Source organism: Bubalus kerabau, chromosome 4 (assembly GCF_029407905.1).
Source record: "Bubalus kerabau isolate K-KA32 ecotype Philippines breed swamp buffalo chromosome 4, PCC_UOA_SB_1v2, whole genome shotgun sequence".
Lineage (NCBI taxonomy): Eukaryota > Metazoa > Chordata > Mammalia > Artiodactyla > Bovidae > Bubalus > Bubalus kerabau.
This window is the reverse complement of record NC_073627.1, coordinates 173,866,932-173,939,020: the sequence shown is the minus strand read 5'-3', so window position 1 is coordinate 173,939,020 and position 72,089 is coordinate 173,866,932. Positions and strand designations below refer to the sequence as shown.

The 72,089-nt window shown below is 43.9% G+C and overlaps 1 protein-coding gene across 1 annotated transcript; it reads left to right on the top strand.

Moving 5' to 3' along the window:
- The first annotated feature begins 20,798 nt into the window (after positions 1 to 20,798).
- Positions 20,799 to 49,847, top strand: TNFSF8 (TNF superfamily member 8). The gene is made up of 4 exons (XM_055579458.1): positions 20,799 to 21,203; positions 34,236 to 34,278; positions 46,498 to 46,569; positions 48,046 to 49,847. The coding sequence occupies exons 1-4, from the start codon at positions 21,009 to 21,011 to the stop codon at positions 48,438 to 48,440; spliced, it is 705 nt and encodes a 234-aa protein (XP_055435433.1). The 5' UTR covers positions 20,799 to 21,008; the 3' UTR covers positions 48,441 to 49,847.
- Positions 49,848 to 72,089: the final 22,242 nt, after the last annotated feature.

Below are 72,089 nucleotides of genomic sequence, written 5' to 3'. Positions count from 1 at the left end.
ATGTTAGAAAGGGAATGTTAATAAAAAATAAAAATAAAAACTTAAAAAAAATTACTTAGGAATAAACCTGACCAAAGAGGTGAAAGACATATGTGCTGAGAACTATAAAACATTAATGGAAGAAACTGAGATGATTTAGACATGGAAAGATATCCCATGATCTTGGATAGGAAGAAATAATATTGTTAAAATGGCCATAATACCAAAGCAATCTACAGATTTAACATGATCCCTATTAAATTACTCATGACATTTTTCACAGAACTAGAAGAGATAATCCTAAAATTTATATGGAACCATAAAAAAACACAAAATTGTCAAGGCAATCCTGAGGAAAAGAATAAGGCAGGAGGCATAACCTTTCCAGACCTCAGATAATACTACAAAGCTATAGTAATCAAAGGGACTTCCCGAATGGTTCATCAGTAAAGACTCCACCTGCCAATGCAGGAAACTCAAGTTTGATCCCTGGGCCAGGAAGATCCCCTGGAGAGGGGGATCTAAAGTATCCTTCCCTGTGAAATTCCATGGACAGAGGAGCCTGGTGGGCTATAGTCCATGGGGTCACAAAAGAGTTGGACATAACTTAGTGAGAAACTGTGCAGCATAAAATACGAGATGAATAAATTACTTTAACGTCATTCAAAAAAATAAACAACAGTAATCAAAACCTCATAGTATTGGCACAAAAATAGACATATGGATCAGTGGAATACAGCAGAGAGCCCAGAAATACACCCACACACCTGTGGGCAATTAATCTCAGAGGAAGAAAGAATATAAAATGGGAACAAGGTGGTTTCCTCAGCAAGTGGTGCTGGGAAAGTCAGCCAGCTGCATGTAAATCAATGAAATTAGAACACATCCTCACACTGTATACAAAAAAAAACTCATATTACATGTTAAAACTCTTAGAAGAGTTGATAGGCAAAAACTTCTCTGACATAAGTTGTACCAATGTTTTCTTAGGTCTGTCTCCAAAGGCAATAGAAATAACAGAAAAAATTAACAAGTGGGACATAATCAAACTTACAAACTTTTGTACAGAAAAGGAAGCCATAAACAAAGAAAAGACCTACAGAATGAGAGAAATCACTTGCAAATGATGCGACCAACAAAGGCTTAACTTCCAAAATATACAGACAGTTCATAGAACTCAACAACTACCATAAAAACCAAACAACTCAATCAAAAAATGGGCAGAATACCTAAATAGACATTTCTCCAAAGAAGATATACATATGCCCAAGAGGTACATGAAAAGATGGTCAACATCAATAATCATCCAGTTCAGTTCAGTCGCTCAGTCGTGTCCAACTCTTTGCGACCCCATGAATCACAGCACACCAGGCCTCCCTGTCCATCACCAACTCCCGGAGTTCACCCAGACTCACATCCATCGAGTCGGTGATGCTATCCAGCCATCTCATCCTCTGTCATCCCCTTCTCCTCCTGCCCCTAATCCCTCCCAGCATCAGAGTCTTTTCCAGTGAGTCAACTCTTCACATGAGGTGGCCAAAGTACTGGAGTTTCAGCTTTAGCATCATTCCTTCCAAAGAAATCCCAGGGCTGATCTCCTTCAGAATGGACTGGTTGGATCTCCTTGCAGTCCAAGGGACTCGCAAGAGTCTTCTCCAACACCACAGTTCAAAAGCATCAATTCTTCGGCACTCAGCCTTCTTCACAGTCCAACTCTCACATCCATACATGACCACAGGGAAAATCATAGCCTTGACTAGACGGACATTTGTTGGCAAAGTAATGTCTCTGCTTTTGAATATGCTATCTAGGTTGGTCATAACTTTCCTTCCAAGGAGTAAGCGTCTTTTAATTTCATGGCTGCAGTCACCATCTGCAGTGATTTTGGAGCCCCCCGAAATAAAGTCTGACACTGTTTCCACTGTTTCCCCATCTATTTCCCATGAAGTGATGGGACCAGATGCCATGATCTTCGTTTTCTGAATGTTGAGCTTTAAGCCAACTTTTTCACTCTCCACTTTCACTTTCATCAAGAGGCTTTTGAGTTCCTCTTCACTTTCTGCCATAAGGGTGGTGTCATCTGCATATCTGAGGTTATTGATGTTTCTCCCAGCAATCTTGATTCCAGCTTGTGTTTCTTCCAGTCCAACATTTCTCATGATGTACTCTGCATAGAAGTTAATAAGCAGGGTGACAATATACAGCCTTGATGTGCTCCTTTTCCTATTTGGAACCAGTCTGTTGTTCCATGTCCATTTCTAACTGTTGCTTCCTGACCTGCATACAAATTTCTCAAGAGGCAGATCAGGTGGTCTGGTATTCCCATCTCTTTCAGAATTTTCCACAGTTTATTGTGATCCACACAGTCAAAATAAATATAAATCAAAACTACAGTTAGGTATCACCTCACACCAGTCAGAATGGCCATCATTAAAATGTCTATCAATAACACACGCTGGAGAGGATGTGGAGAAAAGGGAACCCTCTGACACTATTGGTAAGTATTTAATTAGGTCTCACCACTGTGTAAAATAGTGTGGAGGTTTCTCAGAAGACAAAAAATAGAATTACCATGTGATCCAGCAATCCCACTTCTAGGCATATACCCAGACGAAACTATAATTTGAAAAGATACGTTCATACTTATGTTTCTGGCAGCACTATTCACAGTAGCCAAGACATGGAGACAACCTAAAGTCCATTGACAGGTGAGTGGATAAAGAAGAGGTGGTGCATATGTGTATAATGGAATACTGCTCAGCCACAAAAAAGAGCTGAATAATGCCACCTGCAGCAACATGCATGCAACTAGAGATTATCACACTAAGTCAGATAAAGACAAATACCATATGAAATCACTTATATATGGAACCTAAAATATGACACAAATGAACATGTCTACAAAGGAGAAACAGATTAACAGACGTGGTTGTCAACAGGGAGGCGGTTGGGAGAGGAGTAGACTGGGAGTTTGGGGTTAGCAAACGCAAACTCTTATGCACAAAAGAACGGATGGAAAAGCAAGGTTCTACTGTACAGCACAGGGAACTACATCCAACGTCCTGGCATAAACCATAATGGAAAAGAACATAGAAAAGAATGTATTTATAGGAATCAATTGGCTGTGATTTCTGAAATCAACAGAATCAATTTGCTGTACAGCAGAAATTAACACAGAATTTTGCAAATCAACTATAAAAAAATTAATAAGACCACATAAGAGAGAACTGGATCTCTAATCACTGTCTCACACTTCTCCCCTTGGAGCTATCCTGCCTTGTTCTGCTTCACTACGTTTCTAAACACAGCTCTAAACTTGCCATTCTTCTCAAAAATGTCCAGTGTCCATCCCATCACAGCCCACAGCCTAAAATCCCAGCTCTTTACCCTGCTGTTTGCATCTTTCTGTGATCTGGCTACAGCCCACTTTATCAAACTCCTTTACTTCTGAATGCCAGATGTGTTGTTGCTGTTCAGTCACTAAGTCGTGTCTGACTCTTTGTGACCCCATGGACTGTAGTACACCAGGCTATTCTGTCCTCCACTATCTCTCAGTTTGCTTAAATTCATGTCCATTGAGTCTGTGATGCTATCTAATGACTCTTCACATCAGGCAGCCAAAGTATTGGAGCTTTAGCTTCAGCATCAGTCCTTCCAATGCATATTCAGGGTTGATTTTCTTTAGGATTGACTACTTTGATCTCCTTGCTGTCCAAGGGACTCTCAAGAGTCTTCTCCAGCACCACAATTCAAAAACATCAGTTCTTCAGTGTTTGGTCTTCTTTATGGTCCAACTCTCATATCTGTACATGACAAATGGAAAAATCATAGCTTTGACTATATGGACTTTTTCAGCAAAGTGATGTCTCTGCTTTTTAATACACTGTCTAGCTTTGTCATAGCTTGTCCTTCTAAGGAGCATTTTTTAATTCATGGCTGCAGTCACCATCTGCAGAGATTTTGGAGCCCAGTGAAATAAAATCTGTCACAGCTTCCACTTTTTCACCTTCTATTTTCCATGAAGTGATGGGATTGGATGACATGATCTTTGTTTTTTGATGTTGAATTTCAAGCCAGCATTTTCCTCGCCTCTTTTACCCTCATCAAGAGGCTCTTCAGTTCCTTTTTACTTTCACCCATTAGAGTGGTATCGTGTACATATCTGAGGTTATTGATATTTCTCCTGGCAATCTTGATTCCAACTTGTGATTCATCCAGTCCATTGCAAAACTCTCTTTATGAAAGAAGCAAAGGATTGGTTTACATTCAGACAGACGTTTCTTCTGTCACTGGTACACATACTAGCTACTTTGAACAGTATTGCCAATACAATTCTCTTTCCCTGGAATGCCTCCCCATCATCAATATCTAAGATCTATCTATTATTTAAAGCCCCATTCAAACGCTACCATCCCCAGGAAGTCTTCTCTATTCTTCTCCACTGTCACTGGTGTGCCCTCTTACGCTACTTAAATCATGTCTTCTTATTAGCATTCTGTATGTACATATTCTGGGTTTCCTTGGTGGCCCAGTGGTAAAGAGTCCGTCGGCAAGGCAAGAGCCACAGGAGACACAGGTTCAATTCCTGGGTTGAGAAGAATCCCATGGAAGAGGAAACAGCAACCCACTCCAATACTCTTGCCTGGAGAATCCCCTGGACAGAGGAGGCTGGCTGGCTACAGTCTACGGGGTTGCAAAGAGTCAGACACAACTGAAGCGACTCAGCATACACTCACGAACATGTACATATTCTAACTCTCCCAGTGTTCCCAGTCCTCTTCCTACCTGATGGAAGGGCTGTGCCTTTACGCCTCCACACCTGCCTCCCTCACCCCCACCCTCTGCACAGGTCCTGGCATACAGTTAGTGTCAACTAATGGCCTTAAGCAAACTAACAGACAAGTATATCATATCTGATCCTGACATATCTGATCCCTGACTAAACTCCATCAATGACTTCCACTGCACTCAGATTAAACCCAAACTCCCTAAGAGCAGCTATAAAGCCACGAGTGATTGTCCCTGTTCACTTCTCCAGCGTCATCTGGTGCTACCTTCCCTTTGCCTTACATGTGTGTCTCTCTCTGATAAGTCCCTTGAGCATGTAAAACTCTGTTAGGCTCACAGCTTTCACACACACTCTTCCCTCTTCTAAAACCCACTTCCTCCCATTAATTTCCTAGTCCACAATTTTTGGCACTTCAGGTTTCAACTTAAAAGCCACATCCTCAGAAAAACCCTCTTGGATACCTATCAGTCTGGACCCTGGCAGAAAGCAGGTGTCACATGTTAAGGCAGCTAAAAAGGTGTTAGAGGGGCTCTATACAGAGTCCCTTGGCCTACAAGGAGATCAAACCAGTCAATCCTAAAGAAAATCAATCCTGAATATTCATTAGAACGACTGATGGTGAAGCTGAAGCTCCAATACTTTGGCTACCTGATGCGAAGAGTCAACTTATTAGAAAAGATCCTGCTGCTGGGAAAGATTGAAGGCAGGAGGAGAAGGGGACAACAGAGGATGAGATGGTTGAATGGCATCACTGACTCCGTGAACATGAGTTTGAGCAAGCTCCAGGAGATGGTGAAAGACAGGGAAGCCTGGCGTGCTGCAGTCCATGGGGTCGCAAAGAGTCAAACACAACTGAGCGACTGAACAACAACAATCCAGAGGCCTGGACAGGCTTTAGGGACACCAACAGGAGCAGTCCATTACCTCTCTCAGGCCTGACTCAGGAAGGGAGGATGTACCAGAACCTGGAGACTGTAGTGTAAGAGAAGGTTACCTTAAAGTTTTGGTGGCCCTCTGTAGAGGGCCACAACTAAGCAGGGGGATCAGTAGAGAAAGCAACTAAGGAAGTAAACACCCCAGCTTCATTCTTCTCCCACCATCCAAATAGCCAGTCTCCCACTGGGAGCAAAGGAGCATTTTAAGGCAATCCCTGAAGGCCAGCCTCCCCAGAAGGATGAAGAAAGGTGGGAAAGAGGATGGCAGGGATGAGCAGAAACTAACCAGCACACCATCCATTCTCAGGTAGACCCTCCTATTTTATTCTGCCTCAGAGAAATCCATTCTCTTCCTTTTTAGTGTTTGATACAATTTTCACTTTCATATCTTTTTGCTGAATGTCTATAAGCACTTTCAGATGGTAAACTCCATGGCCACGGAAATCCCATATGCCCACAGCAGCACTCTCAGAATCTAACATATAGGAGGTACTGAATAAATACTTGCTAGTGAATGTGTGAACACATTCATCAGCCAGAGACACAGTAGCACATATAATTACGCACGTACACATTTCAATTTCAAAGGGAGAAACCTTCTTTACAGAATTAAGAAATGCCAGGAAATTTCACATCAAAGTCAATTCGATGAAAACAAAATGCTGCCTAGCATAGAAAAATCACTCTAACTTCAAAAAGAGCTGATCATTTTCTAAGAAGAGAAGAAAAAATGTCCTTCCTATTAACTTGCTGTGAAAACAAGCTGAGCCAGGCTAGATAAGCTATCGCTGTATTATACAAAATTGTTATCGCCCCCAATCCACATTGCAGATTGAAATAAGGTCAAGTGGAAGAATTCCTCCCTGCAACCCCTTCTTCTCGATAAAACTCAGTAGCTCCCATATCCAGCTTAATAGCTTCAAAAGAAGGTAAGTGGTAGCAAACCCTAAATTTCCTCCTCCTGGCCTAAGGGTTTTCTGCATCTTCCAAAAGCCTCGATTTCTCTGAGCTCTTGCAGTCCCATTCTGAAGAACACAGATAAAACTTTTAAATGGAGTTCTACATATTACCTGGTAAGTGTATTTTATTGATAGTTGAATCTGATAACAAAACACAAATGTTCACATTTGCTTCTCTCTCCTATCCCCCAACACACTCACACTTTGATGAGAAGAGGGGAGGTCTTTTTCCTGATAGCATTTTACACAATATGATTCCAAACACTACATCTTTCTCTCAGCTCCTCAAATGACTCATGTGCCTATTCTCTGCAACCACAAGACTCTTGTGTTTGGGGCCCCTTTTACTGGAAGATGCACCCCTCTTTTCTCCAACTAGTTCTGTAAAAAAACAGGCTAAAGTTAACACCTGAATCTTAAATTGGTTGGAGGAAGAATCAAGGCAGTAAGATAACTGATATCATACATGTAAGGCACGTACAATAGCTCCTAACACACAGTAAAAGCTCAAGAAGTGTTATCATCATCATTAATGATTACTTCCAAATTATCCTTCAGATCTCTAATCATATATCACTTGCTCCAGGAAGATTTTATGTCCCCTAAACAAGATCAAATGACCCAAGCACGCCCATTCATGTAACTGGGTAACTTTCTCTCACAGCACTAACTACAATCCATATGATCCGGATATTGTTAACCCTTGAACAACTCGGGGGGTTAGAGGCGCCAATCCTCTGTGCAGTTGAAAATCCGAGTCCAGCTTGTGGTGCACCCTCTAGGATCCAGTTCCTCCATATCTGCTGTTCTGCATCCTCAGAGTCAACCAACCACAAACCATGCAGCACTGTAGCTTTTAAAAATCTGCATGTAAGTGCACCATGCAGTTCAAAGCTGAGTTTTTCAAGGGCCAACTGTCATCACAAAACAATGCGTGTGCCCTAAATAGGCAAAAAATTCCTGAGGATTTGAGCAGCAAGTGAATTTGTTGTTAATCACCATTGTATTCCTAGTTTCTAGGCAAACTGTTTCCCACTTGTGGTCAAAATACATGTTAAAGGAAAAGATGAACAGACAACCTCACCTCCTCTGTGGCACAGGAATCACCACTCCTTTCCTTACACTTTTTCACATTCATTATTTCAAGAGCTCTAAAGGTTAAGTATTTGAGGAAATTGATGCATTGAGAAGCCACATGACCCAGAGATCCCAGTTCCCAGAGTCACAAGTGGGCCAGAACCCAAGTATCTCTTTTTCCAACCACATAGAGTCCTGGGTCTTGGCAGAAAGTCTCTGTTATGGACTGAATGTTTGTTGTGTTGCTGTTTAGTGATTAAGTCTGTGTCCAGCTCTTTTGCTGCCCCATGAACCTTAGCCTGCCAGGCTCCTCTGTCCATGGGATTTCCCAGGCAATAATACTGGAGTGGATTGCCATTTCCTTCTCCAGGGGATCTTCCTGGACTAGGGATTGAACCTGTGTCTCCTGCATTGACAGGTGGATTCTTTACCACTGAGCCACCTGGGAAGCCCTGGACTGAATGTTTATGTCTTCCCAAATTTCATATGTTGAAGTCCTAACGATAAGTGTGATACTATTAGGAGATGGGAACTTTGGAGGTAATTAGATTGAGGTGAGATTATGTGGGCAGGTTCCTTATGACGGGATTAGTGATCTTTTAAGACGAGAACAGAGGGTTTTCTCTCTTTCTTTCTGCCGTGTGAGGCACAGCAAAAAAGCAGCCATCTGCAGTACAGGAAGGGTGCTCTCATCAGACCCAACCTTGGTGGCACCCTGATTTTGGACTTCCCAGTCTCCAGAGATGTAAGAAATAGATGCCTGGTGTTTAAGCCTCGTAGTCTGTGGTGTTTTGTTTTAGCAGCTGGAGCAGACTAATACCGTCTTCTATGGTGGGCAGGAGTGGAAATGGGGGATTCTGTGCTACACTCATGGGGCCTTCGGTCTCATTTATATAGTTTCCTGTGCAACTGTTAACTCCAACTGTTAAAGCATAGTTCTGAGAGAGCGTGTGGAGAAAAGGCTTTTTGTTCGCCACTCTACTTCCTGTACACACAGAAAGGCTACACTTCTCAGCCTCCCCTGTATTTAGATCGTGGTCCTATGACTGAGTTCTGACCAACAGAATTGCAGGCAGCAGTGGCATAAGCCACTCCCTGGCCTGACCCATCGATATCCCATGTGCAATCTTCCAGCGCTTGGAGGCCATGAGGGCCGTCTGTCACTCATAAGACTTCACATAAGCGAGAAATTTTGATTTTATTAAGTTCCTGACAGTTCGGGGTTAACTTGTTACTGCTGCATATCCTAGTAGTATCCTGCTAATACAGAGAGGCAGAGTAGAACAATAGGAAAAGAAATGAAGGCAACTAGAGTCTGAGGCCCAACTCCACCATTACCTTATGAGATGGCACAGGAAATTCACCTGTTTAGCTCTGCATTTTCTCAAACATGAACAGATTACCATGGATTGTCCTTGACTTTGCATATTACCTGGAAGCTGAACTCAGCATTTCATTATATTCCTCTCTCCCGCACATACACACAGCTCCAAAAGCAATGGTAAACCATACTGCTTGACTGACAAATCTGTTGGCTAATCACAAAATGGATTATATCTAGAGAGACCATATGTACTGGGGTTTAGTGAGGACAGTGCTCCTTTAGGCCTATTGTCCCAGTGTATTTCAATGAAATTAATATTAGAAGAACCCCCTTTTCCTCTTAGGCATCCTGGTTTAAACAATGCATTGCAGGCTAAGCTGGTTATATCTCACACAACATAAAGCAACACTTACCAAACATCTCTCTGTTCAAACTTTTATTCTCCTTTCACCTTGAGTCTCTACCATCTTTCACCCCACCCCCAACATCTTCCCTGGGGCCCTTTGCTGGATCCTCTGTCCCCAGCCCAGTAGCTAAGAAGGAGCTCAGAGAAATATGCCAACTCATACCTCCTCATCATATTTCATTGCTTCCACATGGCTCCATTCTCTCTGTCATGATGATCTTCAGAAACAAAAACAATTTGGGGAGCATAAGCAAACGTTTAACAAAATGCCTTTGTTTTCTCCACAGGAAAGTGACTACACATTAACTTCAAAGCACTATTCCCCGACAAAAGTGGAACGACACTGTGAACAGGAAAAATGATCTTTAAATGGTAAACTGCCTCTAGACTGAGCAACTGTGAACGAACTATGAATACCGGGTGGAAAGCCATAGATTTAGGCTTCTCACCATGTGGGACCTGGAAGCTGTGCGTATAGACACTGGTTCCAGTGGAGCTTGGGCTTTTAAACCAGAGTGGCCCCTGTGCCCAACTGGGCAGTCATTACAGAGCCAACACTGGTGTTGCTGGGGAGCGACCGCCATGAAGACACACTCGGTGCTGCCTCTCAGCCTGCTGTATTTCCTCTGCTGTATTCTAGGTGAGGCATGTCTCTGTGGTTGTGCAGATCCGGTGATTTATCCTTGCTATTCAAAGCATGGCCCTTGGAGAGATAGCATCAACATTACCCAGAACTCATTAAGAGTCAGCCCCAGTCCAGATTGCCTGAATTAGAATCAGCATTTTAACAAAATCCTCCGGCAATTCCTATGAATAATTAAAGTCTGAGAAGCAGTAGTACAGATGAGCCCAGGACTAGAACCAGTGGTCACATAGCATGCTCATAACTAATTCCTGCCACTCCTAAGAAGCTATTATACACTCCCAGATCAAATCAATATCCGTGCATATTTTCCCCTTGTTGTTTCTACTTTTTATTTGTAATTCTTTAATCACAACATTATGATGTTTTCCACATAACCCTATAAGAACGATGAGGTCCTTTTATTTTAACCTAATTAATCAAGTAAGTCTTTGCCCAATGCAACAGGGACTACAGCTTCCACAATGTTTTAAATGTATCCAATTTGGAGCTTTATTTTCTCCCCCCAAAAGTGGTTATCAAGTTCCATCACTTCAAAGAAGAAAAAGGGGAAAGAAAGGCAAAGCCATATGGCCTCCGGGGTACAGGTCTCTCTGGTCCCATGAAAGTCCAGGAGACCTGGGCCGATTTTGCTCAGTCTGGATGCTCCAAGGGGCATTCACAGGGAAATCAAAGGCAGAACCTCATGGGAGGAGCTTGCCATTAAGAACACCTTGCCAAGCCACACCTGGGTATCAGTCCTTTAAGGGTAGGGCATCTTCTAAGATTTTGCCAAACTGGCAGATGAGTCCCTTGTACCAATGTGTGTGTGTGTGCTAAGTCACTTTCGTCATGTCTGATTCTTTGTGACCCTATGGTCTGTAGCTTGCCAGGCTTCTCTGTCCATGGAATTCTCCAGGCAGGAATACTGGAGTAGGTTGCCATGCCCTCCTCCAAGGGATTTTTCTGACCCAGGGATTGAACCAGAGTCCCTTATGTCTCCTGCATTGGCAGGCAGATTCTTTACCACTAGCGCCACCTGGGAAGCCCCCCTTATACTGATGCACTGTGCTTTCTCAGTTCCTATAGAAGATTTTCAGCTTGTCCAGCTATTTGTCAGTTACTGCCTACACTTCTCAACCCGAAGGACAGGATGGGATATCCCAGAGAGCAACTTTACATGTCAGGAAGAAAAGGGCACACAGCACATGCTAACCACCTTGTAGGCTGGTTTCAGAGGGAGAAACTTAATTTTATTTTTTATATATTCCACATTCCCTGGAAAGAGGTAGTGAAAGATAGTATGATATTCAGACAAGAAAATAACATATTTCCTATGACCTATGGGAAACTACACACATTTAAAAAGCAAACAACAGTATAAGGTATATTTAATACCATCCCAATCTCCCTATGGATATGGATTATAGGTTGTTTCCAGTATCTTCTTTACAAAAAGCAATATATATTTGTTATAAACAATTAGGGACCAACAAAAAGACACGTAACAAGAAAATAAAAGAGATAAATATACTTGGTTAAATTGCAGCTGGGAAGTTAAACCAAGAAGGGCAGAAGGACAGATGAGAAAAGAAAGGGAAAGAATTTGGGAGGAGAGAAAGAGGAAGAAAGGAAAGAGAACAGACATCTTTGGACGGGGGATGATGGAGGAAGAGTTCTGTTGCCTGAAAATGCACCCAGTGGTGTATTTCACTAAATTAGCATCTAACACTTCAAGAAGAAAAGTTCAGACCTTTCCAACAAATGTAAACCAAGTACCCGCTGTGTACCAGGAGGTGTTCTACGGTGTTTTTAAACACAAGATCTATCTTCTAACTACCCTAAAAGTGACAATGATTGTTGTCATATTACCAACAAAAACAGCTGAGACTTGGGGTGACTAAGTAGGCTCCCTCTCAAAAATCACAAGCATCTTACTGCAACTGCTCAACAGATGTTCATTTTTGAGTAGAAGGAAGGGGAAGGGATTTGAAGTCGGGTCTGTGTTTTCAGGACACTTCTCTAAGCCCTCTCCAAACATCTGTACTCCTCAGTAGCTTCACTGTCAATGCCTTTCCCGGAGAGTGCTCCACTACCCGCTTTTCTATTTTTTCACACCCTATCGCCCCACTTCCTGGATTATGCCCTGTGCAAGCACTCACATTTTGGCATTTTTTATCTGCCAATACCCTCTTTCTTTGCACAACTGAAAAGTTGGTGTTAAGAAGTTAGATTAGGTTGGGACTTCTTTGCTCTCCTTTCCAGTAAAAATAACAGCCACAAAAAATGGATTGGTGCATTCTGCTGTGGTTCACATCTTTTCTCCTTGGCTTGGCCCTTTACAACTAAAAATATGCAGCACTGCACCAGTTAAAAGCGCCTATTTAATTTGAATTGTTTATTCCAGGGATAAATCGATTTTTACTGCAAAACAAAGACCAATTGAGCTGCAGATTTCGTAGAAATTGAAAAAAAAAGAGTTAGCTCACTTTAAAGAGAAAAGAAAAGGTCATTTCCTGGTTTTGTTAACATCAGGAAACAACACTTTGGGACATCTTTCAGTGTCAATCTCCACCCTCAGTGAAGTCCGAAAATCTAACACAATCAGAGAATAGGGGCTGGACTTTACATGAAAAAAGTTTGAATATCTCAGAAACAAGGCATTCTTCTCTTCAAAAGAACAGATCCTGACCTTCTGAAAAGTTTCCAGACTTCTGCCGCTCCCTCTCCACACTTTATCTTTCTCCTTTCCTCCAAATAACATCTGTTCATCTGATTCTTCGTTCACCGAGTACATTCCAAGAACACCCTAATGTCCTTTGACATCTCTATGTCAGAGTTTCTCTCTGCTTCCATTTCTAGACATAGGTGAACACATATGCTTAGAAGCAAGGACTGGGGTAGGGAGAGAGACAGGAATTTGGAAGACGGAAGGCAACAAGAATTGGGGAGGGGACCAGGCCTGGGATCTCTTCTCTGGGACAGGCTCATGTTTAGACCTCATTTACGAAAAACTTTTTAAATGGTGTTTTTCACCAATATTATATATTTTAAGTGGGTTTGATAGGTAGACTATAGATTAAACATTTATCGGGTGCCTGCTAGTTGCGGACACATGTAAGTCATTTCCTGCAGGGACATGCTGTGTTCTCAAGGTGATTATAGTCCATCTAGGGGTACAAAGCCCTTCGGTAGCTGCCTAGAGTGCTCAGATGCTCAGTCAGTGTCCAACTCCTTGTGACCATTTTGGACTGTAGCCTACTATGTAGTCTACTAGTATGTCTACTATGTAGACTACTATGTAGTCTACTATGTCCACAGAATTTTTCAGGCAAGATTACTGGAGCTGGTTGCCATTTCCTCCTCCGGGGATCTTCCCGACCCAGGGATCTAACTCTCATCTCCTTGTGTCTACTGCACTGCAGGCAGATTATTTACCCGCTGAGCCATCAGGGAAGCCTCTGAGCCATCAGGAAGCCTAGCTTCCTAGAGTACAGGCAATATAATCACACAGTGCTTACAGCAACTTGCTCTGCCATCAGGCAGGCCTATGTCAGAATGCCAGCTCCAAGTCTAAGTGTCCTTATCTGCCAAATGGGAATAACAGCATTTATGGGCTAGTTGTAAAAACTAATATATGACATTATCAATGTAATGTGTGTGGCACACAATATGAACTCATTAAATGTAAGTGGTGGTTGTAATCATAAAATAATTACTCTCATCATTGTTGCTTGGAGGTATAGGTGTGCTATGAAGTCCTACAGAGAAAAGAGGGATATATTATTTCTTACTAGAAACTGGGTGTGGAAGTTCAGAGAAGAGAAAACATTTGAACAGTAACTTAAAAAAAAAAAAAAAACTGTTGAATTGTTGGAGCAAGAGATATAAGATAGGGAATTTGATGTTGGAGTGAGGATGCTGCCTGCAGAGAAATGGATTCAGGGGAGAGATTAGCAGGTGAGGGGATCAGCATAAACTGCTCCTGGAGTGGTGGGAAGGTTTATGTGGGATCAGAGGTTGAAAAGGAAACTTAGGGGAAGGCCCGGGAAGCCTTGCAAAGGAAACACAACCAGGGTTCCACAGGCCAGGAGGGATGCTAAAAGATTTTAAACTGGAAAAGAAAGGCAATAAGACAACCTAAAAGAGTTTGGGTGGATTTTTGCTCATTAAACTAATGTAGACGTCAAAGAGGTCACCTCAAGGAAGTCCCCTAGAGAGGGACAGGTGAGTTCGCGTATTTCCACTATGCACCTGTAACGCCCTGAATCATCTGTTATTAATATCAGCCATGTTATATTTTAATCACTTATTTAATTGCCATCTCACCCAATTATAAGCTTCCTGAGGGCAGCATAGGAAGCTCCCATACACCCAATGGATGATGTGTACCACATCACTCTTTATCTTCTCATGTCTTTTTTATTGATATGGAAAGACCTTTCCTCAGCTTTGCAAAAAAGTACAGACCCACCTCTCTTCTTTGCATGACAACTGAGTCCTTATTGTGTTGTTCAGTTGCCCAGTCCTATCTGACTCTTTTCGACCCCTTGGACTGCAGCACATCAGCCCATAATTGAGTCCTTAAGCACCATGTAAATTAAAGAGCTTTCTAGTCCTTCAACTCTACTGGAAGACCCTAGAGGTTAGGAAAGTAAAAGTGAAAGTGTTAGTCACTCCGTTGTGTCCGATTCTTTGCAACCCCATGGACTGTAGCCAGCAAGGCTCCTCTGTCCAGAGAATTCTCTAGGCAAGAATACTGGAGTGGGTTGCCATTTACTTCTCCTTCTTTTTTCCCTTGAATCTCTTGCTTCCCTAGTATTTACCTATCATTAGTTTTGTGTCACTGAAAATCATAAAACAACATGTCTTTTCAAATATTTCAGTATTTTCAACTTGTCAAAACGGCTTTTATCCTAAGTCATTGCCATGTCATACTTTCAATTCATAGGTTACAATCATTTGCTGAACTAGAGTAGAATTATGCTCTGATAAACCTATCGTAAATTGAAAGTAATTTTTATAATTTGAAAATTGAAAATGTATTTAATACACCTAACCTGCCAAGAATCATAGCTTAGACAAGCCTACCTTAAACGTGCTCGAACTCTTACATTAGCCTATAGTTGGACAAAATCACCTGCCACAGAGCCTATTTTATAATAAGTGCTGAGTATCTCATGTAATTTATTGAAAACTACCCTGAAAGTGCAGAACAGAATCGTCATTTCCCCTGGTGATCTTGGGACCGACTGAGAGCTGCAGCCACCACTGCCCAGTATCAGGACAAAGTATCATACCTGTGTTGCTAGCCCGAGAAAAGATCAAAATCCCAAACTCAAAGGGAGGTTTCTACTAAATTCATATCACTTTCACACCATCGTCAAGTCAAAAAATTGTCAGTTGAATTATCCTAAGTCAGAGAGTGTATATTTCAAAGCACCTATACAAGCAGCAAAGGGTCCATGTCTCCATTTGAACTCATCTGCTTTTTACAGTCAAAGAGTTCTGCAACCCAATGTGCTTTCTTTCTTCTTTGCCCTGGTTATCAGGAAGCTCAGGCGTATGTGTGTTGTGCTCAATGACAATGTCATCAGCCAGGATTCCTTAATCCATTCACTTTACACTCTACCTTCATATCTTGGCTCCTACTGTTTGCCTTGTTGTAATGGCTTCAGTTCTTACATATTTGTGCATTTATTTCAAGTTGCCTCAAACCCTTTTTAAAGTAGGCAGAAGTAACATGTGCGTATTCTTGTATACATATATATTATCTAGTGTTTATAAACACGCACATTCGGATATATCCAATACTGAAAGTATATCTATGTATTTCCTAGATGTTTTCTGCCACACCTCACTCTCAGTTCTTATGCAAGCATGACTTAATAATGTAAACAGAAGTGAAGATTTTACAGAGGAGTCTTAGGAAACACATTTCTATCCCTTTCTCCAGATCTTTTCTTTGGTTATTCTGCCCTGAGCTTAATACACTAAACCAGGGATCACTAAACTCTTCCAGTGAAGCGCTAGATAGCAATAATTTAGACTTTATGGGCCCTGAGATCTCTGTTACAACTACTTAATTCTGCCATTACAATGCAAACAGAGCCACAGACGGTGCATAAACAAACACGCACGACTGTTTTAATAAAACTGCATTTGTTAAGATAGGTGGTGGGTTGAAACTGGCCAGTGACCAGTTTGCTGACCCTGCCCTAAACCTGCCCTGACTAGATCTTTCATCACTGGATCCTCTTAGGGAACAATCAGTCTGGCCAACACCAATGTCTGATGTATTTAAGTTAGTTCCCTTCAGCAAGATAAAGGCCACTCTGGTTAGCAGGCAGTTTTATTGCTTTAAAATACCCGTGGGGTATTTTTACACAAGGAGTTTTGGGTGTTTTTTTTAAGATTTGTTTCTACTACATACAGTGATCATAGCAAGAGAAGTTTAAATAAGTACTACAAATATATCTCTATCTGCATAAGCAATAGTATTTCTGCAGCGTATAGCCATATTTGAGGTTAGAAAGAAGGTTCAATCAAGGGATTTAACAAATGAGTCTTCATGGAAACACTCTTCTTCTCTTAATGAGCTTCAGTTTTCTCATCTACAAAATAGGGGTAGGATTTCACCTGCCTAAGGGCCAGAGTCTGGACAGGATGATCCCTTCTAGGTTCTTTCTAGAAGCTGGAGAAGTTATTTCCCTAAACCAATGATTTCCAAATGGTTTCAGAAGTCAGAATTCCCTTGGGTGCTTGTTAAAACACAGATTACCATACCCCAGCCTGAGTTTCTAACTCAGTAGGTGTAGAGTGGAGCCCCAGAATTTGCAGTGCCAGCCACTACGTTCTGCTATTACTGGTTCAGGGACCACGCTTTGGGAACAACTAGGTGTCTACATGATAGCAGTATCAGTCTCTCTTATGGGGAAACAATGGAGGGTAGGGGATCCTAAAGCTGGCTCGTATTTGTGTTTTTAAATGGGATTCCATCTTGAAGGGATGAGAGATTAAGTCTGTTTGCTCACTGCATCTCAGATGCTGCAGCCACTCCTCAGCAACTACAGGCTGAAAGGAGGCTGGCGGTGACCTTCATGCAGCTGTGATGGAACGTAAGAGCCAATGGGTGGGTCATCTGGAGCAGGACAGGGAAAGGCGGGACCACTGAGAAGTCAGGGACACCTATGCCATCACACAGTTCTTTTGCATAAGCCAAACTTCTAGAACTTTCTCTTTCTATAAACATAAAATCAACTCATTCATTGAGTGCAGATTGACCATAGGTAGCCTCTGCATCAAGTAATACAGGGTGGGATGCGAGGACTCAGAAGACTAGAAAGGTGCAGACTGCCCCCAGGAACTCTCAATCTTAAGGGGGAGGCAAAATTCACACATGTTCACACACTTGACAGATGTCAAGACAAGCAGATAATGAGATGCAGTGTTATGTGGCATGAAGACAGTGGGCTCTGGAGTGAAGATGCTGGACCCTAGAGGTCTGGATAGGCTTTCCCAGAGGATGGATCCAGGCTGGCAGGGGCCTCCAGGGACAGGAAGGATATGAAGCTGTGAAAGGGCGAGGAGAATGTGACAAGAAGCCCGAGTGTGCCTGGAACATCAGTAGGAAGCGGATGAGACTGAGCACAGAGACTTCTAAGTTATCTACCCCTCCCCAGGGGAACTCCCCCACCCCACTCCATCTTGGTCACTTCCATTCCTTTAGCTCAGTTTCCTGGTTTGAGGATTGAGGGGTTTGAGCTAAATCACAAGTTTCCCAATGTTGTTCCACCTTGGAGAGACCTCTGGCTATTAAATGATGAATGAGCAGTCTGCAATCAGCCCTTCTTCTCCTGACTCTGCTCTAGCCGGAGAACTCCACTTTCATGACTTTTTACACTCACTGTCCTGCTGGTGCTTCCAGAAAGGATTTGAAAATCACTCAACAAGAAGCTCTGTAAAAACTCTTTCCATTTGTGCACTGGGTGGCTGAATAGAGAGCAGAAAAAAGCCAGCTAACCCAAGAGATGGGACCACCAGGTGGGCCGGGCTAGCTTCAGGCACAGCTTGACAGCAGAGGAGCGTTTAGACCAACGGGGCTGAGAAACGGAACCATGGGTGGTTCAACAGTAGAGGAGTGCCACACGGAGAGGAGCGAAACTGGGTCTGCAGTCCAACAGGGAACCGAACTGATGTGAAAATCTCAACTGCTCAGAAGGTTTTGAATTAAAACAAAGGGTTTTGAATAAAAACAAAATAAAAATCTTTGAATAAAAAACAAAGATTTTTTCCCCCTTGTCAGCCTTCCCTCCCAGGACATTACACTGTATGCAAAACTTGTGACTGTAAGACAAACATTTTTTTCCACTGCCCTTCTGAGCCCCACAGGCCTTCAGGAAGACCTGCACTTCAAGCAAAGTCTTTTTATTTTTCAACACCCACAGCTTCCATTCAACAATCAGAAGTTTTCCACTTTCATCAAAGAGACTGCAGAGAAAGGCCAAGGGAGCAGCCGGTTCTCAGCGGCTCTGGGCGGACGACAGAGCCCTCTGCTTCCCACTCACTGCCCCGAGCCCACCACGGGACACAGTCTTCTCCCTGAATCAGCCAGGTGCGTACCCCCGAAGACGCTGGCTTGCTTTATTCCCACCTCAGTGACAGATCCAATGGATGTGTACACCCGCTTCTTCCCAAACCAAGTCCTACTTGGGATCTAGGGGACCTCATCTTCCTTGTTTATAGTACACTTGAAGGCGGGGGGAAAAGGGGATGACAGAAGATGAAGTGGTTGTATGGCATCACCAACTCGATGGACATGAGTTTGAATAAGCTCCAGGAGTTGGTGATGGAAAGGGAAGCCTGGCATGCTGCAGTCCACGGGGTCACAAAGATTTGGACACAACGGAGCGACTGACCTGAACTGATGGTACATTTTATACCACTCTATGTAGCCCCCCAAATTTACCTCTTTTTGGCTCTTCCATTTCCAGGATCCCTATGATTTTATGGATTCACTGGGAAGGAATATCCAGACCAGTTCTTAAGAGTGACCCAAGTCAGGTGATGCTCAGTAGTGGGGTCTCTGCAAAGGCCAAAGTCGCAGTAATCCAAGCTCGGCTCTGGACACAGAACAGTTCCTTGGGGGGATCTGGGATTTCTGTGGGATCGCAGATACCCAGCAGCTGAAAAGCGCACAGAAAGGGGAGAGGTGCTGCAAAGGACTGGGTACTTCCAAATGAACTTTTCAAAGAGCTACATCCGGAGGCACCGGTTATGCAGTAATTCACTTTTTAAATGGTCTTTTGAAATGGAGATGATTAGCAGTAACAGATGTGGCCAGCTCTGCCTGCCTTGAGAATCTATCCACTGTGTCTAAATTCCAGACTATTTGGAACATTCAACCAGAATGGTCCAATACCCTCTGCCAAGTCTATTCCCATTCAATAAGTATCATGCTCTCATTTGATCTTTATGGTGGCTGTCAGTGCAGACAGGGGAAAAAAAGAGAGGGGCATAAGGGTTTGTACAAGGACCCAAGACCATAAGGGAGAGGCAGAAGGCTGAGAGAGGACCTCGGGTTTTCAACCTCACGTACAATGGCAGTAGCAGGGATTCCGGGGCCAGCAGGGTTTAACTGTTTAACCAAGTGATTCCATTGATCAACATTTGCAACTTTGATTGAGACAGTGTCTATCCTCTCTGATTCTCAATTTTCCCATATCTGTAAAAAAAAAAAAAAAAGTTGCCTCGGAGGGCAGAGGTGAGGGTGAGGTGAGGCAGTGTGTCAATCTGAGACAGAAGAGGCTCGACTGTAGTAGTCACGCGCGCGCACACACACACAGCACCTACAATATACGACTCGCACCACACAGCATGCAGATACTCCGCACATGCACAGCACACACATACCATACACCCACCACCCACATGCACACACCACCCAGGACACACACACCCCTACACTCTTCACCATACCACTTCCCTACCCCCACCCTCGCTGCCAGCTGCTTCCCCTTTTTCTAAGTTTTACCGCAGGCCCAACTTTACATACAAATTTAACAGATCCCAATATACTCTGGAGGATTTTTTTGTTCAAAAGATCGGTGTTGCCAGTTTGCTGCTCTCAGACAGCATCTTTGAACCTGTCCCCCAATTTCATCCTGCCATTACGCTTTTCTCCCTGTGGAGAAACTTCCACATTTGTGGGCTCTTCCTTGCCAGACATCTGGTAGCATTTCCAGTTCTTAAGAGGAGCCAACATCATCAACCCCTCTGAGTCATTCTACCACGGTCCAGGGGATCCAGCCTCCCTGCGTGTGCTAAGTCGCTTCAGTCGTGTCTGACTCTGTGTGACCCCACGGACGGTAGTCCGCCAGGCTCCTCTGTCCATGGGATTCTCCAGGCAAGAATACTGGAGTAGGGGTTGCCATGCCCTCCAGGCCCAGCAGAGAGATATTTTCTGATGAGGACTTCTGAGCCACAGGCCGCGCTGAGGAGAATGTGCAGCTTCTCAAGCCGGAAGGCGTTTTGTGGCTGAGTCTGACTGAAATAGCAGCTGCTTTGTGTGTACGCGCGCGCACACACACACACACACACACACACACACACAGCCGTGTAGGGAAACCGTCATTTTCCTACTCGCCCTCTGACATCAGCCACCTTCTCTATAGCTACAGTTTCTCTTCACTCAAACTGATCCCTGGCGATGAAAAATGAGCCTGTCCCCCACCCGTCCTGCTGCCTTTCGCCTCACGCCCCCAGAGAAGAGTTTCTTCGTGAGGCAGCCGGTGAAGGTTTTTTTCCAAGTCACATGATCCAGGATGCAGGGGGAGAATCCTTCTTGGAACAGAGATGGGCCCAGAACCGAATCAGATGAGGAGAGATAAGGTGTGATGTGGGGAAGCCTATATAAGAATGGACCCAGGGCTGCAGCGAGCACTCAACCCACTGGCCCCGTCTCAAGACACAGCCATGCATGTGCCCGCAGGCTCCGTCACCAGCCACTGGGGAACCACGGGCCGCGGGTACTTCTGCTTCACCACGGCCTCCCTGGCTCTGTGTCTCGTCTTTGCTGTGGCGACCATTATGGTGCTGGTAGTTCAGAAGACGGTAAGTGGACTTCTCTTCTTTGCCTTTCCTTTCTGATTTATGCTAAGTTTTCTCCACAGAGACTTGGGGATAAACGAAGCAAAGAACCAACATCAACAGAGAGAGGGAGCAAAGAAACGGGAAACTCACTCCTCTCAAATAATTTGGCTTTTTGAGGGAAAATTTTCTTGAGCCATCACCTCCAAACTTTCTATATACACCTGAGCCAAAGAAGGGAGAGGAGCTTTTAGCCTTAAGAAATTTTCCTAGAGGAAGAGGATATATATATACATGTATAGCTGATTCATTTCGTTGTACAGCAGAAATGAACTCAACACTGTAAAGAAATTATACTGCAATTAAAAAAAATAATAACTGTTGCTGATCTAAAGACTTCTGTTAAAGATGGAAGAGACAAGGAAACTTAATAACACATTTGTACAACCAGTGTCATGTCTTTGATGACTTCAGAGCAGATTCCAGGATTCTGTATTCTCAGTCCAGACGTTCCTGAGATTTCAGAGGCCTCGGCAAATGTTAAGCACGTTTTTTAGCCAGGAGTTAAGTTTCAGAGGCCAAAACAAGAAAAGGGAGCAAGGAAAGGAGGCCAGAGAGAAGACCAGGGCTCTTTAGAGCTTGGGCATGTCAGTGTTAAAGCTCACAAGGCAAGTTCAAAGCTTCCTCCTGAGCCACTGCTTTGAAGGGCTTAGTGTGTCACAAAAACACAGCTCATCGAGGCAGAAGGTAGAAATGTTTTTCACACCTGTTCCCTCTGAGACTGCTCAGAACCCCGAAACTACAAGCAATTGTGGGTACACACTGTGAAGTTAAGCAGTCTCAGGAAATTTACCTTTTTTTTTTTTAAGTAAATGGTAAGAATTACTATGAAAACAGAGGAGGTGAAGGAGGAAGCTTATTCATATTTTAGGAAATAGGTGTTTACAGCAAATCCACCAGGATGTATTTTAGAGAAAATACTGTACTGATAGTATATATTGCTCATGAATTTTTTAATGAAGTAATTTTGATAGTTTAAGAACTGTACCCCCAATACTACCACCCCTTCAAAGTACGTACATTTCTATTTATTCCTTCAAAGCTCTCATTTTTCATAGTATTGCAATCCTGCAGAATTTGTTCTGGTTTCCTTCAGTTGTCTTAGGTTGAATGCTCTTTACCTTATTGATTGCTAAAAAGAACCAGGCTTTAAAAGGCTTGGGTATCTGCTTCTCAAGTGTCCTCAAGAACTGACATTTAAATGAAGCTTTGAAACTCATACCTCCATAAAAGTTAAAGATAACAGAATTGCTAGCATTTGAGACTTAGATTGTAAAGTTTATGAAACTCATCATTTATTGGGCCCATCTATACCTACTAGGAATAACACACTTGAGAATATTCTGCTGCTGCTGCTAAGTCGCTTCAGTCGTATCCGACTCTGTGCAACCCCATAGACGGCAGCCCACCAGGCTCCTCTGTCCCTGGGATTCTCCAGGCAAGAACACTGGAGTGGGCTGCCATTTCCTTCTCCAATGCATGAAAGTAAAAAGTGAAAGTGAAGTCGCTCAGTCGTGTCCGACTTTTAGTGACCCCATGGACTGCAGCCTACCAGGATCCTCCGTCCATGGGATTCTCCAGGCAAGAGTACTGGAGTGGGGTGCCATTGCCTTCTAGGACCCTTTTTATTCTGTACAGACTCTATAACTTCTGTAATTCTAATCTGAAGTAAATCAGAGGTGTATCATTTTACAGCAAGAGCCAAAGAAAAGAAATTAAAGTGGCCTTCGAAAATGTCTTCAGTTAGATTGTAGCTAGAACTGGTATGAGAGAGAGAGAGAGAAAGAAAGAAGGAAAGAAGGATAGAGGGGAAAAGAGAGAGAGAAAGATATGATCGTGGTACATGGTGTGGTGCTGACATATAAAGCAAGGAGGAGCTCCAGAATGCTCCTAATTCAAGTCCCACATTTGGTTGAATTGATTCTTTCCATGAAGGAACTGGAGTGGATCTTTCTGCCTCATTTTTGTAAATGTGGAAAACGAGGAACAGAAAGGGGACAGGGCTTGACCTAAATTGTCCTGAGAAAGTGGGAGTCAAGACTGCTTGGCTGTTTAATGAGGCCACTGTTCCCTTTAAGGACACAGACAGCCACAGCAGCACTAAAAAAATCTCCCTTCCTCCTCTTCTCCTGGGAGTGTGACCTTCCTGGTGTCCAATTCCTTGACTTCCCCTCACTCTGGGAGATGAAAAGATTCACTTCACAATCTGACTCTAGGGTTTGATGTACTATGATTTCTTAGCCTGAGAAATATCAGTAACTTGCTTAAAAGTATTGTGATATACAAGTTAAGTGTTTTATACATACCATTTCCAATAATTCATTCAGATATTAACTGTCAGAAAAACTAAGAAGAGAGAGTTATCTCCTTGAACTTGAGTTATCAGGTTCCTGTGGGAAGAGGCTTTAGTACAGGTACAACTTAGACAAATGAATAGACTCTTAACAGGACCCCCAATAAAAGAATCAATGGGAGATACCTAAGGACCTTAAACTCATAGCCCAGTTATTAAAAGTGAAATGGATTGACAGCCACCCAGCAGTCTTGTGAGAGTGGGTGGGGGCAAGGTGAGAACCATGAGCTGGTTCTACTGGCCTAAGAAGTCCCCACCATTACTGTGTGTGTGCTCGGTTGTGTCTAACTCTGCATCCCCATAGACAGTAGCCCCCCCCCCCCCAGGCTCCTCTGTCCATGAAATTTTCCAGGCAAGAATACTGGAGTGAGTTGCCATTTCCCCCTTCAGTGGAATCTTCCTGACCAGAGACTGAACCTGGGTCTCCTGAATCTCTTGCATTGACAGGTGGATTCTTAACCACAAAACCACCTGGGAAGCCCCCAGAAGTCACAGTTCTAAATAAAAAGACACATGTACAGGCAAAATTTAAACCAAAATTAACTTATAATACATAATAAGTGATGGGATGTAGGCACATAGGGCTACCATGAAACCACAAGTTACGGAGATGGAATGTTTTCCCAGGCAGATCTAAGAGAAACTTCACTGGAGACTGGAGTTTCAGTTTGGCTTGAGAAATGTGCACAATTTCAAACAGGTCTCCAGAGATCAGAGGAGAGAGTATTCCTGGCCAATGGATCAGCATGAGGAAAATGAGAAGTGTAGGGCATGTAGGAAAATCGACAAAGATCGCCTTGAGATTTGGTTTGAAAACCAAATAACTCCAAAGGCAAATTCCTTGGGAGAGGCAAAAAACTTAGGTTTCAACCTTAAAGATTTATTGAGCATCTACTGTGTTCAGGACAGTAATGTTCTAAGTAATGGACATAGACCTTGATCAAAGCCAAAAATATCTCTGTTTTCATGTTACTTATGGAACTTATTGCCTATTGTCTTAAGTCTCTGAAGTGGCTGTATTTTACTTACCTTTAAATCATTATATTCATTTAAAATATCATATCCACGTGGTTTAAGAAAATAAATAGTAAGCAAGGGCAAAGAAAAAAGTAGAAATTTCTCACACCCTCTCCACCCAACCACCAATCCCTCTTTCCTGAGATAAGGACAATTGACGGATTCTTTCATGTCCTTCCAAAAATCTATGCTCTATAAATATATAGTACACACATGTCATTGTAGCAAACCCGTAAATTTGCAGCTTGCTTTACTGACTTAATATATTGTGGAAATCCTTTCATGTCAATACATGGAAGTCTATCTCATTCTTTTGAAGAGTCACATAGCATTTTCATATTTCATCTGTGGCTAGTGAAGGACACAAGATTTTCTCTAGAAGCTTTGCTCACTATGCACATCTGCAAGTCTATCTGTGGGATAAATCCCTGGAGGTGGGAATGCAATGTGTATTTTTCAAGAGATTGTACTCAATACTCTTGAGGAAGTAGAAGTCCTACCAACAAAGAGACAGATCTTCATGGAAAAGAAAGAAAATTGATTTCTTATGAAGTAATTACAACAGAGTATATGCATTTGTGTCAGAATGAAATGTCACACAACTTATACAGCAAAACAAAGAGAAAAAAATTTCTCATATCTCCTCCAGAGACAAAGGGTTATAAATAGATCATATATAGGCTATAAGGTGGACAGGCTTCCCACGTGGTTCAGTGATAAAGAATCCACCTGCCAAGTGGGAGATGAGGGTTTGATCCTTGGATCAGGACGATCCCCCTGGAGAAGGAAATGGCAACCCACTCCAGTATTATTACCTGCAAAATCCCATGGACAGAGGAGCCTAGCAAGCTACAGTCTATGGGGTCATAAAAGAATTAGACAGAACTCAGCAACTAAACAACAGCAATAAGGTTGATGCTAGAGGTGTTCACAGTTCAACTGGCTTGGAGGCCTTCAATCTTAAGAAATGTTTCTGTTATAAACCAGAAGCCTGGTCTTGTCTAGCCCCTGGAGACATCTATTTACATTTCACAATGTTAGAGTAAGGAAGGGCTCATGTATTCTAGAAAGAAGAGAAAGCAACTGCCTTCTTTCCCTTTATAAACAGAGAAAACTCCTTTTATTAAAAAAAAAAATTACCCTTCCAATGCCACTCTACTTCCCCTCCGAGAGTTGAATTTAGGGGAAGTGATTGGAGGTGACGGTGGCAAGGTTTTAGATTTGTTTCCACTCCAGATAAACTACAGGGCTGAACTGAAATGCCCTGTGATACTTCTCTCTACCCAACTTACTCTCTCCAATGCAGTCAGTTATTTATCCGAAGAAGTCCACTGAGCAACTTCTCCAGGGAAAGCCCTAGGCTAAGCTGTAAGGGAAGAACCCAAGTGGACAAGGTAGGAGCCCTGTTTTCTGGGAATCTCTAAGTTGAGAGGTGAGGCCCAAACCCTCAAGTGCTTGAATTTGGGGCAGAATGGCACTAAACGTGGGCTTCCCAGGCAGCACTAACGGTAAAGAACCCACCTGCCAATGCAGCAGATGCAAGAGATGCAGGTTTGATCCCTGGGTGGGAAGATCCCCTGGAAGAGAGCATGGCAACCCACTCCAGTATTTTTGCCTGGAGAATCCCCAGGGACAGAGGAGCCTGGTGTGCTGCAGTCCATAAGGTCACAAAGAATCAGGCAGGACTGAAGTAACGTAGCATGCATGTGCTGCGCTCACTGCCATAGACCAGAAGAGAGGAAGACAATTTCTGCTCGGGGTGAGGAAGGGGTTTGCAAAAGAGGTTAGAAGGGAAGCTGAACCTCCTCCAAGAATTAAAAGGATCGTGTCTGATTCCCGAAGTTTTATTTTGAAGAAATTTAAACCTACTGAAAAATAGAATACTAAATACCCATATAATCTTTCACCTAAATTCAGTAAGTGTTGGTATCTTGCCATATTTCTGCTCCTTTCTATAAATATGAAAGAAAGGTTCAGTCAGGGTGACCTTCACCCACACGCATTTCAGCGCCCATCTCCTGCTTACTGCGTGCCATTATCATGGCCATTATCTTGGCAACATCAGTTGATAATAACACATAGTCCATATTTTAATTTCCTCCACTTGTTCAAAAATGTCTTCTATAGCTGTTGTCCCTTTTGTTTCTCGATCCAGAATCTACTCTCAGGTCACATATAGAGTTGGTTTCATCTGTTTTAACTTGGAATGTTACTATTTAAAAGGTGGCTCTGGGAGCTTATTAGAAATGCAGACTCTCGGGCCCCACCTTAGACACAATGAATCAAACTCTGCATTTTAATAAGGGTATTGGAGAAGGAAATGGCAACCCACTCCAGTACTCTTGCCTGGAAAATCCCATGGATGGAGGAGCTGGGCAGGCCATAGTTCATGGGGTCACAAAGAGTCAGACACGATTGAGCAACTTCACTTTTTTTTGGTGATCTATATGCTCATTAAAGTTTGAGAAGCAATGATCTAACAGTCTCCTCTGCTCTCTGTTGTTTTTTCAGGACACTGACTTTTTCAAAGGATCCAGGACAGCTCTAGTGTCACGTTTTGGGCCTGTCAGTGTTTATTCACAATAATATTCAGATGAAACATTTTGGGCAAGGAAAGGACATAAGCAATGTTATATTCTTCTTTTTCGCAGCAGGGCTAGAAGCATATGTCAGGTTGCCCCATTATTGGCAATAACATTTAGTCAGTTGATTCAAGGCATGACCACTATCTGTCTTCATAGTGAAAGTGAAGTCGCTCAGTTGTGTCTGACTCTTTGCAACCCCATGGACTGTAGCCAGGCTCCTCCATCCATGGGAATTTCTAGGCAAGAGTACTAGAGTGGGTTGCCATTTCCTTCTCCAGGGGACCTTCCTGACCCAGTGATTGAACCCGGGTCTCCTGCTTTGTAGGCAGACGCTTTAATCTTTCTTATTAAGTAATCTACAGGGTAATACTTCAAAGGCATTCAAAGATCCTTCATTCCATGGATTTGTCATTCTTTGGTGATGACCCTCAACTGAATCAGCCAATGCACTGAGGGTTGAGGGATGATGATTGCTTAATTCTTTCACTTCTTCTGTATTTGCTAGCTGGCATGCGTCAGTGGAGAAGAGCTCTCCATTGAAAGGATGGGAGCAAAAGGAGATGGTGCCAGGCATTCTAGGTGGGGCTGGAGTAAGGCCAGGCACAGAACAGAGATCAGTCCAGACTGCACCAGGGAGCGGCAGGACTTAGAGCCAGGTGGCAAGAAGCACAGATAGAAGAAGATGACGGGAAGCCACCCCATCAACAGACTAGGAAGGTCTTCTGAACCCATCCATAAGCTCAGCTCCACACTCAGCCTCCAGTAGCCACTTCCCCAATTCCTGTGGACAGGCAGACCTCAGTGTTCTGACTGTGTGTTGAGTAATGTCTTTCAGTTCAGTTCAGTTCAGTTTAGTCACTCAGTCGTGTCCGACTCTTTGCAACCCCATGAACTGCAGCATGCCAGGCCTCCCTGTCCATCACCAACTCCCGGAATCCACTTGTCTTTAAGACCTTGTTATTCAGTGTGTCCCTGGCCCCAAAGCATTGGCATCATCTGGAAGATGATTTCATCATTTCATTAGAAATGTAAAACCTAAGGGCCCATCCCTGACCTACAGAATCATAATTAGCATTTTAACAAGACCCCTAGTGAGAGAAGCACTGCTTTAAGCCCCTGTATTCCAACGACCACTTTCACTAACATTAGCAAAACCAAGGCTACCGAGGAAAATTTTCTAGGACCTCAATCCACTTTATCATGGAGTCTCAGGAGAATTTCCTGCCCCAGCTGCATCCTGCCCTACCCTAGAGGGGCGACGTGGCTCGGGATTAAAGAGCATTGCCTTTGAAGTCAATATGCCCCAGTTTGAATCCTTTCCCTCCTATTCACCATTTAAGGGACCTTCTATAGCCACTAAGCTATTTCTTTAAGTCTCAGTCAGTCACTAATTCTTACGGTAAAGATAAAATAAGTTAATGCATGTAAAGTATTTAGCCCCTGATGATTCAGTACCCTCAGTCAGTCAGTTCAGTTGCTCAGTCTTGTCTGACTCTTTGCAACCCCATGGACTGCAGCACGCCAGGCTTCCCTGTCCATGATCAACTCCTGGAGCTTGCTCAAACTCATATCCTTTGAGTCAGTGATGCCACTCAACAATCTCATCCTCTGTCATCCCCTCTGAAGTACCCACATTAAGTGCTTAATCACATTAGTTCAAAAATAAGAGAGGCATTCCTGGTAAAGGTCTCCATGGCTCACCTTACAAGATGTGAGGCCACCTGGCATAGTCCAAACATCAGTTGTCTTTGGCCATTTTCAATAAGAGAGGGCATCTTTTGTCAAAGTAGATTTAGGAGCTGATTTCCCTGCACAGGATTGCTCTGTGAAAAGAAATAAACCTTTCAAGGTATTGAGACAAATTACACACTTCATTAGAATTAAGAGGGTAACCAAAATAGCCACCATTTCCAACCACTTGCTAACACTTTATGCATAATATCTGACAATGTCCATAACTTTATGTATAATATCTTATTATGTCAATAATCCAGCGGAGAGAGGAATTATTAGCAATCACAGTGATTAAAGGAAATGGGAAAACAAAGAGTCCTAGGCAGAGAAGATGACTGGAACAGCTCATTTCACCTGGGAACAAAAAGGTTAAATGTAGGGAGGGTTCCTCCCTCCATACACAGAAACATTGTTGAGGATACTCATGAGATACTCAGAGTCTGAAAAAAAAGAGACAGAGAGAGAAGCATACTTAAGGAAGTGTAGCTGGTTGGTATACATGGAAACCAAGTTTCCTGAGCTACTCAAGTGAAAGTAAAAGTAGCTTAGTCGTGCCGACTCATTGCAATCCCATGGACTGTATAGTCCATGGAACTCTCCAGGCCAGAATACTGGAGTGGGTAGCCTTTCCCTTCTCCAGGGGATCTTCCCAACCCAGGGATCGAACCCAGGTCTCCTGCATTGCAGGTGGATTCTTTACCAGCTGAAACACAAGGGAAGCCCAAGAATACTGGAGTGGGTGGCCTGTGCCTTCTCCAGAAGATCTTCCCAACCCAGGAATGGAACCAGGGTCTCCTGCATTGCAGGCAAATTCTTTACCAACTGAGCTATGAGGAAGCTACTCAATGGAGCTGAGAATGAAAACCTGGGAGGGCCCATTTGCTTCTGTCTGTGTCTAGCCTGTTTACTATTTACCTCAAAGCCAAGTTGCTAAGCATGGTAGTTCACATTTCTCCAGCCAAGACCCAGATCCCCAGGCTAGGTTTAGGAAAGAATTCTTAGACTGGAAGATACCTTACTAAAGAGGAGTAGATAAATGGACAGCACTCAGCATACTGTCAAGGACATAGAGGGTCCTCAACAAAATTTAATTTGTCATCTCTTTATACCCTACTTCTCCACCTCCAAATGCAAAGACGGCCAACAGTAGGGCGCATGGGTGGAGGGGAAGGAGAATGAGCTGGTCTATCCTTGGCTTCTGAAGACAGCATCTCTCTTGGGGCATAGAAAGGGCACTGGAGAATTTCATTCTAGGACCTGCCACCAACTCACAAATATCTCAGTCTCCTTGTCTGTGAAAATTGGCTTGATGGACTAAAGGATGCCTTGGCTCCCCTCTGGCCCTGATCCTTTGATCCTGTCTACTGGGGGTAGCTAAGAGAAGCTATGGAGACCTGTTCTCATACCAGGAGCTCTTCAAGGCAGCAAAAGTCACACTTATGTCTTGGATGCCATGGGTCCTGGGCTAAGGTTTAAGCAACAGGATTCTTCCCTGTACTATGATGTGTTGTTTTTGACATCCTCTGTCTGAAGCTAGAAAACCAGAGAGCCTTCAAATGACCACACCCCCACTTCACCAACTCAGACTCCCCTAAATTAGATCTCTTCTCAGATAGTATTTCTTACAGCCTTGCTACTCAAATTGTGTTCTGTGGGCCAGGAGCTCTGCTGTCACTTGGGAGCTTAGCAGAAATAGACTCTCAGGCTCCACCCACATCTGCTGAATCAGAATTTTCATTTTAACAACTCCCCAAGTGATTCGTACACATGTTCAAGTGCTATCTGGAAACATGCTGCCTCTCTCCCTCGTAGCTCTTGCCACAACTTGCAATTCTAGTTCTATATTTATCTGTATGTTCTGAACGACTGCTTTAATGATTGAGCCATAAAATCCACAGGATGTCTTCCAATGACTTAGAGCTTGGCACACACGATGTGCCCATTTGACATGTGCTGAATGTACAATTCTCTGGTATTTCCCAATTGCCAGTAGCCACCGCGATGGCTCCTCAGGGGTTGTTGCTCTGGCATTCTCTCCTTGTCCCTGGATATGTTCCAGGGCAGCCAATGAAGTCCACCACCTCAGCACCACACTTAAATGTAGATGTTTTTCTTCACATGTGCACACATCGCACTAATCGATGGACATGCTTGGCAGTAAGCCAGATGTTTATTAACTTATGAAAGGCTGTTTGTTGTCTCAGGAGGCAACCAGGAGGGGGATCTATGACATCAGATTTTCCTTTGAACTGTGTGTGTACTTGAGAGACCACAGAGGTACCGCACTGTTTATTAGGTTAAGAGCTTTCAGCAAGGCAGTAAAATCATAGACTATGGGAGCAAATAGGAAAGGACCTTCCAAGCCAAGTTCATTTCTTTTCCCCTGATAAGCTGAAGCCCCCAAGTTTATACTGACTTCCTCCTCCAGATCAGTGCTCTGCAGGGCTGTGCCTCAGGAGACCTCCTCAACTCAGGACCATCCACTTGGGCTGGAGAGGAGAGTCACTGATCAGAAGAGCTGTCAGTGGAAGGAAAAGGACAGAGTCCCTAGAGCAGTGGCAGAATAAAAAGAGAACTCTAGATGGTCCTAGGTGTTCTGACACAAGACTAAGAAAATAAGATGCAGGCAGCAACTAATTTCTTGCTCAATTAGACGTTGGGAAGTTGTTTTAATCCATGAAAATGCTCACATTTCTTTAGGTCCTTATTAATATCTCAATCCAGTACACTACAGGAGGCCTCGATCCGGGTAGGTCAAAAGACACTTCACTCCTTATTGCCAGGACAGTGAGGGGTGTCTCCAAGGTTGAGGTGGGGGAAAGGCGGAGAGAGCTCAAGGTGGGAAAACTAGTCTCTGAAGAATTTTTTTAACTTCATTTATTTTTATTTTTTTAATTGGAGGATAACTGCTTTACAATGTTGTGATGGTCTCTGCAGTATATCAGTGAGAATCAGTCATAAACATATATATATATATATAGGCTTCCCAAGTGGCGTTAGTGGTGAAGAACCCAATTGCCAATGCAGGAGACATAAGAGATGCGGGTTTGATCCCTGGGCCAGGAAGATCCCCTGGAGAAGGGCATGGCAACCTACTCCAGTGTTCTTGCTTGGAGAATCCCATGGACAGAGGAGCCTGGTGTGCTACAGTCCATAGGGTCACAAAGAGTCAGACACAACTAAAGTAACTTAGCACGCATGTGTGTGTATATATATATATATATATATACACACACCCCCTCCTTCTTGAGCCGCCTTCCCCTGCTCCCTATTATACCCTCTAGGTCAATCACAGTGTGCCAGGCTGGGCTCCCTCTATTACACAGAGCTCCCTGCTAGCTATCTGTTTTACACATGATAGTCTGTGTGTGTATATATATATATGTCAGTGCTATTTTCTCAATTTGCCCTACCCTGAATGTGCCTTCAGAAACTCAGCCTCGCTCCAGAGAGACACAAAGGCTTCAGGATATTTGATATAGAAGAGAAAAGCAGGAGTAACATTTGTTCCTATGTAGATTTGATATTGGTACATAGTAGAAAACCTCAAGAGATAATTGATATTTGGTCTTGGTTGCAGAGTGCTCATTTAATATTCTGAATTATGTGCAAACTACATTTTACATAGAAATGTATCTCAAATAGTTCCCATTTGTGTTCTCTTCCATTAGAGGTCATTTCTATGTAAAACCATCAAAATTGCCTTTATAGGTCATGTCCATTTGACGGCCTCTAAACCCTTCAGTTCAGACGGTAAAGCATCTACCTGCAATGCAGGAGACCTGGGTTCGATCCCTGGGTCGGGAAGATCCCCTGGAGAAGGAAATGACAACCCACTCCAGTATTCTTGCCTGGAGAATCCCATGGACGGAGGAGCCTGGGGGGCTACAGTCCACGGGGTCGCAAAGAGTCGGACACGACTACGCGACTTCACTCACTCCTTCCCCAATTTGAGTCAGTTGCAGCGAAGGGGATGAATATAGGGCCTGTTATACAGAGGGAAGTAAGTCAGAAAAAGAAGAACAAATATCACATATTAAGGCATAAATATGGAATCTAGAAAAATAGCACTGATTAACCTATTTACAGGGAAGACATAGAGACACAGACATGGAGAACAGCTTCTGAAAAATTTATTGGGGTGAAAAACTGCCCATCTGCTTCTGTTGCTTACTTGCTCAGAACATGTGAGCAAGACCTCCTTTCCTCCCCTCCATTCCCCAACCCCGCAGGTCCTCCTTCAGGAGCCAATCTGCTCTTAGATTGTCTGCCAGCAACCTCTTACTTAACTGTGTGATTATTTATATATACAGTTATGCTTATTCTAGAATAAATAAAACATAGGTGAATGTTAACATAAATAATATACATTTATGCTTATTTACATTATATAACGGAGAAGGCAATGGCACCCCACTCCAGTACTCTTGCCTGGAAAATCCCATGGACAGAGGAGCCTGGTAGGCTGCAGTCCATGGGGTCACGAAGAGTCGGATACAACTGAGCGACTTCACTTTCACTTTTCAGTTTCATGCACTGGAGGAGGAAATGGCAACCCACTCCAGTGTTCTTGCCTGGAGAATCCCAGGGATGGGGGAGCCTGGTGGGTTGCCGTCTAGGGGGTCACACAGAGTTGGACATGACTGAAGCGACTTAGCAGCAGCAGCAGCAGCATGTTATATAAGTATTTAGATATTAGAGTCAAATGTAAATCTGCAATAAAGCCACAAGGACAGGGACCCAATTTAATAATTTATGGTATCTTCACAATGCTTGGCACAGAGTCATTCTATCAATTCAGAATTTCCAACCACAGGAGAAATAGTACCTTCCCAGCTATATTTACAACATACTTTCACTGTTTGCTGAATCAAACATAGAAGAAAAGAGCCCACATATATTTATACACTACAGTTGTTTGCTTTATGTTGACAAAAGTAAGAAAAAGTAGTACATGTGGTGGTGAAAAGAAAAAGCACTGGACTGAAAGTTAAGAGTTGCAGATTCTCGCCCCTGATGGCCATAAACTTTTTACCTCTCAGCTTCCAGTTCCTCATCTGTGAAACGTGGATAGTAATCCTCCAATATTATTTCTGATAAACAGGTTGTAAAGCTCATGTAAACTAAGTCAGTGAATTCGGTTTTTTTTTGTTTTTTTTTTTAATCTTAAGAGTCAGATGGAACACAAATTCTAAATTATACAATACTTTGAGGGCAACCAAAGTGAAAAAGAAAAAGACTAGCTGTTTCAATCTGACGACATCCTCATCCATTTTTTTTTTAACTTTTCTCTTTCTTCTCTTTCAGGACTCCATTCCCAACCCGCTGGGCCAATTCCCCCTTAAAGGAGGTAAGACTTTGGAATTAGGAGTAACTGTGCAGGGGATAGTCCATATCACATCACAGATGATTAACCACTAGAAACATCATGAGTGTCCAACAGAGTGGGTGGGGGAGGAGGTGGGCTGTCAGGGCCAAGCTGATGCATCTCCATTCCTCTGAGTGGCTTCTGAGCTGTACTCACGTCCCCATGTTCTCCCACCAGCCCTCAACTCTCCCACTAGTGAAAAGTCTGCCTCTGGACAGGCTGGCCCATGGACCCAGAGAGGAACACAAAGCACTATTGTGTTAAGAGCTTAAAATCTAGAGTCAGGTGGTGTGGATCTGAATCTTGGCTCTACATCCCACCTGAGAAACTCAGTTCCTTATCTATGAAATGAGAGTAATAATAACGACCTCACGAAGGTATTGGAGAAACTGTTAGATCTCTTCTGGAAACTGCTTTGCATGGTGACCAACATATAGTAATCATTAAATAACTGGTTACAGCCCAAATGCATAATGAAGTTGAGGGTTTGTCAAACAGACCTTCCCACACCCCATATTTTTCTATCACTAAAGTCACTAATCAATGGGTTGTCTCTACTAGCCTCAGATTGGTGAGATGCAGAGTTAGGTTAACATGGAAAAGTGAAAAACTTTGAGACCATCTGATGTATGTTTTCATTGCACAGAAAAGGAAAAGTAAGACCAAGTGAAGGGTCTTGTTCAGGGTATTATAGAGTCAAACTTAGAACCCAGATGTCCTCATTTCAGAACACTAACCTTCAGTCCTGTCACCTTTAGAACCTAGACAGCAAGCACAGTTGGGTGACCAGACAGCTCAGAGGAAAAAACTAAGACAAAGAGTGGGTCATCATAGGCACCTGGACAGACACACCAGGGCATGCTTGGGACCAGAGGACACACATGTGTGGATACAGTTCCTCACACCAAGAGCAATCACACCTGGAGTTCCTTCAGGACACCCTGAGCTCTGCTTCTCCTTCTGTGTGTCACCCAGAGACTTGGAAAGCAAGGGCAGAATTCCCTAAATGGAGCAGCACTCTGCGTATTTCAAAGCAGACTGATAATTACAGCTTTGTCAACAATAGCTGAACTTTGGCTGGAATTACTTAGCATGAGACCTCGATTCCCACCAAGCCTCTGTAGACCGTCACGTCAGAAGGGAGCCTGGCATAATGCAGAAGCTAGCTAGCTTCTTCTATAAACGACTAGACAGTAAACATTTTAGGCTTTGTAGATTGTCAACTACAGGGGGTCTCACAAGTGATCCCCTTTTCCTGCAGATAACTATACTTTCCTCTGAGAGCATGTCCTTTTCTATGTTGTTTTTGTGTGAAAATGTCCTTTCTTTTACAACACGAGGTTGATACAGATGGGAATCAGGTTGGTTTGCTTTTTACTCAGTTTTTTGTCTGTTTGTTTGAACAACAACAGGCAAAATAAGAAGCTGCCCATTCTGTACTGGTCACTGAAATTTACATTTTGGAGTCCTTAATTTTGGTTTTGAAGTAATTATTTTGGTCTATAGAAATTTAAAATTTTGGCAGCCATGGACTAGAACACTTCTCAGATCCCTTCTTATATGGGCCATCACTGTGGATATCAGAACACAAACTAATTTAAAACCAACCACAGTTCACAATTCAATGTCTTTGCAACCAGATTTAAAAATGCTAATAATTCTCCCTAGGGCTATGAAACTCTTGTTAAAGACCTTCCACTCTTACCCTAGATTTATCTTAGCCTCCATCCTATAAGCAAACAACTTGGGGATTAATAGTCCTGTTTGGCAGGTGGTGAGCTGAGGCCCAGGGAATCAAGGTGACTTTTGGAAGGTCATCTAGGGAACTGATGGCAGAGCAGGAGTCAGAATCCAGGGCTCCTCTCTAGCCTCACATGATTGTTGCCAAAACTCAGCCTCTGTTCACTGGTGCTGAATAGAACCACGGGGACAGAGTTTTAGGTGAAGTAGAAAAGAGAAAAGCTTTTACTGCTTTGCCGGGCAAAGGGGGCCACAGTGGGTCCATGCCCTGAAGACTATGTGACCCATCCTGGAGGCAGTAGTGAGGAGTTGTGTTCAAGGAGCAGGATGTGATCAGCTCGTTCTTGGATTGGTTGGCAACAAGGTGAAATTTCAAGCATCGTCAACCTTCTGGGTCAACCTTCTGGTTTCAGTCTAGGGTCTGTGTTCTTGTGGTCAGCAGTTTTCATCTGGAAAGGGGTCTGCTTCCTGTAAAAACAACATAGGAATGTGTGTCAGGCCTTTATCTGTATCTTTCAGGAAACTGGGAGTTTAGTGATTCTGTTACGTGGCTGAATTATAGTCTATAGATTGTTACCAGTTTCTTAGCCCAACAGCTCTTCCTTGCTTCTACATCTTCACATTTCCCAATCGTTGACTCTTGAGTCGGCATTTTAAGACAAGGACACAGGGGCTCGTAGACAGTTTCATGATGTGCTTCGGCCATAAAATGTCAGTGACCTACTGTGTGTGGTCCTTAATGAAAGTCTCCACCTGTCTTAACTTGACCACCTACAGACACGGTGGTCAGATGAGGTGGAAAGAATACCACCTTGGAGCAAGACCTGGGCTCCAGAGTCGACCTCCACACTAGCGGGCTGCGTTTCTCAGGGCAAGTCTGTAACGTACAAAGACGGTGCACTGAATGAACTGGAAGGGTCCTTCCAGCTGTGATGCTTTATGATATTCTAACCTTTCCTTCAATATGTAAATACAGAAAAAAAAGTCTAAAAAGATGATTCCTAATAATCTTGAGGAAGTCTGCAGGCTTCCTGCAGGAGGAACAGCCTCCTCCCCAACAAACCCCCTGTGAACAGGCAGAGGCAGTGAACTCCCTTTGGAAAAGCCATGGCAAGACACTCCGGGCAGAGGGGCGCTGTTTCCCAGAGGCTCCAGGGAGGAGGCTCTAGGGGGCAGCGTGTGGTTTGCCCCCCAGGTGGATGAGAGTGGAAGCTGGACTCTTCCCAGGGAGCCCTGTGCCACCAGCCGGTGGAAACTGTCCACCAGGAAGCCAGCAGCAGCCCAGAGCTTAGCAAACAGGGCCAGGCACACACACCAAAGTAACATTAACACAGGACGACACTTAGCTGCAGGGAAACCACGGAACGCCAAGCCTTTTCTGTAAGGAGAGAATGTCTGAGTCCCAGCACTCACCTCCCACTTCCGGCCAGGAGACTTGTCACCGGCAGACCACCACCTCACCCCCACGCTCTTGTGCTTAGGACCCGGTGGCCTGGCGGCGGCTCAGCTGAGACTGCGGACAGCCAGGCAGGGCCCCAGGAGGAGGACGTTCTCCCTTCCTCTAGCAAACAGAGTCACTAGGGGCTCCCTCACAAAGCTGCTCAGAGGGACCACAGATACAACTCTTGTCTGCCACGCGGCTGGGCACGAGGTCCGGGGGGCCCGGTAGAGGGGGGCTGTGCTGCTTCTCGGCATCCTCAGCTCCTGTCTCCTGCCTCCCCCACGTTCGGAATCCCACGCATTCCTATGTATGTGCTGTATTTGCGCCAACCCCATAACAAGCCCCCATGCCTGATCTCCCCAGAGTTCCAGAAGCACCCACATGTGTGTGCAGCAAAGCTGGCAGCAGGATTTAGGGATGTGGAGAGGCTGGTGGGGTGGTGCCTCCCAATATGGAAGCAGAATGGAGTTTCAGAGCCTACGTGATCGCGAAGCCTCTGCACTCTACCCACCAGGCGGGGCACTCTCAGGAGACAGCACTCTTCCCTTGGGTTCAGCCCTCTAGCACACATACCCCCCACCCCCACCTGCTTCCATGTCCTTCTTCCCAATTTCACCACCCATCACTTCCCCTCAGAAATTCAGCAGAAATTCAAACTCCTGACTTCATTGCAAAATAATTTTGATCACCTCAGCCCCAGGCATTTCCAACATCCCAACAACCAAATATCAGTTCTTACCTGCACTGGAGGAATTCCATAGATGACTTGTAAATCAGTTTTTCTTTTATTCCCCAGCTAGGCAGGTGCGAGGATGTGATGGGATGAAGATAGTAAACACTGATGGGGCCTTTGCTTTGGGCCAAGCACTGGGCCGAGGGCTTCGTGATTCACTCGTGCAGTCTCACAACAAACCCCAGGATAATTATTAGCCCCTTGATAATTGTTAAGTAGGGAAACAGAGAGATTTACCAACTTGCCTAAGATTGCACAGCTAGCAAGGAGTGGGGCCTGACCTCAAAATCCAAGCTGATGTGCCTGGGAGCTCTTTGGCTTATCCAGAATGTCATGGTCAAGATGCCGAGTGCAACATGACCGTGCTTCCTTAGTGTCCCCACCAGGGCTCCAAGGCCAGGAATCCCCCCAGGGCTCTCTGCACTTCCTCCACACCTGCTCCTGTAGCTGTTTGTCTTCCCGTCAGTGAAGCCTGCTCTCTGGTGTTGAGCTCCGGGCCACTAAGGCACCTCCACACATGGCTCTGCACGAGAGCCAGGGCTGTGGGGAGCGTGAACAGCCCACGGCAGGGGATCTGGAGGCCAAATTCAGGCCCCAGCTTCACAGTGGAGGATCCTAAGAACTGGGAGGATCCTCCCCCCACCCCCACTGCGGCCAGTTAAGATAGTCTGCCTTTCCTGTGAGCATCACGTGCACACTAATATCCAGAGGTTCCTGGGGGCCCTGAGGAGGTGGAAATAGTGGATAGACCACCTGGAGGAGTCCTGAACCCCTCTTGTGTGTTCCCCATCTTGCAAACAAATATCTTAGGATTCTCTCACCACTTCAGTAATACCACTCCAACAATGTCCCATGTTTGCCTGGCTTGCAAGCTACTCTCCTCCCCCACTCCCTCTGCTGAAAAGAAAACGTGGGCATTTAAAAGAGATCAAATAAGGTTAGCTAATTGCAGCTAGTGAACCCACCCCCAAAGAAACAATACAAGCTGCCCATGGAAGGCAGTGAAACTAAACCAAGGAGCTGGTTGCTCAGCAATCGCCCGCTGTACCTGGTGTCATGTAGCTGGGATCCGGATGCAGGCTGCACAAGAGGCAGGTAGAGATGCAGCAGCATCCTCCTCTACAAGGGCTGAAAACAGCAACCAGAGACCTCACATCTGTCAGGTGGACAGAGCTGGATCTAACTGCCCGGTCCGCTGGTTGTCATAGTTTTTTCCCCTCCCACACACTAAGTGGGGATACAACTGCTCAGTGGTCACTGCTTTTCACGTAGTCACAGGCCTCAAAGAACTTATTTGTCTCTGTGTTTACTTAAACCTATTCACTCAAAGCTCACTCTGAAAGTGTCTTTTTCTTAAGGCAGTGATAACCGGGATCAGGACTCTCTCTAACAGAAATAAACTAGAAAATGGGCCACACAGAATAAGGTGGGACAGAGTCCTGGAGAGGCCATCAGAGTGCTAAAGCCATCTGTGTCTAATCCGTGCCTCTTGTCACCCAGAGGAGAGGAGAGGGAGGGGGAGATGCGGTGGGGGGGCGGGGGGTGGGGTAGACAGGAGGAGGGGAAGAAAAAGGAAAAGAATTCAGATCATCGAGGCGCATATTAACACTTATACTTGAAGTTTTCACATACACATGTCACAAGTCTTTAAATCTAGGAGAAAAATCCCCATCCTTCACTTTGGAGAAGAGGAGAAAAAGAGAAACAGAGGCGGGGGAAGGAGGGAAGGACAGAAGTTAGAAAGGAAGGAGGGAAAGAAAGCAAGGAGGGAAGGAAAGCAAGTTTGTTTCTCAAACTGGCTTCACTACATGTTTCATCCAAGCTCTCTGGACACCACACGTGTTGTCTTAAATTTCTGCAAGCCCTGCTGTGCAAGCCCTGGGCCAGGAAATGGGAGCCAGACATGAGCAGATCTCTCTTTGCCTTTTCAATTAGACTTTAAAGGTGCTTCTTAAATACCCTCCAAAAATATCAATTCAATCTGCACTTAGTGTAAGTGAATTTCCAGGAATTACACATCAAGTCAGATAGCTTTATCTTACGTACTGCAACAGGTCAGGATTGAAGAGGCCGCAAGGGAATCCCCTGGCAGCCCAGTGGATAGGCCTCTGTGCCATCAACTGCTGTGGGCCCTGTTCAATAGCTGGTCAGGAACTAAGGTCCCACAATGCGCCATGTGGCCAGAAACAAAACCCTCAAAATCCCAAGGAACCTTCAAGGGATTCAAATTAATTTTCACTTGATCTCAACTTGTATTTACTGGTGACTTTCGATGTTTAACCCTGAGCATGTCAGAACAGCTACTCCTCAAATGACGTCTGTAAACCCAAGGCTACCTAGCCCTTTGTTTAACGAATGGCCTATTCTGGAGTTTCTCCATGACGAGTTAACCAAGGAAACCGTCGCACTGAGGTCAGCTGAAATGACCCTTAGGTTAGGGATTCACTGTGATTCCGAATTCCACTGACAATGGCGAGGCTCTCCCCTAGATGTCGCTATTGCGACTCTCCTGGATATCGCGCCAAAAGAGCGGAACTCAGAAGCCAGGACAGGGTAGACGCAGAGTCATGAGGATAATGCTCTCCTTCTTGGAAGGATTAAAGTATTTTCAACAGATGACGAAGGGCTATTCACACTGTCCTGAGACCATCCGATGGCCTCAAACACTTAGGTACATAATTAAGAAACTTCAGTCCACCAGATAATGTCATGGGCTCTGGTTTAACGAGTGTCTCATTGGCCAGACGAGCCTGTTAAGAGTGCTGCTAAGCTGTGCTACTTAAGAACCAAGGGAAGAGTTGGGGAAGCGGGGTCTACCGCGTGCTGGGTTATCTCCTCCAAGCCATGTGCTGTACAGGCCATTTGACATCCATAACCTCATGGCATCTTCGCAACATGCACACATTGGGGTTGACTGTTACTGTCCCCACTTAACAGATGCAGCAATTGAGGGTCAGTAACGGGAAGTGACAGGTCTGACGTTAGAAGCCTTGACCAGAACCCAGGTGCTTTCTTTGAGATGCGCTGTGTCTGTTTTGCTCCAATATTAACCTGGAAGGTACTTGGCACTCAGACCACACACTTTCTGGCTGGAGTGGTAAGTGTGGCTTGTTTTGCCTATTGGGCATTGTTGCATCTTAATGGAAGCCTAACAGCCCCTGACTTATTACTTGGCAGGGTTCAGCCCATGAACCTGAAGTCACCTGCTGGCATTCCCCTGGGAAGAGGAAGTCCAGATGGCTCATTAGCGCTTGTTTTCCAGGCACCCATAGCTGTCTGGTCAGTTTTCAGGCCAGTGTGTATGGCGGCTGCAAATCCACTTATTCCTACATTTAAAGCCTCTCTGCTCCATGGGAAGACTAAAAACCAGGGCAGAGCCCAGGACTAGGAGTCAGGAACTCTGTGCTCTGAGCCCAGCTCTGCCACTTAGCCTACTGTGGGGTCTTGAGCCAGACCGTTAGTCCCTCTGGATTCAGCCTCTCCACTCACAGATCTAGGGTCACAGTTAGCTTGGCATCCGATGGTCCTTTCGGGTCTAATATTTTGAGATCTCAAGGAGGGTTCCCATCTTCATGTTGCATTGTTCTGACTTCTATCTAGAACATGACCCTTCCAACCACCTAAAGCAGCATCTCTCTCCCTATCTCTGTCTTCTATGCACCTGACCAGGAGGGTTTTGTTGGCAAATATTTCTTTCCAGGCTTCCTAACAAAGCCCAAGAAAATGTCATGATCCTTCTAGAGGAGACCAAAGCTTGAGAGGATGGCTTACAAATCTTGCCCACCTGAAGGCCTTGGTTCTCAGGTACTCACAAAGAACCTGAGGTGTCTGAAAGATGGAATGCCCGACAGAAGCAAGGGGTTCCAGACTGTGGCCTGGCCCCACCGCTGACTCATGGGGTGACCTCGGACACGTCTGCTGTGGGGGTAGCATTGGGGAGCACATGTGTTATGTAGTTACCAAGGCTGGGCCAAATGATTTCTCAGGGAAATTCCAGTTCTATGAACCATGAAAACCCTTTCAGAACCAGGTTGTTCATAACTTAGGTTATTCCCAGACCTAAAACACTGTTCTACTGCTGCAGGTGTCCGGAAATCTTAATGCGTGTAGACAAACTCCTAGATGGGGTAGAGCAACGTGCTCAAAAGATAGATAGCTGGAGCTGGGACTGACTTCGTGTCCCTGCAGCAGGCCTGGCAGTGTACAGCTGAGTCTACACAGCCATCTAAAATCAGCTAGAAGGGCCCTTCTGGATCATCTGATCCACCCTGCTCTTCATCTAGCATGAGACACAACCGCCCAAAGAAAAGTCCTGGATTTTAACTCCCGGGCCATCTACTTGCCATGATGTGCAGACTGTTCTCCCCTCCCCTCCCTAGTCTTTAGTTCTTCAAATTAAACCCCTCAGTGCAGCTAATTTGGTTGGGAAATAAATGAAACAGAAGTGTGTTTTGCTCCCTGCTGCTAAGTCGCTTCAGTCGTGTTTGACTCTGTGCAACCCCATAGACGGCAGCCCACCAGGCTCCCCCATCCCTGGGATTCTCCAGGCAAGAACACTGGAGTGGGTTGCCATTTCCTTCTCCAATGCATGAAAGTGAAACGTGAAAGTGAAGTCGCTCAGTCGTGTCCGACTCTCAGCAACCCCATGGACTGCAGCCTTCCAGACTCCATCCATGGGATTTTCCAGGCAAGAGTACTGGAGTGGGGTGCCATTGCCTTCTCCGTGTTTTGCTTCCAATGCTCCCCAAATTCAAACTTCCAGGAATACTATAGGATTCCTGTCTCATAACCAAAAAAGATTACATCATGGGCTCACAGGGTGATAAGGAGACTCAAAGCCACATGGCTGATGACCCATGGAATATTCATCTAGGTCTTGACAAGAGCCACATGACTCTCACACCAGCCCAACACATCTCTGAACAGCACTAACTGGTCCAATATTTGAGCTGCCAGCACTGTGACTTGCAATGTGTGTTGTATGTCCTTAATGAAAGTCTTCCCACTGCCTCATCCAGGAAATGGGGACAAGAGCGGTATTCGCCATTAGCTGAGTGCATCAGCTTAAACTTCTTAGGAGCCTTAAACTTCTAGGAGCTGTGCTGTTTGGGCCCACAGAGCCAGCCCCCATCAGCCCTGGCCCTCCTAACAGCCTTTAAAGTCGCTAAGCACCAGCAGCGTGCCTTCCCCAGGCTCCTCTCCACGTTCAGCAGTTCCATTCCACCGAGAGCTCCTCTGGAGCCCTGCTTCCCCAGGCCCTTCCCTTAGCCAACTCAGTGATGTCATTCTTCAAGAGAGTTGCCTCTGTTTTCCCTTCTTTTCGAAACATCTAACAGATTCTTTAAGAAAAACTAAGATAAAAATAAAAGAAAAGAAAAACTAAGATACACCATGGCATTTGACTTCAGGAAATGCAAAAGCTTCAAAATAAGGTGTTTTTTTTTTTCCATCCTTGGGTTTCTCAGAATTACAGCTGAGGTCAACCCAACAAACATACAAAGACCAAAGGGGAAAGAAAAAAAAAAAAAAAGAACCTGCATGTGTGAGAGGCGAGTCCAGGCTTGTACTTCTATATCCACCTGTTAAGAGAAGCTCACCTGACAGATGCCACGAGTGACAAGGTGTGAGGGGGTCCTTGGCCAAGGAGGAGAGCTGTTCACAGTGTGACGTGCTGGCCTGAGCCGAGGGCTTGAACCTTAACCTCCCATGTAATCTAACCTGACCTGCAGAACCAAGAACAGAATGAAGCCAGGTGTCATCCAGCCCGGAAGGGGAGGCCAGGCCAAGCATCCGCATTCTCTTCCTCAAGCCCTGAGAGCTGAGCTGAAATCCACAGAGGGAAGGAGCAGAGACAGACTACATGATTCAGCTCGACAAACATTTACAGAGTATCTTCTGGGCTGGCAGTGGGGATATGGAAACAGTAGTCTCTGCCCTGAGGATTCATGGTCCAATGGAGAAGGCAAATAAATGGAAGGAGAGGTCAGAGAAGGGTTCCCAGAGGAGGTGGCTACCAGGCAGTGCTTTAAACAAGGCACAACTTGCCAGTGAAGAGGGGGATTCCAGATGAAATGGAAAGCCAGCATGGTGTAACTGGGGGCATCCCAAGGGCCCAACCTCCAGTAGAATGGTCAAAATTCCACTCGGGCATTAGAGTCAGACAGCCTCAGCTTGAATTGCCCCTCTACCACTGACTAGCTGTGAAAATGTGACAAGCCACATAACTTTTTAAAGACTCAATTTCCTTATATACAAGAGAGAAGTTTCTAGAGTACCTTTCTTGTGGGGTGATGGTGAGAATGAAATAAAAGAATGCATGTAACAGGCTTAGCCGAGTAAAAAGGAAATAGGCATCAGTCACTATGTACTAGCTAGCATTATTATTCCCAGCACCGCTGCTGCTACTGGTGGAACAAGTTTAAGAGGCAACAGGGGGAAGAGGGAAGGCGAGGGGGGAGACTGCAGAGTTCATTAGGGATTAGAACCCAACGGAACACAAATACCATGGGGAGGAGCTTGGCCCTGATCCTGCAGTCACAGTGGGTCAGAAAGGGGTTCCGAGCAAAGAGACACAGCCAGACATGTCTCTCTGCAATTCCTTTGGACCTGACGTTCCACACCCCAAAAAGAGAAGGCTGGGCTTTCTACTCATAGCTACAGCACATTTAAGAATGAACAGCCCTCTGTTCCCTGGTGGCCTAGTGGTTAGAATTCGGGCTTTCATTGCCTTGGCCCAGGTTCAATCCCTGGCCAGGGAACTGAGATTCCACAAGCCCTGTGGGGCATGGCTCAAAAAAAAAAAAAAAGAAGGAGCAGTCCTCGTTGCCTCCTTGCTATGACTGTGCACACCCCAAGAGTGTGGGCTGTAGGCAGGATAAAGCTGGAGAATGAGTGAGGGATAAAATCAAAAGAACGAAAGAAGAAGGGCAGCTGGCCCTCCAGCCCTCCTCACCCAAGAGACCTGTGGACCAGAGCCTCTTCATGCCTCCAGGGGAGATAAGAATGAAGACAGACCCCTGCTTCTGCTGGGGGTGCCTCTAGCAGTGAGCTTGTTCAGACAGCAGGGGGAACTCTTCACTTAACTTTCTACCACTGCAAGCCCCCACTGTAAGGACGGCCAGGAGGGATTTTCCCAGGCCAGGACAGAGGGCAATGGGGAAGATTGTGAGTCCAACAGATGCTACTCTAAAATCCCCGTGAGCAAGCCCGCTAGGATGTGGTCGCCTCGACCGAATGGCTGCCTAGTCTCTGACAGATGGAATCATCGGTTGTCTCTGTCATCTCTGGCGACACCATCAAAAAGATGTCAATGTCACATCCTAGATCTGCCAGTTCTAGAGATTAGGGAAACCAAGACTCAATAAGAAGAAAAAAATGCCCAGAATAAGCTGAGTTCATGAGTCATTGCAGGAAATGTATGGCTTGGTTCTGTGCATACAAAATAGTTACTATACTAAGAAATGAAGCTGCCATCACCAGTGAATACATTTAAAATATTCTGATTTCTTAAATTCCACAATGACATAAACATTGTCTTTTCTCCCTGCCAAGGAAGCTCCATATAGCAGGCTGCCTGCTTAGGTCTCTATGATCTTATAGCCTTTTAAAATTGAACACCAGGATGTGTTTACCTCCTCTGTCTGGCAAAATGGTCTTGGGGAGAAAGCCTGGTCTCTGAAATCAGATAGACATGGGAGTGGATATCAGGGTTTCCTCCAACTTGCAATGACCTTGTATTGCTGACCATGTCTGGACATCAGGGTGAGCCTTGCAGAGCTATTCTGAGAATTCAATCAGCTGGAATACACAGAAGCACACTCTTAAAGGAAGGATGGCAATAATTACTACCAGCCTTAGTGTTCTAACCGCCACTGCCTGGCTGAGTGACATAGGACAATGCACTGAATTTGTCTAGTGCCCACGCTTTTTTCCATCTCTCAAAGGGACTTAGTCAGCCCTCTGTCACAGAGCTGTTGCAAAGATCCAGTGAGGTGGAGTATACGAAGTGACAAGAATGGCACCAGGTACATACAGGAACTCAGGCCCTGTTGGTTTCCTTCCTCCAGCTTCCACAGTCTTTTGTAAAAGTCCATGTGGAAGCAATCAAGTTTAAAGAGAAAAACTCCTAAGGTACTTGATGGCAAAATGAGAAATAAACAGGTTTTCCTTTTATCCCCCAAATGGAAACAGAATAGTAATTGTCTCCATCAAAGGGTCATGGGAAAAGATCTGGTATCTCCAGTTCCCAGAGCAGAGAGAGGCATTTAACATGTGGTCTTATTTTCAGGGAATTGCTCAGAGGACATCTCATGTATCCTGAAAAGGGCTCCATTCAAGAAATCATGGGCCTACCTCCAAGGTCAGTAACCAAAACCAGGAACCCCAACCATATGAGGGTCACTCCTGCGGCCTTTCTCAGGTTTCTGGGCCAGAGGTCACAAGCAGAGGCTCACGGCCAAATGTGACCTGCGTGTGCATTTTGTTTAACCTGTGTGATAATTTTTATAATTTGAATTTTAATGGCTTAGGGGGAGAGGGGAGAGCATTACTCTCAAAAGCTGCAAGATTCCTGCTTCCTAAACCTCATCCACTCCTTTAAGTTTGCCTCCCTGGCCTGTGAGGGAATCGGTGCTCCACCCCCACCCTTCTTCATTCATCTACGGGCTGCAGACCAAGGGTACTGTCCTTTCCTGCACACGTGGGAAGCAGGCTCTTAATTTCTGCCTCTATCAAGTCATTCACAAGAGAGTCACAAAACTTCCTGGTGTCCAGATTGATAGCTTAATGACCATGTTGGCACAGGCCCCACTTGCATATTGCAGCATGCTTCAGGTAAGAGGTCCCTTAGAGACGAAATAATAAGAGGCATTTATGCTAGGATAGATGAGGTACAGAGGAGATGGCCAAGATTCTCTGCAATAGCCATCCTGCTCATTTTCAAAATTCAATTTTGCAGTTAGATTAGTTCTCATTCTTCAGTTGAATTGCAATGAGGTTTAAAGGGAAGCAATTAAAATGAACATCCCAGCTTCCCAATTCTGAAAGATACCTGGACCCATCAGGGCTGATTTTAACTTGTCAGTGAAAAGACTCAGAGACTTGGCTTCTGACACCAACATGTCTGCTTAGAGGGCCTGCTAATTCTCTGCTCCTCTATAAATCCCAGCTGGGAGGAATCCCTTAATGTGAACTTAAGAGGTCTGCACAATGATGTCTGGCTGCCCTTTTAAAGAGAGGAAGACATTTAAAACTTCAGAAAATGAATAGTTAAGGGATGTATCTGAATGTGAAAGAACAGACTGAGGTTCTCCTAGACTTCTTGACCCCTGAATTGGTTACTAACTGAACCAAACTGAATGCTTTTTCTCTGATACTTAGTGCAATGCTTACCCAATAGCAGTCCCCTGTTGATCAAATGTTCATTGATTGATTGACTATATGTCCATGATAGCCCAAAACTTATAAGGAATATAGTCCAGGAACTTAGAGTCTGAAAAGGGAAAAGTAAAACTTATAATGATAATAATAGAATGATAAAATGATTAAGTGGAAAACAATTACCTCTGGAGGGGGTAAAGGTCTAGGACTGTGTGTTTTCTGACCCTTCAGCTTTATGCTTTAGAGAAAAAGCAGAGGGATGGTTTTGTACCTGTACCTTAAACACTCAGCAATGAATGGAGTAACATGGAAGGTATTCGAGAGAGCTGAACCAGCAGGCAAATTACAGAAAACATGGGGCTTGAATGGGAAACCTTGAATAAAAGTTTCAAATTTTCCAATCTGCATCCGAAATTTGCCTAATGACTCTGAGGTCCTTTTGTCTTTCTCCCTCCAGTGTCAAAGCATATAAACAAAACCCAGTTGTCTTGGAACAAAGATGGCATCATCCATGGAGTCAGATATCAGGATGAGAACCTGGTGATCCAGTTCCCAGGTTGGTACTTCATCATCTGCCAACTGCAGTTTCTCGTGAAATGCCCAGAGCATGCTGTCGACCTGAAGCTGGAGCTCCTCATCAACAAAGACGTTAAAAAGCAGACCCTGGTAACAGTGTGTGAGTCTGGAGCACAAACCAAGAACATATACCAGAACCTCTCCCAGTTCTTGCTGGAACACCTTCAGGTCAACACGACCATATCAGTCAAGGTGGATAAATTCCAGTATGTGGATACAAACACCTTTCCCCTTGAGAATGTGTTGTCCCTCTTCTTATACAGTAGTTCAGACTGAACCACCCCTCCTGGCCTTTGGGAAGAAAGCAACTCCCTACCACACAGCACTTATCCTTCCAGACACTTGGGGAAAAAAAGAAAACTTTAGGCCAAGACTGAAAAACACAAAGGGAATTAAATAGTACACTTCCATCCCCTGGGAAGATCCAACTCAGGGTTAAAAAGAGACTTTTGAGTGAAGGATCTTCCAGATAGAAAGTGGGGACGCAATGTGGCATGGTGGACAGAGCCACACATGGGAACCAGAAGGGATGGATTTAGGCCCAGCCCAATCACTAACTCACTGTGTGACCTGGAGCTAGTCCTTTCCCTTCCCTGGAACTTGGATTTCATGTCAGAAAAGCCAAGGGGCTGAGTTTTAACCTTTCCAAGTCTCCTCCGTCTCAGAAGAGCAGAAAAAAAAAAAAAAGGTCTCTCTCATCACAGACCTGAGAACTAAGATTCCAGGTGCTTTTCCCGAAGCCCCCAGCCAAAGGAAAGGCCCCCACATTGGCATAAAACTGATGATACTTAGGAGCCTTCTGGCTGTCATGTCACCTCGGGATTTGGGGATGAGTTTCAGGGCACCTTGCTTGACAAATGGAGTGAACAGTAGGATCTAAAGTGTGCAAAACTGACCATCCTGAATCTAATACCTTGTGGGTATTTGGAAAACCACCCGGCCAGGCTTGACTCTGCCGGAACTGAGACTTGACAATAAAACAACAACAGGCAGCTTTTGTTTCCCGTCAGGAAAGTGCCGTGAGCTCGGCAAGTACTCAGCGCGCAGCCGTCACGGTGATCAGCGGCTGCTGTCTCCCGCATGAACTCTTTCCCCACTTCAAACAGCTCTCAGGAAACCGTTCTGTGGAGGGTTTTTAAGGCCTCACTGTGTCGCTGACAGACGATGATGACTTGTGACTAACGGCCGCCTCCTCTCCTGATCTGGGTGATGAGGCCATTTCAACCGGCGTTTACGTGCGTCCGTCCGCGAGGGAGCGCCTTGTTTGTCCGAGAGAAGGACCACTGACTTGAAATGTAAGCTCGTGAAGTTATGCTTCAGAGGAAAAAGCAATGCCTTAACTGCTATGTAAAGGAAGGGAGTAAAATTTGCATTTTTCTCAATTAGGAGGAAAGAAGAGAAAGGTGTAGGAACTCGGGAAAGCTTGTCAGAGAAGGGCTAGAAACGATTTAAAAGAAGGGAAGTAAAAACAGCAGTGGCGGTGTGGATGAGAGGGACTGCGGAGAATAAAAACGGCTAAGGGCAAGATTCGAGTAATTTGCTGAGCCAGGTGTTACATTGACCGCTTCCTAGGTCTCCATTAAGAAATGTTCGGTGAGGTCTACATTTCTCTTCAACACTTTCTGAAGCAGATTCTTTGGGAGGAGTGGGTATTGGAAGAGATGTTGAATTCAGCAAATCAAGTGGTCTGTGATTAAAAAAAAAAAAAAAAAAAACATAGGTTTTGAGGACCCGAAGCCACAGAATAAGGGGGCACATGGCATTTACACCCTAACTCTGCAGGACAAAAGAATCCCGCTTAAACCAACTCATGCATTCTTGAAAAAGTATCTGCAACCTAAGCATGTGGAAAATTTTCTACTGTCTCATATATTAACTTGAGAAAGTTTCCATTTTCATTTTTAACCAACACTCCAGAGCAGAAGTACCTGATATTTACCTCCTGAGGAGTTCCTAATCTCAGTCTCTGTCGAGCAATGGCCTGAAAGCCAGCATCTGAAGACACAGAATTTAAAGGAATCCAGTAGCAAGACAAACAATTAGAATAATAATCATTAATAACCCAATGTAGGGATAATACAGAATCCCTGGTGGCTCAGATGGTACAGAATCTGCCTGTAATGCAGGAGACCTGGATTCAATCCTTGGGTTGGGAAGACCCCCGGAGAAGGGAATGGCAACCCATAGGGAGTGGATGGCCTAGAAAGTTTAAAATGGAATTCTGTCACTCCCTGAGTGTTACCAACCCCCTGGTAATGCTGTGAGCAAATGACACCATCTATGCAAGTAAAATAAGTCATTTTTCAAACTCGGAGTCCAGGCTGCCTGAACATATGCCTCTTTGGTAAAAACTCATCTGGTGCTCACTCATTCTACCCTTTCCCATCCCAAACACATAAATACACACACACACACACACACACACACACACACACAAACTATACTTGTAGAACTTGCAGAGGAGGGTGATGGACAAGTTGATGAATAATAACGAGTATAAATGTATATCTGCCCTTGGGAAAATCCACAGGACTGTCTTTCTCCACAGTTGGTGACTTCTTCCTCACCCCATTTCTCCATCACACATGGATGCCTCTGTAACTTCCTCATCCAATTCCTTCTCAGAATCCCCGCATCACACAATTCTTGGCTGGGAGAAGGGCCCTGTACGTCCGGGGGCAGTGGCGGGGCTGATAGGATCAGGCACTAAAGAAAGGGGTGCTGGAGAAACTGGGCAGGACTCACCGAACGGGGGAGGCTTCCAGAATCCCTGGAACACTGCTGACTGTCCTGGTACTGGGGCCAAAGCTGTTGAGAGCATAGAGGAGCACTGCCCTGCGGCAGGCCTCAATCCTCAGGGATTCCTCTGTTTCTCCCTGACTCTCTCAAAACAATCCAGGATCATCATTCTAATGTGAGACATGTGGTCTGTAGATTTTTGTACATGGTCAAATCATGAAAAAGTTTAGGGTCCCATGATGTAAATGTTTCATCTCTCAGAAAATGAAGAAATATATGATACAAACAATATTTTGCAGTAAAAAAATTAAAAGATTTTTGTTTTATTTGAGGTTACATAGATAGGTGAATGTATATATGTGTGTGTAAGAAGGTATGTGTATATGCATGTACATATATGTATACTCTATATATGCATATGTGTATGTGTGTGTGTATACACTTTCCCCTAATAATTGTTTTACAGGTCATCTGCTTAACCTGGGGTCAGGGGAAGAAGCCTGATTATTGCTCTGGGTACTGCAAAATTTATATATTCTTGTATTTATTTTTAATTATGAAAAGAACAGAAAGTAGTATTTCTCCCATGACTCACCAGTATTTAATAACTATTAATATTTTACTATATTTGCTTCTGCTTCTTTTAAACAATAAAAAATACAGGTAGAGCTGAAGCCTCCCTGCTCTGTTGACTTCCCTGTGCCCTCCCCAGAGCTAATACAGCCTGGGAGTTTGCATGTTCCCTTCACTTGGTGGCTCAGATGGTAAAGAATCCACCTGCTATTCTGCAGGAGACCCGGGTTCGATTCTTGGGTCAGGAAGATTCCCTGGAGAAGGGAATGGCTACCCACTCCAGTATTCTCGCCTGGAGAATTCCATGGACAGAGGCGCTTGGGTGGGGCTATAGTCCACAGGGTCATAAAGAGTTGGACATGACTGAACTGAGTGACTAACACTTTCACTTATATAGTTTTATATTTGTTTTCCCATAGGAATATATAGTACAAGTCTGTGTGTTTTTAAATTTTTCAATAAATGATATCCTACTTTATATGGCATTTTGTGACTTGAAATTTTCATATAACATTAAGGTTCTGAGATTTATCTAAGCTGACACACACAGATCTATTAATAGCTCATTCATTTAACTGCTATTATACTATTTCATTGTTTGAATACATCAGAGTATGCTCATTCTCCTACAGATAAGGATGTAGCTTGCCTTCTGATCTTGCTGCAATAAGGATCTTCCTGCATACTTCCCATCCCTTGTTGCCATTTTTCAATACAGCAAAGGGATTCTTTTTAAAAATTAGAAAGAGTACCCTAAAGCTACTAAGTTCACCTTGACCAGTAAGGGTTTACACTCCTCTGTGGTCACAACTCACAAGCTGGAGCCTTGGAATCTAAAGAGCCATTTCTGTATTTCCTAAGAACCTCTCTGCTCTGTGCTAGCATCCCACACAAAGTCCGGAGTGCCAGTGTGGTGCCAGGCCCCAGGCCAGGCGCCAGCCTGTGTGCCACGGCTCTGCCAGGCTACTGCAAAATCAGCTCTAGTTAGCGTGTGCTTGGAACGTCTTGCCAAATCACTCCAGGGCTCCCCTGGACCTGGTTCTCTTTCTGGAGAATGAATGAAAAATCCAGTCTGCAAGAGGGGTAAACGCAACACCAGAAGGAAATTTCTCCCGAGACTAAACGTCCATGTTCCTTGGCTCAGGTCCCTTTTCTCTTCAAACTCCACACTGTCTCTCTGGGTGACTGAACCAACCCCCTTGCCTTCAAATGACATTTTCTTGCCAATGACTGCATCATCTCTACATTCAGTTTGGGTCTTTTCCGAAAATCCAGTCCAGTCCAGTAGCTATTGTGCTGTTGTTCTGAGACCCTGCAGTGGGAGACTGAACTCAGTGACCAGTGCAGTGGCGCTCAAGCTCTGTTTCACTCTTTTACCTTGACCCGGGGTGGGGGGAAACACCTTACTTTGCAAACAACTGCATGTGTGTGTATACATACAAACAACACACACACCCCGAAGACAAACATTTCATTAAGTAGTACTTACCCTTATTTGTGACTACGGAAATAATCTTGTTGTGACCACCTGAACTGATTTTATAATGTTCTCATGAGTCACATCCCACAACCCGTTCAAGCTTGCCTTTCCCTGCCCCACAGGTGGGAAAGTTAAAAACAGACTTTGCTTATCCCCTTGCAGCTCAGGCTTTAGAAGGGTTTGGTCTTAGATTTTGGAATGTTCATCCACTCACTCAGCACGCACAGCTGTGCAGGGCTGTGGTTATCTTGTAGCTGCAGGGGTCTGCCGGGGTTCCAATGTCCAGCTTAGCAGGTGTGGCGAGCCTGGCTGTAAGGACAGGAGCATGCGTTCTGCTGACATGGTCTGTTGCAGACTCACGTTGGTTCTAGAGCTGGCAGTAGCGTGGCTTCCTTATTGGGGGTGGTTTCCTGTTTGAAATGGTGATGTTGTGGCTGCAGAGGGGGCAACTTCCTGACTGCAAGACTGTTGAAGAGACAGCAGGGCCCACAGAGGCTCAGTTCCTAGGAGCAGCCTTAGAGGTTGCTCCTGAGAGCTCAACCTGGATTCTGTTTCCTCAGCCCTCTTGACGATCCATAAGCCATTTAAGGCATAAACGCTAAGTTGCTTCAGTTGTGTCCAACTCTTTGCGACCAAATGGACTGTAGCCCACCAGGCTCCTCTGTCCATGGGATTCTCCAGGCAAGAATACTGGAGTGGGTTGCCATGCCCTCCTCCAGGGGATCTTCCCAATCCAGGGATCGAACCCATATCTCTTAAGTCTCCTGCATTGACATGCAGGTTCTTTACCCCTAGCACCACCTGGGAAGCCCAAGCCATTTAATACACTGAGATAAATGCCTTCCTGCTAAACAAGCTGGAGTGACATCTGCTCCCTGCAACTGATCCCTGATGGATACAAACTCAACATGTATACAACTGACCTCATGATACACATCCCACACTTGTCACCATCCCCATGTCCAAATTCCAAGGACTACCCGAGACTCCCATGACCCTTGTTTTCCTACCTCCCATCCAATCAATATCTGTCCAATATCTGTGGGTCCTCTGGTCTCAGCTACCATCACCTCGTGTGCACTATTCCCATCCCCTCCTAACTCACCTCCCTGTCTCACGCCTTACAAATTATACCTCCAGACAGAAGAACAGTTTTCCATTGTTCTTGGAACTGACAGCAATAATTATCATTTATCAAGCTCTTATATGTTATACACTTGTCATGTACTCACTCATTCAATCCTCAAATCAGCCCTAGGAGGGAGGCATTATTACCCCCACACTGCAGGCAACAATGACATTGAGACTCTGAGACACAGAGGTGTGGTCAACATCACACAGGCCAGGGGTGGCAGAGTTGGGATTCAAGCCCTGGTTTGTGAACATTCACCTTTCAACATCCATGCACCGGCTGCTATGAGCCCAGCCTTCCTAAAATCCAAGCTTTCCAAACCAGCTCTGTCTCTCTCTGCTGCTGCTGCTGCTAAGTCACTCAGTCGTGTCCGACTCTGTGCAACCCCATAGACGGCAGCCCACCAGGCTCCCCCATCCCTGGGATTCTCCAGGCAAGAACACTGGAGTGGGTTGCCATTTCCTTCTCCAATGCATGAAAGTGAAAAGTGAAAGTGAAGTCGCTCAGTCGTGTCTAGCGACCCCATGGACTGCAGCGCACCAGGCTCCTCCATCCATGGGAGTTTCCAGGCAAGAGTACTGGAGTGGGGTGCCATTGCCTTCTCCCTGTCTCTCTCTAGAGCCTGCCTTTCTCTTCAGCACCACAGCTTTATACCCACCTCCCACCTCCTACATCCTCTGCTCAAGTGACACTGAACTTCTCCCAATTCCTCAAACCTTCTGTGTTCAGCCTTCCCACCAAGTATTTGCATATGTTTTTTCCTTCTTCCTGAAATGCTCATTTCACTCTCTTTTACTTGATTAACTCCTATCATTGTTCTGAGCTCCTTAACAAAGTCCTTCTGGCTCTTCTGGCCTCACCTAGTCCCCTGCTGTACACTCTCACTCTCGCACCATCCTTAGCTGCATGACACTTTACTGTCCACCCTGGTTCTCCCTATAGCTCCTCTCCACATCCAAAGTCCTCAACAGCAGGGACCCCGTCAGTCTTACTCAGTGTTCAGTCCTCATAGTCTAGCACAGTTTCCGATATATCGGACAACTGTTCCATAGCTATATTTCTTAAATAAGTAACCAAAGAAAATCTCTTCAAACATGGGCCCTATTCTAGAGAAAAAATACCAAATAAGCTACCAAAAATTAAAAATTAAAAAGACTGAAAGCCATCTTCTCTTACAAATGTTTCACAGCACTCAAGAGGGTCAAGAATGTTGATTAAAGAGAGGGCAAATTTTCAAAAGACAAAATCCACCCCTGCCATTAGAGAATTTGGAAAAAGACAAGCCCTGACTTGTTTCATTAAACCTTTTCTATAAGTCAGATGTAATATTTGCTATATAATCCATCTCTTCAGTTCAATTCATTTCAGTTGCTCAGTTGTGTCCGACTCTTTGCAACCCCATGGACTGCAGCATGCCAGGCTTCCCTATCCATCACCAACTCCCAGAGCTTGCTCAAATTCATGTCCATGGAGTCGGTGATGCCATCCAGCCATCTCATCATCTGTCATCCCCTTCTTCTCCCATCTTCAATCTTTTCCAGCATCAGGGTCTTTTACAATGAGTCGGTTCTTTCCATCAGGTGGTCAAAGTATTGGAGTTTCAGCTTAAGCATCAGTCCTTCCAGTGAATATTCAGGACTGATTTCCTTTAGGATGGACTGGTTGGATCTCCTTGCAGTCCAAGGGACTCTCAAGAGTCTTCTCCAGCACCACAGTTCAAAACCATCAGCTCTTCGGTGCTCAGCTTTCTTTATAGCCCAACTCTCACATCCATACATGATCACTGGAAAAACCATAGCTTTGACTAGAGGGACATTTGTCAGCCAAGTAATGTCTCTGCTTCTTAATATGCTCTCTAGGTTGGTCATAGTTTTTCTTCCAAGGAGCAACTGTCTTTTAATTTCACAGCTGCAATCACCACCTGCCAATGATTTTGGGGCCCCTCAAAATAAAGTCTCTCACTGTTTCCATTATTTCCCCATCTAGTTGCCATGAAGTGATGGGACCGGATGCCATGATCTTAGTTTTCTGAATGTTAAGTTTTAAGCCAACTTTTTCACTCTCCTCTTTCACTTTCATCAAGAGGCTTTTTAGTTCTTCATTGCTTTCTGCCATAAGGGTGGTGTCATCTGCTTATCTGAGGTTATTGATATATCTCCCAGAAATCTTGATTCCAGCTTGTGCTTCATCCAGCCTGGCATTTCACGTGAGGTACTCTGCATATAAGTTAAATAAGCACGGTGACAATATACAGCCTTGACGTACTCCTTTCCCAATTTAGAACCAGTCTGTTGTTCCATGTTCAGTTCTCACTGTTGCTTCTTGACCTGCATACAGATGTCTCAGAAGGCAAGCAAGGTGGCCTGGTATTCCCATCTCTTGAAGAAGTTTCCACAGTTTATTGTGATCCACACAGTCAAAGGCTTTGGCATAGTCAATAAAGCAGAAGTAGATATTTTTCTGGAACTCTCTCGCTTTTTCAATGATCCAGTGGATGTTGGCAATTTGATCTCTGGTTCCTCTGTCTTTTCTAAATCCAGCTTGAACATCTGGAAGTTCACAGTTCACGTACTGTTGAAGCCTGGCTTGGAGAATTTTAAGCATTACTTTGCTAGCATGTGAGATGAACGCAATTGTGTGGTAGTTTGAAAATTTGGGGCACTGCCTTTCTTTGGGATTGAAATGCAAACTGACCTTTTCCAGTCCTGTGGCCACTGCTGAGTTTTTCAAATTTGCTGGCATATTGAGTGAAGGACTTTCACAGCATCATCTTTTAGGACTTGAAATAGCTCAGCTGGAATTCCATCACCTCCAGTAGCCTTGTTTGTAGTTATGCTTCATAAGGCCCACTTGACTTAGCATTCCAGGATGTCTGGCTCTAGGTGAGTGATCACACCATCGTGGTTATCTAGGTCATGAAGATCTTTTTTGTATAGTTCTTCTGTGTATTCTTGCCACCTCTTCTTAATATCTTCTGCTTCTGTTAGGTCCATACCATTTCTGTCCTTTATTGTACCCATCTTTGCATAAAATGTTCCCTTGTTATCTCTAATTTTCTTGAAGAGATCTCTAGTCTTTCCCATTCTGTTGCTTTCTTCTATTTCTTTGCATTGATCACTGAGGAAGGCTTTCTTATCTCTTCTTGCTATTCTCTTACTATCTCTATAAGACTATTTGCTATTGGAATCCTGTCATAGCTGGAGACACTCTCCCTAGAGAGTTTATATCAAATTTCAGTGCACCTTAGAGCCAACTGAAAGACTTCTTAAACTCCTCATGCCCAAGCCACATCTCATATCTGTTAAATTAGAATCTCTAGGGTTAGGCCCCAGACCCCAGGATTGAGCTCCCACAATGTAAACTAAGTTTAAAAGTCAGTGGTTTAAATCCATGGTATCCATATTGTGCCCTGGACTAGCAACCTCAGCATCACAAGATAGTTACTAAAATGCAGATTTTCACACTCAACCAGACCTATTAAAACAGAATGTGCATTTTAATAAGATCCGAAAGAGATTGACAGGCACCTAATAGTTTGAGCAACACTGGTTTCCATGACTTTCCCCGGTCAGTGGAGAATACCCTGAACCCATTATGCTCCCCAGTTTCCCCCAAATTGCTTTTGGGAAATGAACTCTCCCTTCCCTTCTGCTGTATATACAAATGTGAGGGTCTGGACACTGCCAAGGGCATCGTTAAGCCACTATGACGGTATTCATTTGAAATGACTATCACTGAGTTTTTCAAATTTGCTTTTCTGGCCCAGCTCTCTCCCCTGAGAATCTTAGGCAAGAGCTGGGACAAAGTTCCGGCCAATATGTCGAAAGCTTTGGCCATGGTAGAGAGACGGGGATGTACCGTACTTTCCCTGTAGCCAAGAAACACAGAAAACAAGTCTGAGGTCAGCAGGTGAGAAGGGCAGCTTAGAAACCTGAGTTTGAATCCTGGCTCAGGCCATCATTGACATGAGGAGCTCCATGAGTTACAAACACTCTTTAAACTGAAATTTCCTCCACTGAAAAATAAGAAGCATAATCCTTCCCAAAGCTATGGGAGGACAAACACACCACAAGCTTGAAAAGCACACAAATGTGAAATAATTGTATTGTATTTCACAGTCACAGGGGAGTCTGACGGTGGGGAGAGGAAATGCTTAAGGGGGAATGAAGGTGAATGAAGGTTCCTCAAACTCACCGAAGCCATCTCTCATCTGTGGCCAGAAAAACTAGCCATTGACCAGCAAAGGTGTCCGTGAGACAGACACCCGGGGGGTGCTTTTATACTTTGGGGCAGGGGTTCCCAATCTCCAGGCTACATACCAGTACCTTCTGTCAGATCAGCGACAGCATTAGATTAAAAATAAAGTCCACAATACACATTTTGCACTTGAATCATTCCCAAACCTTCCTCCCACCCCCAGTCCATGGAAAAACCATCTCTCATGAAATCAGTCCCTGGTGCCAAAAAGGTTGTGGACCGCTGCTTCAGGAAAACTGGCCTGCATAAGCCAAAGGAATACTTGGAGACAGCGTATTGGGGGTCCTTTCCCTGGTCTCCCTCATGGCAGCACTGGACTACTGGTGTTGGCGTGTCTTTTCCCCCACTGAGTGTAGAATGTCTGGAAGGCCAGACTCCTTTTCTGAACCCCCAGTACCTAGATCTGTGTCTGGCACAAAGCCAGCACTCAGAAAAGTAGATTTCACCTGCAGCAAGACAGGGAGTCAGCGGATGAGGCTATCAGTGCAGCTGGTTTGAAGCAGGAAAATGCTGAATCGAAGCTTTATGCCTCTTGCCACTGGGAGGCTCCAAGGGAAAACCAGCTTAAGTATTTCAACATTCCGTTCCCTCCACCAGGGGCACAGGCACTGGAGACAGAACTGCCGTGACCTGACTCTGCCTTCTGCTCTCACAGTTAGTTTCCTTGTACCAGCTGGCCTGATGCACACAGCACTGGGTACGGAAGATGACAAGGGAAGAAAGGGCACCCGTCATGCGGCTGACCCAGCAAGATGAGGAAAATCAAGAAAACGCTGAAGGAGGCTTAATTTCAACGGCCGAAGTTACATTCTTACCCTCGAATACACAGTCTCAATTGGACCTGATTTGTCCATTCTCCTTGTTCACACCTAGCTTAATGAATCTATGTAATTGACAGGAAAAGGCAATGGCAACCCACTCCAGTACTTTTGCCTGGAAAATCCCATGGACGGAGAAGCCTGGTGGGCTGCAGTCCATGGGGTCTCAGTCGGACACGACTGAGCGACTTCACTTTCACTTTTCACTTTCATGCATTGGAGAAGGAAATGGCAACCCACTCCAGTGTTCTTGCCTGGAGAATCCCAGGGACAGGGGAGCCTGGTGGGCTGCCATCTCTGGGGTCACACAGAGTCAGACACGACTGAAGTGACTTAGCAGTAGCAGCAGCATGTAATTGACAACACTTTCTGAATGCTTCTTTACCAGGTTCTGGACATCATATTGAAGCCTTCAAAGACTGTAGGCTCTTACATTCTCACACCATCTTATGAGAGACTGCCAGTCCCATGTTACAGATGAGGAGACTGAGACTCGAAGAAATGCATCAGCAAGTCCAGGGTTAAGCAGGTCAGGATATACATGCCCAAAGTCTGACTCGAGAACCACATCTCAAAGGACACTACACTGCTCTACTGTGAAGCCACTTGACTTCACACATGGGATTTCTTTCTCTACAAGGTCTGTGCCCTTCCTTTTTATCTTGGTTTGCTGACATCATTCATACAATCTCAACCCAAGCATTATTTCTCAAGAACCATTCCCAGGCTAAGTTAGGCATTCCAACCTGGGCCTTGGTAATCTCATCTTCATCAAAAACACTTATCATCTTGTACTATAACTATAATTATGTGTTTGCTTCACTTGTCAAGCCTGTAGGCTTCTTAATAAGATAAGGCTTAAACAGAGTACATGCCCCCTGCCCGAGTCTACAAAATAAAGTGATTTTTGCTTCCAAATTAATTTGGCATGGTCCTCCACCATTCATACCCTACTTTGGATTCTTGAAGCTTGTCACTCTACATCACTGAAACTTTATGGTTCATTCTGGCTGTTCTAGAAACTTTGGCTGCTTCTCCTCTTGGTCACTGTCACTGCTAAGTGGAGAACCATGAACCTGAAGATACCAGTCATTCTAGGCCTCACTCTGCAGTCAGGCAACGTCTCACTCCCCATTACCAGAATTATCCAGGCCTTTTCGTGACTGAGAGTCCTAACCTAACTTTTTCTGGACCCAGAGAGAGATAGAGAAAAGTGTGACCACCCCCAACCCAAAGTGCCAACTCATTTCCTGCCCAAAATTAACCACTTCCCAAAAACGAATGACTCTCTGGACATCCATTCCCTTCAGGGGAAAACCCCACCCCCACCTACCAGGCTGTCATCTTACCCTGTGACCCCAACCTGACAAACACCTAACAGCTCAATATCAGTACCCACCCCCCCAAAGTTTATGTGACTCATCCTTATCTACTAGCACCTTGTTGTTCTAGGATAGATTTTCTTTTTTTTTTTTTCTGTTTTGGGGATAGTTTTTATTAGACATGGGAGTCAATTGGAAAAAACTGAAGCTAGAACAACTTGAGCATCCAAAAGGTTATTAAACCTTTGGAGAAAGCGCACTAGCGAAGGTAATATTTATGTACATATTATGCATATATTTCAACCTGGAGGGGATGAATACATGGGTGTATTCACTTTAAAATTTTGCTGAGCTGTACACTGATGATTTATGCACATTACTAAATTCGAGGAGAGTTCTTGATGCACAATGGGCATATGATAGATATTTGATGAATAAATGAAAGGTTTGTTGAATACCATCTTAGATGTCTGTACAGTACTTTCGAATTTACAAAACCACTCTTTCAAGTCACAGTTGAGGGAACTAACTTATGCACTCAGCTGGTAAGGGACAGAGTAGGGGGCCCCTGGTATTCTAATTTCTTGCCCAGATTATACTATATTCTGTCGTCAGCAAACAATAGCTTTGGGGCAGTTGCATGTTTTGTAGATAAAGTTTTATTGGAAAACAGCTGTGTCCACTCATTTACATACAGTCTATTACTATTACTGCTTTTGTACTACAATGATTACACAATGAGTAGTTATGACAGGGGCAGAGTAAATGGACAAAGTAGGTGATTAAACAGTTAATCCCACTAGGGGATTTTTAAAATATGGGAGACCCCTGTAAATTAATGATTACTCAAGAAAGTGGCTTTGTTTTAAGCCACAGTCATCAAGACAGTATGGTACTGGCACAAAGACAGAAATATAGATCAATGGAACAAAATAGAAAGCCCAGAGATAAATCCACGCACATATGGACACCTTATCTTTGACAAAGGAGGCAAGAATATACAATGGATTAAAGACAATCTCTTTAACAAGTGGTGCTGGGAAATCTGGTCAACCACTTGTAAAAGAATGAAACTAGAACACTTTCTAACACCATACACAAAAATAAACTCAAAATGGATTAAAGATCTAAACGTAAGACCAGAAACTATAAAACTCCTAGAGGAGAACATAGGCAAAACACTCTCTGACATACATCACAGCAGGATCCTCTATGACCCACCTCCCAGAATATTGGAAATAAAAGCAAAAATAAACAAATGGGACCTAATTAACCTTAAAAGCTTCTGCACAACAAAGGAAACTATTAGCAAGGTGAAAAGACAGCCTTCAGAATGGGAGAAGATAATAGCAAATGAAGCAACTGACAAACAACTAATCTCGAGAATATACAAGCAACTCCTACAGCTCAACTCCAGAAAAATAAATGACCCAATCAAAAAATGGGCCAAAGAACTAAATAGACATTTCTCCAAAGAAGACATACAGATGGCTAACAAACACATGAAAAGATGCTCAACATCACTCATTATCAGAGAAATGCAAATCAAAACCACTATGAGGTACCATTTCACGCCAGTCAGAATGGCTGCGATCCAAAAGTCTACAAGTAATAAATGCTGGAGAGGGTGTGGAGAAAAGGGAACCCTCTTACACTGTTGGTGGGAATGCAAACTAGTACAGCCACTATGGAGAACAGTGTGGAGATTCCTTAAAAAACTGGAAATAGAACTGCCTTATGATCCAGCAATCCCACTGCTGGGCATACACACTGAGGAAACCAGAAGGGAAAGAGAGACGTGTACCCCAATGTTCATCACAGCACTGTTTATAATAGCCAGGACGTGGAAGCAACCTAGATGTCCATCAGCAGATGAATGGATAAGAAAGCTGTGGTACATATACACAATGGAGTATTACTCAGCCATTAAAAAGAATACATTTGAATCAGTTCTAATGAGGTGGATGAAACTGGAGCCTATTATACAGAGTGAAGTAAGCCAGAAAGAAAAACACCGATACAGTATACTAACGCATATATATGGAATTTAGAAAGATGGTAACAATAACCCTGTGTACGAGACAGCAAAAGAGACACTGATGTATAGAACAGTCTTATGGACTCTGTGGGAGAGGGAGAGAGTGGGAAGATTTGGGAGAATGGCATTGAAACATGTAAAATATCATGTATGAAATGAGTTGCCAGTCCAGGTTCGATGCATGATACTGGATGCTTGGGGCTGGTGCACTGGGACGACCCAGAGGGATGGTATGGGGAGGGAGGAGGGAGGAGGGTTCAGGATGGGGAACACATGTATACCTGTGGCGGATTCATTTTGATATTTGGCAAAACTAATACAATTATGTAAAGTTTAAAAATAAAATTAAGTTAAAAAAAAAAAAAAAGAAGAAGAAAGTGGCTTTGTTTAATCACAAAACCAAAGAGGCTTGCTTAGCCACAAAACTATGCAACAAAAGCAAGAGACATGCCCCAAGACAATAAAACAATGGGGCATAAGACCTACACGCTGCCCAGTGAGCTCAGTGAGTTCATGATCCCTAGGATGTGCTCTCTGCACAGGTTAAAAAAAAAGAAAAAGAAACAATAATTTGTGGACCATAATTCTTGTCCCTACATAAGGGACAAGAAAACTCCTCTGCTGAACTTGGAGGAGGAGCTGATGATGGAAGCATGAAGTCTGCTCAAGAAAGACAAAGAACTTCTTCTCCCCCCTCCACTTTTCCTTTGATTATGGAAGTGTATACCAGTAAGTGGCATTTCTTACCTGCCCGCTTGTAAACCTCAGGCGTGTCCTATTCTAATAAATCACTCTTATCTATCACTTTGCCTCTCGCTGAATTCTTTTCTACACTGAGACATAAAGGACTATGGTATCAGAGGTCTGCAGAGCCCCTGAAATGACACCAATTGGTTTCAGTTAAGCTAGGATGTAAGAGAGGTTCTATGGCCTGCTAACCTGAAATATTCACTATTTGGCACTTTATAGAAAATGTTTGCCAACTCTGCCATATACTACAGGTGACTCCATATCTATTCAGATGTACATATTTACATACCACACACATACTTTTTAAATTCACTCACAAAGAGAACCATTTGGCCACTGTGTCTATCTGAACTTGTCAATACTGTTAGCTGTGGGAAGGGACTATCAAGTCTGCTGGAATCCTGTATAGAATACTTCTGGGCCAGTTCATGAGCTTTGACCATGGCAGTATCCTAACTTTATGAGCCACAAAGTATAAGAAAAAAAGGTTTGAGGCAAGTCTATCAAAAACAATGAGAAGAAATAACTTCCAGTAAGAGGAGACAAAATCATTAAAAAAGAGAAGAATTTTAAAATCACAACTAAGAGTGGAGAGTGAAAAAGTTGGATTAAAGCTCAACATTCAGAAAACGAAGATCATGGCATCTGGTCCCACCACTTCATGGGAAATAGATGGGGAAACAGTGGAAACAGTGTCAGACTTTATTTTTCTGGGCTCCAAAATCACTACAGATGGTGACTGCAGCCATGAAATTAAAAGACACTCCTTGGAAGGAAAGTTATGACCAACCTAGATAGCATATTGAAAAGCAGAGACATTACTTTGCCAACAAAGGTTCATCTAGTCTGGTTTTTCCTGTGGTCATGTATGGATGTGAGAGTTGGACTGTGAAGAAAGCTGAGCGCTGAAGAATTGATGCTTTGAACTGTGGTGTTGGAGAAGACTCTTGAGAGTCCCTTGGGCTGCAAGGAGATCCAACCAGTCCATTCTGAAGGAGATCAGCCCTGGGATTTCTTTGGAAGGAATGATGCTAAAGCTGAAACTCCAGTACTTTGGCCACCTCATGCGAAGAGTTGACTCATTGGAAAAGACTCTGATGCTGGGAGGGATTGGGGGCAGGAGGGGAAGGGGACGACAGAGGATGAGATGGCTGGATGGCATCACTGAGTTGATGGCCATGAGTCTGGGTGAACTCCGGGAGTTGGTGATGGACAGGGAGGCCTGGCGTGCTGCGATTCAGGGGTCGCAAAGAGTCGGACACGACTGAGCGACTGATCTGATCTGATCTGAGACCTCTTTAGCTCACAGTTTTGTGAAAACCCTACACAGTCTTATAAGTGACCAACCCAGTTCAGTCTTGTATTAACATGATGGCTGATTCTGAAAATATTATTCTTATTTATTATTAATCTTGATGACTTCAGTTAGGAATAAAACCTGCCAGGAGCTTTCTAAATCAAGAACCTGAATTAATCTTTGAGGACGATGAGTTTTTTGTTTTGGGAAAAACACATTTGATGGTAACTTTTAGTTATGCAAACTGTTGTTTGTTGTTCAATCGCTTAGGCTCCTCTGTCTATGAGATTTTCCAGGCAAGAATACTGGAGCGGGTTGCCATTTCCTTCTCCAGTGGATCTTCCTGACCCAGGGATCGAACCTGTGTCTTCTGCAAATCTCCTGCATTGTAGGTGGATTCTCTACTGTTGAGCCACCAGGGAAGCCCATGAGATGATTAGATAGCATTACCAACTGAATGGACACGAATGTGAGCAAACGCCAGAAGATAGAGGGGACAGAGCAGCCTGGCGTGCTGCAATCCATGGGGTAGCAAAGAGCCAGACACAACTTAGCAACCGAACAACAACAACAATTTAATTTGCAAAACAAAGCAAAGATCTTTTTCTAAGTAAAAGAAGACTGAGATGCGAAGATTTTAAGTTCTTTATAATAATGAAAAGATTTTTTTTTTTAGTAGAAAAGAGTTGTATTTGAGCCAAACTGAGGACTTGTCTGGACACCTTCTTCCCAGATTAATCTGAGAAACTGCTCCAGAAAATCATGGTTCTCAACACAGTTTTATACCTTGTCAGAATAAAGAACACTAAACAAGTCAGGGATACATTTCTTAAAAAGACTTTTTAATGTCTCTTTCTAAAATAGGGATTCAGAATGCACCTTTCTAGGAAAATTATTGTTTGCTCTTAGGTACACGTGTATGTTTTTCTTCAATCAGCTACCAAGGGGGAGTTTGGATACAGATGAAGGAGGAAACAGACAGAACAGGCTCCATCTTGAAAGCAGGACTCCATCTTGGGGCTGGACTGTGGACTTTGAGCTATATGCCCAATATCTGTGGAGACGACATACCAACTGGAAAACCAGACCCCCCAGATGGAAGAACCCCAGGGCTCATACCTAGACTCTCCACTGCCTAAAAGAATAGCCAGCATCACCGACTCGATGGACGTGAACTCCGGGAGTTGGTGATGGACAGGGAGGCCTGGCGTGCTACAATTCATGGAGTTGCAGAGTCGGACACGACTGAGCGACTGAACTGAACTGAACTGAACTGAATTATCTGTGTAACCGAATAGAATCATACATTCTATTATGCTTATGGGGGTATGACCACAGACCTATTGATAATTGTCCACTGTTAACTACCTAGGCCTAAGGCATATGAATCATGGGTTAACTTTGATTGTAACTTTCTCTTCCTTTGTTCAGACTAGTTTCAGGGAATTTGGGGAGGTGGGTTTGGGCACGTACACTTAGGGTATATAAGGTTTTCACAAAAACTGGTTGGGGTCCTTGGCTAAGACGAGACTCTGCCTTGGGCCCGCCAGTGTAATCAACTGCACTCCACTATCTGCATTGTCCTTCTGAGTGAGTTTGTTTCCCAGAACACGTGGCTACAACACAGAGACTAGATGTAACTAGTAACTGGTAACTGGAGGGACAGAAGAACATACCTTCAACTCACACTAGTAAAGTGGACTTTACTGAATTCTATGTGAATTATGGAAACTCATATATAGCTATTTTCTTGACTGAATTATCCAGATTTCCAGAAATAAAGTATCAGACATAAGATCCTACTCAAACACGGGGCCAAACCCAACACTGTGGGTAGTGGAACATTACTGGTACCAATATGAGAGTCCCTTGGACTGCAAGGAGATCAAACCAGTAAATCCTAAAGGAAATCAACTCTGAATATTCATTAAAAGAATTGATACTGAAGCTGCAATACTTTGGCCATCTGATACAAAGAGTCAACTCACTGGAAAAGACCCTGGTGCAGGGAAAGATTGAAGGCAAAAGGAGTAGGGGGCAGCAGAGGATAAGATGGTCAGATGGCATCACTGACTCAATGGACATGAGTTTGAGCAAACTCACAGAGATGGTGAAGGACAGGGAAGCCTGGCATACTGAACTCCAAGGGGTCGCAAAGAGCTGAGCATGATTTAGCAACTGAACAACAGCAACAACAAGAGACAAGTATCATTATTGCTCCTCTTTGAATCACATGGCAGGTACTTATGAAGTATTTATTGACTGGAATAGAAGCTGAAATCACCTTAAAAAAACTTCCTATATGGAATTTTTTCAATTTTTTTCTATTCAATCTCTTTTAAACTGAAAATATTCTATCCAAAAACTCATTAAGTAAGCTCTATATTCATATTTTTTTTAAATAATTAACTTAAGGCTCCTTTTAAATAAAGGATTGACAAATATAGCCTTCTACTTCAGAAAACATGAGGTATAGGAAAAAATTATGAAAGATTTAAATTTAGTGAAATTAAAACTAGCTTCTAAATTTGAATTATTTCAAGCTTTTGTTGTCTCTGATATTTTTACAACCCCTAAAGCTGCAGAAAAATGACAGTAATGCAAATAATTCTTGTCCATAAAAATGCAAATTATGCTCCATGCAATGCAACTGATTATCATTCTGTGGAAATGTATGTATGTATATGAAACCCTTTTGGGTGTCATTTGGAGAGGGGGCTCTGAAGAGCCCCAGTACTATAGTCCTTTATATCTCAGCGTAGAAAAGAATTCAAGAGAGACAAAGTGACAGATAAGAAGTAATTTATTAGAACAGAATGCATGTGAGGTTTACAAGTGGGCAGGTGAGAAACACCATCCCCTGAAAACGTACTGGGATATAGTTTTATAATCAAATGAAAAGTGGAGAGGGGGAGAAGGTCTTCGTCTTTCTTGAGTAGACTTCATGCTTCCATCATCAGCTCCTCCTCCAGGCTGAGCAGGGGAGTTTTCTTGTCCCTACATGGTCAAGCTAGGTCTACCATAAAAAAAATTATGTTTTTATGTTTACAGAGAGTGTGTCCTAACTTACTGAGATCACTGGGCAATATGTGAGTCTCATGCCAATATTTTTTATTCTTTTGGGGCATGTCTCCTTCCTTTGTCACATGGTTTTGCTGCTAAGCAAGCCTGCTTGGGTTTGTGTTTAAAAAACCTGCTATCTTGGGTAATCATTAATTTACAGGAATCTCTCATATTTTTCTATTTATAATCCTCTAGTGGGATTAATTATTTAATCACCTACTTTGTCCCTTTATTATGTCCCTATCATATATATATATGAATACACATATATTCATAAATATACATATATATATGAACATATACATTCATTATATATATTCATATAATATATACATGAATATACCTATATCTTAGAATGTGAAGTCAAGTGGGCCTTTTAAAGCATCACTACCAACAAAGCTAGTGGGGGTTCTGGAATTCCAGTTGAGCTATTTCAAATCCTAAAAGATGATGCTGTGAAAGTGCTGCACTCAATATGCCAGCAAATTTGGAAAACTCAGCAGTGGCCACAGGACTGGAAAAGGTCACTTTGCATGCCAATACCAAAGAAAAGCAATGCCAAAGAATGCTCAAACTACTGCATAATTGCACTCATCTCACACGCTAGTAAAGTAATGCTCAAAATTCTCCAAGCCAGGCTTCAGCACTACGTGAACTGTGAACTTTCAGATGTTCAAGCTGGATTTAGAAAAGGCAGAGGAACCAGAGATCAAATTGCCAACATCTGCTGGATCATCGAAAAAGCAAGAGAGGTCCAGAAAAACATCTACTTCTGCTTTATTGACTATGCCAAAGCCTTTGTGTGGATCACAAGAAACTGTGGAAAATTCTGAAAGAGATGGGAATACCAGACCACCTGACCTGCCTCTTGATAAACCTGTATCCAGGTCAGGAAGCAACAGTTAGAACTGGACATGGAAGAACAGACTGGTTCCAAATAGGAAAAGGAGTACATCAAGACTATATTGTCACCCTGCTTATTTAACTTCTATGCAGAGTACATAATGAGAAACGCTGAGCTGGAAGAACCACAAGCTGGAATCAAGATTGCCGGGAGAAATATCAATAACCTCAGATATGCAGATGACACCACCCTTATGGCAGAAAGTGAAGAGGAGCTAAAAAGCCTCTTGATGAGAGTGAAAGAGGAGAGTGAAAAAGTTGGCTTAAAGCTCAACATTCAGAAAACTAAGATCATGGCATCTAGTCCCATTACTTCATGGGAAGTAGATGGGGAAACAGTGGAAACAGTGTCAGACTTTATTTTTTTTGGCTCCAAAATCACTGCAGATGATTGCAGCCATGAAATTAAAAGACGCTTACTCCTTGGAAGGAAAGTTATGACCAACCTAGATAGCATATTCAAAAGCAGAGACATTACTTTGCCAACAAAGGTCCATCTAGTCAAGTCTACGGTTTTTCCTGTGGTCATGTATGGATGTGAGAGTTGGACTGTGAAGAAAGCTGAGCGCTGAAGAATTGATGCTTTGAACTGTGGTGTTGGAGAAGACTCTTGAGAGTCTCTTGGACTGCAAGGAGATCTAACCAGTCCATGCTAAAGGAGATCAGCCCTGGGTGTTCTTTGGAAGGACTGATGCTGAAGCTGAAACTCCAGTACTTTGGCCACCTCATGCGAAGAGTTGACTCATTGGAAAAGACCCTGATGCTGGGAGGGATTGGGGGCAGGAGGAGAAGGGGACAACAGAGGATGAGATGGCTGGATGGCATCACCGACTCGATGGCCGTGAGTTTGGGTGAACTCCGGGAGTTGGTGATGGACAGGGAGGCCTGGCGTGCTGTTGTTCGTGGGGTCACAAAGAGTCGGACACGACTGGGCGACTGAACTACATATATTAATACATGTATGTCTCATACTTAAATGCATACATGTGCTAGTGATGGTGGTACAGATTCATAGCATTCTTGTAGTCCAGCTATTTTTAAATAGTATTTTTGTTCAATAAATAAGATTTTTGCTATTCTTAATCTGAACATTAAAATATAGAGAAAAGGTAAATGCTGCATTGAAAAGTAGGCCTTATTGTCCCTATTTCACTAAGAATCAGAGATGAAAATCACTTAGCTAATAAATACTAAGTAGAAAAACCAGGACTCTAACTCAGATTTTTAGGAATCAAATTAGTTCTTATGCTATTTCTTAAGAGAAGCTTTCTTCATCTTCTTCTCTGAATACTTAAAGAAGTAAAATCTCCACATAATAGAGACACATCCATTATTCCCAAAATATCACCACTTCAAAAAGGATCAGGCTAACGGTATTTTAAAAATACAGGTGGAAAAGAAGTACTGAAATCCCCATACGACCATTTTGCTATTCTATTACAGACACTAAATTTGACTAGCACAAAGAAATGTAAGAAAAGTACAAGACTCAGATGTGCTTTTATAGAGCTTAAGAAAATTAATTTGGAAAATAAGTTATACGTACCCCAAACATCCAGACAGAAGTAAAAGATGGTATATTAAAAAGCCCAACGAATGTGATAATATCAGCTAATAATAATATCTAATTTCTAATGAGAGCACACGGAGTCAGACATTCGTAGAAGTGGTCTGCATCCAAATAACTCTTTAAACCTCACAGGTATCCTATGACAATCGCCAATTTAAGATATGGAAATGAAGCCCTGAGAGGTTAGTTTACTTCAGGGCCTTTTTTGGGGTAGAATTTCTGTGATAACTGCGGGATGTGACTTTGCAGGGCCTTGACTTTGCAGGCCCATGGGGAAGAAGGCAATCCACAAGATAAATCAGCTGCACAGGTGTGGTGGCACTGAGGGAGAAACCAAGGGCTTCAAGCGGGAAACAGTGTTGGGACTTCCCTGGTGGTCCGTTGGTTAAGAATCCACCTTGCAATGCTGAGAATGCAGGTTCGATCCCTGGTTGGGGAACTAAGATCCCACATGCTGAAGGGCAACTAAGCCCAGGAGTCACAAGTAGAGAGAAGTTCACGAGCTGCAACAAAGATTCCTTGCTGTAACTAAAACCGATGCAGCCAAGAAAAAAAAAAGAAAGGAGGGAAGGGTGTTGAGCAGCTTTCTGTCTGAGGCTGAAACTGGACCAAAGCACAGCAGGAAGACTGTGGAGCAGGAAAGGGGAAGGCAAAAGGGCCGGGATAAGCAAAATAGGAAGGATGCTCAAATGGCTCATGAAGATCAGACCTTGAAAACATCCTGCCTTAACAGATTTTTTTTTAATTCTTCATGACAAACTTGTTGTATTTAAAAATAGTGTAGGCTTCCTTGGTGGTTCAGTAGTAAAGAATCCACCTGCCAGTGTAAGAGACACAGGTTCAATCCCTGATCTGGGAAGATCCCACATGCTTCGGAGCAGCTAAGTTCATGCACCACAACTATTGAACCTGGGCTCTAAACCCCGGAAGCCACAACTACTGAGCCCACATAACCACTGAAGTCCTCACGTCCAAGAGCCCATGCTCCACCACATGAGACGCCCCCATAAAGCGAAGCCCAGGCTCTGCAATGAAGAGTAGCCCCCAATCGCTGCACCTAGAGAAAAGTCTGTGCAGCAACAAAGACCCAACACAGTCAAAAATAAACAAATAAAATTCTAAAAAATATAAAAATAATGCAACAAGTACCAGAATCCTTTGATGGTCCTGTCCAAGTTTCAGGGGTGAGAGGAGACAGGAAATAGCAAGACCTTTCTTTTTGCACCCAGGCTCTGGGACAAACAGAAAATTTAAGAAAAAATTAAGGCAGTTGGGAAATTAAAATATCAACTCTGTTACTGTGAAAGGCCAAGTCAGATGATGTCACTTGGCTTCAGAGTCAAGTACACCATCTCTTCTAGCTAAATTCCTTATCTAAAGAAAACTGCCTGTTTTTGCATGCCTGAACCCTGGAGAAGAACATGGGTCTGCCAAGAGGAAGATAAAGAGAGTATTTGAGACGAACTTGTTCACTATATTCTTCTCAGATTTACAAAGCATATAAAGCCTCTCCTTTGCTCCTGTGGCAGAATGAACCAAAAAGCAAAAACAGCTGTTACACTGTGAGCTTCCTGCATGTGAAAGAAACATCTGGAAAAGAGAAGTGCTCCTTATAAACACTCATCATTATTTTTAAAACTTCATATTAAGAAACAAAAGAATTATATTTACAAAAGCTTACAGTTAAAACCATACTCAGCGGTGAAATACTGACCATTTGTTCCCTGGTTGGCAATAAGACAGGTATGTCCATTACTACCACTTTTTGCAACACTGGACCTGCAGTCCTAGCCAGAGCAGTAGGGGAAGAAAAACCAATACGCTGTGCAAAGATCAGATAAGAAGTGAGCCTATCTTAATTAATAGATAATATAAATATTATAATTTTAAAATTGCAAATAATCTATAAACAAACTTAGCAACGTTGCTGGATAAAAAAGTCAACATAAAAATCAATTATATTTCTATAAACTATCAATAATT

Coding starts and splice junctions, on each gene's coding strand:
- TNFSF8 (XM_055579458.1), top strand. CDS start 21,009: ATGGACCCAGGGCTGCAGCGAGCACTCAACCCACTGGCCCCGTCTCAA. Junction 21,204..34,235: donor TGCTGGTAGTTCAGAAGACG/GTAAGTGGACTT, acceptor CTTCTCTTTCAG/GACTCCATTCCCAACCCGCT. Junction 34,279..46,497: donor CCAATTCCCCCTTAAAGGAG/GTAAGACTTTGG, acceptor TCTTATTTTCAG/GGAATTGCTCAGAGGACATC.